This window comes from Lissotriton helveticus, chromosome 2_1, assembly GCF_964261635.1.
Source record: "Lissotriton helveticus chromosome 2_1, aLisHel1.1, whole genome shotgun sequence".
NCBI classification, from domain to species: domain Eukaryota; kingdom Metazoa; phylum Chordata; class Amphibia; order Caudata; family Salamandridae; genus Lissotriton; species Lissotriton helveticus.
The window spans coordinates 200,270,203-200,342,291 of NC_136059.1; positions in this window are offsets into that span (position 1 = coordinate 200,270,203).

Below are 72,089 nucleotides of genomic sequence, written 5' to 3' on the forward strand. Positions count from 1 at the left end.
AATTCACATGTCCACCCCGTAAATAAAATACCTGACACTCCAGATTTTGTGTATTGAATTCTTTAGTGCAGTATTTACATTGATGATAATGTCCATGATGTGTAAACATGATGTACAGCATGCAGGGCAGGAACACTCTTGAGCACCTAGGGAGACACAACAGAACTACAGTCACTGGTCTCATCGTGCCAACACACACAGATCACTGCTCCACAAATATCCAAATTATCACAGGTACACTACACATTGTCTAGCTGATATGCACAAATACGGTCCAGAATACATCTCCGTACGTAACATCCATTCCAACAATACCATACATAGGTGACAGAACATGTGGCTATTGGGAACATCTGCGCATATCCATTCACAACAAAAGCTACCACACTAGACTATGTAGACGTTGTAACTCGTCACTCACCTTCAAGTGAAGTAGCGTTGGATTAGCTGCTGGCGTTGGTCAACTCCTTCCTCCTCTCCACTGTCCTCATCACTGGATTCAGGTCCCTGAGCAGGTTGTGGCCTTGGTTCCTCACCATCGTCCAGGAGCAGGGGGACCCCCTTGTGGATGGCCAGGTTGTGTAGCATACAGCATGCCACAACGATCTTGCACACCTTCCCAGGCGAGTATGCGAGTGCGCCTCCAGTCCTGTCAAGGCACCGGAACCTTGACTTCAGCAGGCCAAAAGTCCGTTCAATTACCCGTCGTGTCCTGCCATGGGCCTCATTGTAGCGGATGTCTGCTGGTGTCTGGGGATTCCGGAGTGGGCTCAACAGCCATGGCCTACTGGGATATGCAGAGTCCCCTGTGAATGAAAAACACCCATAGCAATGTTGTACGGCCACAGAAAAGCCAGTGACACATAGCACGTGATAGCAGTAGTGTAACTCACCCACAATCCAGGCACGTTTGGGATGCAGATTCTCCATCATCCGTGGCACCATGCTGTTCCTCATAATGAAAGAGTCATGGGCCGAACCGGGATACTTTGCACACACATGTGATATTGTCATGTCCGCAAGGCACACCACCTGCACATTCATGGAGTGGTAGTGTTTGCGGTTCCGATAAATGTGCTCCGTCGCCTGCGGTGCCACCAGAGCCACATGGGTGCAATCTATGGCACCGACTACATGTGGGATGCGCCCAAGTGGATAGAAGTCCCCCTTAACGGCAGCCAATTCACGTCCCCTGGGGAAATGTATGTAGAGATTGCGATATATCATCATGGCCTCAAGTACATCCCTCAGCACCATGCTGAACATGGGCTGCGACATCCCCCCAGCGTTAGCCACGGTCTCTTGGAAGGAACCAGTCGCAAAGAAGTGTAGTGCTGCCATTAACTTGTAGGTGGGTGTGAATGCCGTAGGATAGTGACGGCGAGGCTGCAGGTGGGGCTCCAATAGATCACACAGGATCTTCAATGTCGGTCTGTCCAGCCTGAATTTCCTGATGATTGCCTCATTCTCCATGTCCTCAAGCACAATCAACTGACGTAGGAGATATGGCCTCCTCCTACTTTAGGATTAAAAAGAATAGGTCAATGACAAGCATCATGAGATGGCCATAGCACAAAGCATCAATGATGTAATGGGAAAACAACAAGGGCCAGAGAGATGCATGGCACATCTGGTTACATGGCTGGCCAATAGCTACACACAGAGGGCAGGCCTCTCCAGTGACAATACCCAAGTGACAGTAACACATCGGGGAATGTGAATGTGGATATAATGATTGAACTTTTGACATGCGCAGACATGAAGCTACTAGAGCCACAAATGTAATGTGACTTAACATGTCTGTCATACCCATCTGCCGTACCTGCCACACCTCAATGCATCATGTACATTCTGCAACCATTCATTAACACAATGATCACAGTAGCAGGGACACTTCTGGTTGTGTGCATGATCAGTTGTGAATGCACAAGTCAGGTACGATACAATGCAGTGCCACCAGCCCGGTCAAGGTCTGCACTGACCAACAACACATTAAACCTCACGACATCTATGTAGAGCACCTGACGTCTGTCAATCATCATCACCCATCAAAACCCTTACTAAAATGGCACAAACACATGCTAAAGTGGCTCACACTGAACGTGCGTCCTCCTGTGGATGCAATGGCTGTGTGGCATCGTGTGTACAATGATGTGCCCTACACCATGTAGCTGCAGGGTACTTATACATTGTCCAGGATTGACATACACAGCAATGTGTACGAAAATGCCAAAACCTACCGCCGGTCCCCGGCGTTGTGACCCCAGCACCACCATCTACCTAGCCAAGGTAGCCATTGGCACATGGACTTGTGTACATGCCGGTGGCTATGCTCCGCCGCATGAGTCGCGGTACCTACCGCTGGTACCCAGCGTTGTGACCTCAGCACCACCATCTACCCAGCCAAGGTAGCCATTGGCACATGGACTTGTGGTCCCCGGCGGTGCATCACCGCCATGGCGCATTGCATACAGCCAATGGCATGGGTTGTCCGCGGTGGCATGATCCATATTTAAAAATTGCGGCAGCTGTGCTCCGCCGTCGCGGAGGCGGTCATTGGATGCTTTTGAATGATGCACCATCGCGGTAGCGCACCCCGGGCACCCGCGGTGCGTCACCGCCGTGGAGCATTGCATACAGCCAATGGCATGGGTTGTCCGCGGTGGCATGATGCATATTTGAAAATTGCGGAAGCTGTGTTCCGCCGCCGCGGAGGCGGTCATTGGATGCTTTTGAATAAGGCAGACCCAGACAACCAATTGTAGCAGCTTATTAGCTTCCTAACGACCCCAGGGGGCTATAAATCTGTGGGAGTGAGCCACACATTCCCACTGCTCGCAGAGCCTGCTGCCTGGGACCCTCTCCTGCTGCTCACAGAGCCTGCTGCCTGGGACACCTCACAACTCACTTCCGCCACAGGTCTGGCATATCCACAGGGATGTCAAGAACAGATAAGATCCGTGCCAGTCCATTCACGAGTGAGGAGCTGGATGTCCTTGTGAACGAGGTGCTGGCACAGTACCCACGCCTGTTTGGTGGCCCCAATGTTGTGGTAAGTCAACATGAAGGGAGCAGTAGGGCAGGGTGGTGTCAGACGTGTATTCATGATGCTGCAGTATGTGCTTTTGGATGTGGGGTGCAGACAAACACTGACAGACAAGATGTTTCCAGGTGGTGGGAGTGTGTGTTTTGCATTGTGACTCTGTCCCAGGCCTATACTTGTATGTGTGAGTAGGATTTGCTACTTTTTCGGGCAGACATAACCAACGGTTGTTTGCCTTGTAGATGCCTGGACAGTGTCCGCTTGTGATGTAATTTCAGGGTGCCCCTGTAGTCATAGTCAGTGTGCCCCACAGAGTAGGTTCAGTGGCTGCACAGCCAAACGTTGTCCATCAGCCAACTTACATGCTACAGTTGCTTCACACTGATTAGTGGATATGCCCCATCAATGCCCTGTACAATTTCTGAATTACACAGTGCTGTCGATGCATTTGTGTTGAAGCATCATTCTTTAGTGTGATTATCATGGAGACTACGAACCTCAATGTGTGTATGCATTCACTAATGTTTATGCCATGCAGAGTGGCCTTGTGAGGGTACCCCCAGTTCTGGAGGGAGGGAGGTCACTGTGAGTCCCGAATCAGTGTCTGGCTGCTGTACTGATAGATGCTGACATATGACATTGTGTAAATGTTCATTTGGCCTTCTTTACTCTCATACCTGCAGCTCAAAGTACACCAACGTAAGGCTGTCTGGAGGGCCATAGCAGCAAAGGTGCGAGCCCTGGGGGTATCAAACAGACGACCCACACACTGTCACAAGAGGTGGGACGACATCAGCCGGCTGGCTAAGCAAGTGGCAGAGATGACCTTAGGGATGGTACCACGCACAGGGCGTGTGGCACGGTGCACCATGACTCCGCTGATGGGACGCATACTGGCAGTGACCTATCCAGACCTGGATGCACGTCTGAAGGGGCTTCAGCAGCAAGACAGAGATGGTGAGTATCCGGGGAGGGAGAGTTTGTCTGGGAGTGGATGCATGTGTAGAGTGCCAGTGGCAGCGGTGACACATGTGATGTGCGTGTGCTGCCATGCTGTGATATGTGATGTGAGTGGCAACTGTGATGTGTGTCTGTATGAGGCATTGGCCCACCATGGCCTTACTGTGCAGCTCCTGCCTGCAGGTTTCAGTCCTTGACAGATATTTTGTTGTCCACATGGTCACTCTTCTTTGTGATGGTGGGTGGAGTCCCTATTATGCCGTACAGCTGTGTCCACTTAATGAGTGTGACAAGATGTCTGTCTACTTTGCATGCACCTTCATGGTAGTGGCCCACACATCTGACAACAATGTGAACCCAGATTGGCACATGGTGATTGTAATGGCCTATTTGACAATGTGGCATGTGTAGACAATACAGGTGTGTGTATTCCCCTCTGGATCCCTTTTGGTCTGTAAGTGGTGATGTTTGTTGTGGCTATATCATGTCCATGGGGCAGGTCAATGTGGGCTGGGGGGACACCATCCATGGGCAGGGTGTAGTGCTGTGTGTCATCGACATTGGTCCACTCCTGCCTGTTTGTCCGCATGACAGGCACTGTTGTGGTCTATATGGTGTGTAGCTGCACAGTGATTGGAGGGTGTGGTGGTTACCATGTAGCTCTAGGCCTCTCATGTGCTGCATTGATCTGATATGATTGATCTGATATCGTGTGACCAGACAATGACACTTATACAACCATGTTTCTGTCACTAATGCAGATTTGCAAGACACCACGGCGGAACATGATCCTGAAAGTGGTGGCGAGACCAGCACGACAGCGGCAGCAGAGCAAAGTGAGACGGAGCCAAGTGACACTGACCACACCAGCGCTACTGAGGGTGACAGGAGTATGCATGAGGAATCTGTGGCTGAGACACAGAGTACCACTTCATCTGAGGGCAGGGGGGATGCGTCCCTGTTAGCAGCCACAGGAGATGGGGAGTCTGCTGCTGCATCTGACTACCAGCGGCCACTGCCCACCCTCCCATCCACTTCCTCTGGGGCTGCCCGTATCCGTGTCACTAAGAGGGGACGTGTGACATTCACACATGGCACCGCTGCACCTGCACCTGTTCCCCCTGCTGCCCTCAGTGCAGAGTGCGTAGAGCTCCTGCGGCAACTTTGCGTGGGCTAGACCGCCCTGCTCAATGCCTTCAGTGCACACGATAACAAATTAGGCCAGGTTCTGGCATTCATGGAGGGCATACACTCTGACGTGGGTGGCCTACATCGTACACTCCTGTCATTGTCAGGTACAGTGACGTCAGCCCTCCAACAAGCACATGCCCCCTTTGCAGCTCAGGTGCCTGTGACGTCCACCCAGTCAGTGGCCACATCAGATGACAGTGAGCACTTGGGACATACATCAACTAAACGATACAACACTAGGAGCACAGGTCAGACCCAAAGCAAACAATCCCGTCCACAGACTCCATCCCCAAAGAAGAGCAGGCCCCCCCCCCCCCCCCCCAATATGCACAGACAAGGTGAAGTCACAGAAGAGCAAGGCCAGAAGAGCATTGTGTCAGACACCAGGCTCACATGCTGCAGAGGCATCACCAGAAATTGACTCAGCTATGCCCACAGAGGATGTGTGGGATGTCATGGCTACACCTGGGGAGAGCACAGGGACACAACCACCTACCACATCAACCCCAGAACAAAGTACATCGAGGCAGGTGGAGGGAAGCCCTGTTGTGACCAGCCCAGTCATTGTGGCAGAGGAGACCCCTGTTGTGACCAGCCCAGTCATTGTGGGAAAGGAGGGCAGTGTTGTGTCCAGGCCAGTGACTCAGGTAGAGGAGGGCAGTGTTGTGGCCATCCCTGGCAAGAAGGGACAGGAGGGCACTGTAGACACCACCCCTGGGGTAAGTGGGAAGGTGGTCACTGTGGGGGGTACACCTTCCAGAGAGGGTAAGGTGGTCCGGAGGCGTAGCCAGCCCAAGCGTACTGCAGGATCAAGCACTTCTCCAGAGGGAGTGCCAGTGTCTGCCCCTGATGTGGGACAGTTGGGGGGTGTGCCGGTGGTGTCAAAGCCACTTCCCATCAACCCCATGACAGGGAAGCAAATTCATATTCCAAAGAAGTGGAAGGGCACCCCTCCAACCTCTCCCACCCACACTGTGTCAAGGGCGTGCATGACTCCACCTCCACGTGCCACGGTGCCACCTGGTCCGCACAGCCCTCCACCTTGCAGGCCCTCTGTTATAGCCACATCACATGTCCCTCTGTCACACCAGTCAAGTGGACCTGCAGTCCCTGACACACAGCCAGGTCCCACTCCACATGACAGCCAGGAGTGAGTTGTCAACACCCTCAGACGCCTGTGCCACACAGAGGTGTGCTACTCTAGACCATTGTTAGCGATCTGGGTGTGTTCCTGGGCCCGTTGTTCTGATGTATTCTCCCCTGCTCTGCCAAGGACTCTGGGCCTGTTGCTCTGATGTGCTGTACCCTGCCCTGCCAAGGACTCTGGGCCTGTTGCTCTGATGTACTCTCCCCTGCCCTGCCAAGGACTCTGGGCCTGTTGCTCTGATGTGCTCTCCCCTGCCCTGCCAAGGACTCTGGGCCTGTTGCTCTGATGTGCTGTACCCTGCCCTGCCAAGGACTCTGGGCCTGTTGCTCTGATGTACTCTCCCCTGCTCTGCCAAGGACTCTGGGCCTGTTGCTCTGATGTGCTGTACCCTGCCCTGCCAAGGACTCTGGGCCTGTTGCTCTGATGTACTCTCCCCTGCCCTGCCAAGGACTCTAAGCCTGTTGCTCTGATGTGCTCTCCCCTGCCCTGCCAAGGACTCTGGGCCTGTTGCTCTGATGTGCTGTACCCTGCCCTGCCAAGGACTATGGGCCTGTTGCTCTGATGTGCTGTACCCTGCCCTGCCAAGGACTCTGGGCCTGTTGCTCTGATGTACTCTCCCCTGCCCTGCCAAGGACTCTGGGCCTGTTGCTCTGATGTACTCTCCCCTGCCCTGCCAAGGACTCTGGGCCTGTTGCTCTGATGTACTCTCCCCTGCTCTGCCAAGGACTCTGGGCCTGTTGCTCTGATGTGCTCTCCCCTGCCCTGCCAAGGACTCGGGGCCTGTTGCTCTGATGTGCTGTACCCTGCCCTGCCAAGGACTCTGGGCCTGTTGCTCTGATGTGCTGTACCCTGCTCTGCCAAGGACTCTTGGCCTGTTGCTCTGATGTGCTGTACCCTGCCCTGCCAAGGACTCTGGGCCTGTTGCTTTGATGTGCTGTACCCTGCCCTGCCAAGGACTCTGGGCCTGTTGCTCTGATATACTCTCCCCTGCTCTGCCAAGGACACTGGGCCTGTTGCTCTGATGTGCTGTACCCTGCCCTGCCAAGGACTCTGGGCCTGTTGCTCTGATGTACTCTCCCCTGCCCTGCCAAGGACTCTGGGCCTGTTGCTCTGATGTGCTCTCCCCTGCCCTGCCAAGGACTCTGGGCCTGTTGCTCTGATGTGCTGTACCCTGCCCTGCCAAGGACTCTGGGCCTGTTGCTCTGATGTGCTGTACCCTGCCCTGCCAAGGACTCTGGGCCTGTTGCTCTGATGTACTCTCCCCTGCCCTGCCAAGGACTCTGGGCTTGTTGCTCTGATGTGCTGTACCCTGCCCTGCCAAGGACTCTGGGCCTGTTGCTCTGATGTGCTGTACCCTGCCCTGCCAAGGACTCTGCACTTCCCGATTGTGTTTGACCAGTGCATAGTCTGTGCCATTTGTACATGATTTTGTGACTTGCTGGTGTCTACTAATGTTGTGTAGCTACATCTGTGCAATATGTGAATAAATACAGTTACTTATGGTGTGTTTTCTCAGTCTCCTTACTGATTAAAGTCCTTTTCTTGTTTGCATATGCTTGACTGAGTACCATGCTCTATTTTGTAAATCACCATTGCAAGGCTCTATGTGGCCATATGATTTTTAGACAGGGGGGACAGGGTCTTCAGTCCATTCTGGCCCTGCTGATGTTGTACTCTGTGATGGCTATTTTACAGGCCATGCAGTTTTCGTGTTGGTGAATTGCTATTGCTGCATACACTGTTCACAGGTCACCTTGGGGGACACTGGCAGCACAGGGTGTGCAGCTGTGCTGTGGTTTAGTCGATGTCTATGATGTGATGAGGTGTGTGTGTTTTCCTTTCTGTGTGCCCAGGCGTGTATGTGTATGGTCGTCTTGTGTTGGCCCTTAGTCCTGGTGGCATGGCTTACATGGCATGTGTGGTGTTGGGTGTGGCGGAGGTGTGCAGTGTGAAGGGCGTTAGTTTGTAGTGTATGTATGTGTGCCCTGTATAATGTGAGACAAACATGTGTCAGCCAGGAGTTGTATGCCTGTTGTTTGTTTTGTCTTGCCCTGTGTGGATGATTGTATGCAATTGTGTGGGCTGTGGGGAGTGCACTGGTGTTGTGTGTTCGTTGTCAGCCAATCCTGCAGTGCCTGTGTCCCTGGTTGTGTGTCGCAGTGTGTGTGTATTGTGCTTGTTGTTACAGTGCTTGTTGGTGTGCATGGGGGTGCACGGGATAGGCACCTGGCCTGTGACTAGCTCGGGTGGGGTGCAGTGTTGGTCGGGGTGGTGTGTCACTGTGATGTTTGGGACCTGGCCATGCCTTGGTGTTGCCCTGCCTTCTGCATAGTGCGCATGTGTTGACCGCGGCGGTGACATGTCCGTGACCGTGACGTTGCTGCAGGTTGGCGGACGTTGTGTTTTCCGGATGCCGTGGGGTGCCTGGTTGTGAGGTGGGTGATGTGTGGGTGCCCATGTGGATGTGTTGTGCCCCCCAGCAGGATGCCAGTGTTGTGTTTGGGCCCTGTGTCGGCATGTGAGATGTGTGGTGCATATGTGTAGTGGCGTACCTGCGACGGAGTCCGCGGCGGCCCATCTGGTGATAGTGTTGCAGCAGGTACATGACCGGATGCATGTGGAGGGCTGGGTACATGGGTTCATGTCGGGTCTCGGCGTTCGTGCTCCGCTGTCGACTTTCCGCCTGCTTCAGCTGTGCGGTGTCTCCGCTGCTGTGCGTCTGCTTGTTTGGGCCATCCTAATTTGTCGAGCGGGGCGGACGTCATCGGCCGCGGCGGAGGGTCTCGATTGGCTCCAGCCGCCGCGGTGGCGGGCGCACCTTGATGGCGGAGCGCGGCGCTCCGCGGCGGACAGGAAATGACCTGTGTTTACCTATCCTAATGTGGCGGACGTGAGTTCCGCTGCTCGCAGGCGGAAAAAGCTGTTTTTCCGCCCCGCCATCGCCGCGGTGGTGCCACCGCCCGACATCCTAATGGACCCCTTAGTGTTTTGTTGTGTAAAGTTTAGTAAGGTGAAATTTAATGTTAGTATTAGTGTTAGTTTGTGGATATTTGCTTGTTTATGTGGGTGGGAATGTATGTTTTCAGTGTTTTTATTTTAGGATTTCGTCATCTCGGAAGAAATCGTTTTTTTTTTTAAAGAAGTGTTTGTTAGTTTTATTAACTAATATATTTTGAACACTTCTTTAAGTTTTTCGGTTTTCCTGGAGCGGTTTTTCATTATTTTATCTTGTTTTGGGTTTTTTATGGTTTTTCGAAGGACTTTCGTTCGATGGATTATTCTGTTTTTGGACAGTTGTATTTTTTCATTTTCTTTTGGGCTTCATTTTATTATACATGGATTGTTTTGGTGGAAAAGGAGTTTACAGCCTTTGGGACAACATTGGTAAGTATTATTTATTTATTTATTGTGGGTGGGTAGTATTTTTATTATTATTGATGGATCATATTTTATTTCAAATATTATTATTGTGTGTATATATATTTTACAACATAATATATATATTGCACACATTAATTATTTTTGAGATAAAAAAACGTATTGTTATTTTCATGTAGTTGCTATTTTTTTTTACTGCTTTGTTGGTGATAGTAATTTAAAGTAGTGTTTTGGCTATTATGTTGAGGTATTCAATTCCTTTAGTGCTAGGATACAATTTTACAGTTATTCTAGGTATTTATGCATTTGTTTGGTTTGCTTAGATGTTTTGGGAGTTAGTTCTGTAATGGATTGTTCCATTCGGAACTCTTGATAGCTTTGTTCCTTTTGTAGGCATTTAATAAAGTTTTATAAACTAGGTTTAGTTCTGCCTGTGGATTGAAGGAAGGCATTGTGCCAGCCTTCGACAGCGTTATTTGTTTTTGATTCTCCATTTAGTGTGCTTTTGTAAACGTTCCACCAGGGTATTAAGAATTTAGGATTTCTTCTGTGGCCAGATCTATGGAGTCTACCCACCCATGTGTCCTCGAAATAGTTTAATAGAGGACTTAGTTTAGCTTCATTTTGTTTGTAAAAGTTGCTGTCAATTAAAAGGTTGTAGTGTTCTGCCACATCTGTTTCTGGGACGTAAGCTAGTGCAGTTAGTTTTTTTATTTGATATGCAAATGATGAATTTGTTGCATATTCTATGCTTAGTGTTGTCTTTTGTAAATGTCTCCATAGACATTGGTTAAAATAATAATAAAATCCTTGGATACAGGTGTGGGGATGTATTTTTAAGATAGTTGAAAGCATTGCTTGTTCAAAATCTAGTATTATTTTTTTCTGCGGAATAGTCATTAGTTTTTTGTTTAATTGTTTGTAATAATTCCATATATGTGGAATTATTTTTGTTTGGTAGTAGTGCATACAGAAGAGGAATATTACAGTTTTGATAAAGACCATGTACTGTGTTTAATTGGTAGAAAGGTTTGGGACAGATGTTAAAAGTCCCATCCATCATCCAATATTGGCTTTGTTGAAGTTTTATGAGGTTTATAGATGTGCCAAAAATTATTAGTCTTTTGTCATTGTTTTCATTATCATAAATGACAAATGGTCTTTTGTTTAAAGTTATAATTTAGTCAGGATTTAAAATGATTTCGCTCTATGTTCTAGGAGGTGGAGTAGTAGTGGTAGTTGTTCTTTTGGTACATGATATTGTTCTTTTTAGGGAGACTATATTTGGCATTTGTGTGGTGGCTGTTTTAGGTATTTGGGCTATTTGTTCTTTTAGAATGACGCTAGTTGGTTTTTGGGAACCTGTACTAGCTTCTTTTATATTTTCTAATGCTGTTCTAACTTCAATTTCAGTTACGTTTGGTGGGTGGTTGTGTTCCCTGGTATAAAGTACTGTTGCTTCTCTAGTTTTTGCCCTCTCGTAACATTTGTTTGAATAATATTTACAACATTTCCAATTTACTTTCCTCCCAAATTTTTTCTCTTGGGTATAAGTGTAACCCATATAGCACAGTAATAGTTTTCCTTTCTGGCTCGTTACAAATTCTGCTCCTTTTGTCATTTTGCTGTTTCTTAATCTATAAGAAATGTATTGTATACTTTTAATCAATGTTGCACAAAATATATTCAGTTAATTAAAAAAACATGTTTACAGTATATACTTACATTGTTGATTAATCTGTATTTGATTGTGATGTATTTTTCTGTTCACTTGTGTTCTTGGTTTTCTGTATTTTTTGATCTGGGGGGGAAACTATATTTATTAGTTTCACTTGTTCTGATATATATTTAAGGTGGTAGTTCAAGTTTTTGCTATAAGTTTGAGCTAACAGTTATTACAGGTGTTTTTAACATTGTTTGCAGATACTTACTTTGTTATTTGTATATTTGTTTGGTGAGTTCTGTTCTTTGTAATTTGTTTGTAGACTATTCTGTAGAGGGAATAGAAAATAAAAAGTAGATATGCATTAGTACTTAGATAATTAAAAAATTTTTAAAGGTTCTAGCTGTTACTTTTATTTAGTTTAATTTAGTTACTTACTTTCAATTCACTGAATTGTAGGTAGAATGTAGAATTTCTTGTAGGTGTAGTTGAAGGTATCCACAGTGTTTTCTTCTGTCGTTTTCAAAAATTGTGGTTCTTTGTGTTTAGTGTTTAATTGTTTATATAGTATTTTAGAGTTAGTAAATAGGTTGTTATTGGTTCATTTTTTATTGCAGTGTTTTTATTGGTTAGTTTGTATTTTTGAAAATATGTTGGGGTGGTTAATTTCCATATAAGGTAAACGCTAATTAAGAATGTTGTTATTTCATTTGATAGTATTTATTTAAATAGTTTAAGTTAAAAAGTAATTCTTTTTAATGTTATTTAATTGTGAAATCTATTTTTATTTATAGTTAGTAATGAGGGATGTTTATTTTAGTGTTTATTTAATTTATAAATATTTAAGAGTTATGTTATAAATGTATAATATTTTTCGATATTATTAATTTAACGATTTTATTGCTGTCGATATTTTAGCAGCCGATATTTGTTACTTAGTGTGTTTATTTTAGAATAGCCGATATAAAAAATTCCGATATTTATTTTGTCAATTTTAGTGAGATCGATGTTTATGTAGGTCGATATTTTGTATCCGATATTTTTGTATGTTTCTAGATAAGTATAGGTAGTCGATATTATTGTTATCGATATTTTTGTATCGATATTTTTGTAGGTCGATATAGTGTCTATCGATATTATGTCAGTGATTCGGCACACACATATGCCCTAGGGGCATGTGTGCGCGCCACATGGCACTTAAAATGCACTTTTGTGCATTTTTCAAAGGAATCACAAATTACCATCAACTTGAAGTTGATGGTAATTTGCGATTCCTAAATGCAAATTCGCATTTAGCAATTGCTTCATGCATTGCATTTAGGGGATCGCAAATTGCAATTCCCTAACTGCATTTGCTATTTAGGTAATCGCAAAAAATTACGATTCCCATATTGCGAATGCCAAAAGTTTCACTGCAACAGGCATTTTTGCGTTCGCGAGTGCAAAAAGCCTTGATACATCTGGCCCTTAGTCTATTATACACTGAAACTGTGAAAAAGTGAAAGGTCTTTATTTCCAACTTAATTAAAATCAATACAATGTGAAAACCAATCAATAAAACCGGATGAACTCATACAAACAAGCAAACACCCTCTATGATTGGGTGTTCCCAAAGATGGTCCTTTCGAGTCAAGTGGTGGGCGATGGACAGTCCAGACCGCAACATAAAGTGCTAGTGCATATAAAGTAAATTGCATTGCGGATCTTAAACGTCCTTTTTTTAGGTTTACCATTGAAGTAAAGTGCATGTATTTGGACCAACTTGCTATAACATGTGCAAAAATAACAGTACAAGTGGACGGAGCAGATTCTTTAACTAAATGTCCCTTAAATGGTGTGGTTATGAGGGTGCTCCTGTTTGGGCTGAGACATAAAGTGAGGATAAGACTACAAAAAGCAGTTCATTATGGCTTGTTAAAGTGCGAGTGCCTAGATGGAGGATTTGTGGCCCAGTAAGTCCTCTACAGGGGAGGAGACCAAGCCTTCAAGCTTTGCATCCTTGCTGATGGAGATCCATGTTGCATTGAGCTTCATGGTGTTCAGGTCGGTAGACAGTCTTGGGAAATATTAGGGTCTGGGAAGTTTTTACTGTGCCGGCTGCTTGGCTGCAGGGATCAGTAACCTGGTTGCCTTACAAGACAATTGAATTGAATTCCCATTTAAGAGTTAAATCATTGCAGGGTGACAGGTCCTGATTTGGAGGGCCCTTAGTGCCAGCCATAACAATTTTTGCCTAAAAGATAGATGGCCCGGACACACTTAAATTAGACAGAGCATGCTTTCTTGGGTGTATCCACATAGGCGGCAATGGTGCTGGACCAAGACTGCTTCCAAGAGGGGACCAAGTCCTTTGATGGAAACAAGCCACCTCGAAAGAGCAGCTGAGTGTGTTCAAGGGCCGCTGCACTGAAATACAGCGATTACATAGGAGGTGGAAGGACACCAAATCAGCCAATAGAATGAGGTGAAAGGACAACCTACCTGCAAGCTGATTTAAGCTGTGATTGACAATGTCTCAATCCAATGACTGCAAGAGGAAGAACACAAAATTCACTGGCTTGAAGTGGGCTGACTGAAGACCAGTATTAAATACGTCTGGTAACGACAGCTAAGCTATCTCTAGGCGTGATTCAAAAACATGCACAGAAATAAATAAAATACAAATATAATCTGATTAATTTTAAATGATGCCTTGCAACACTGCTTATGTCAACTGATTGAGATAAACTGTACATGAAGTCAATATCGTTGTGTGACTTATTCAAGAATGTGATGTGGTGAAAAAAAGTGTACTGCACTGGACTGGACATATGTTCTTGCCTTGTTTTATTTGGCTGGTTTTTCACATTCTTGCATGTATACAGGGTCATAGGCCCTTTCACATGAAAACCGGCATCAAAAGCAAACACTTCAAGCTTGATTGACTGATAAGCACATGCAAGAGGCATTGGGCAACCAGTAGATAAAAGACACCACTTGAGCCCCAGTATATCTCAGTATTGAGAGCAGGTAAATACTGGGGTTATCATAATCTGAAAAAGTGCTGACTCTGGCAGCAGCCCTCGGTGTCAATACACAAAGGTGCTTGTTACGAGCCCTGGGTTTCAGTACTATGGATTAATGCATACCTGAAAAGTGTGCCCTGCTTAAATGCACCTCTTTGCCTCTGCTAGGGACTGCAAAAGTGCTGACCTGTGTCACTCTGGCAATGCCTTGGTCATGAGTGAAGATATTTCAGGAACGAGAACGAAGGACAAAGTAATTAATGGAGTTTTTATGTATAAGCATTCCCAGTGTGAAACTAAAACAATTTTAGTGTTCATCAGGGCAGTAGATGTAACAGCATACCCATAAAATATTTATCTTCGAGGAAAACAAAAGACCAATATTCCCTTTTTAACTATGAGAAAGAAATATATATATATCAGTTGGTGCTGTTAATTTGTAAAACCTGATTAATTTGATCTGGTTTTGAATGTCATTCACCTAATCCGAGGTCTTTGACATTGTAGCAATTCTGATTGGGGTATTTGCTCCATTGGAGTGCCAGAATTCCCTCACTTCACTCAATCCTTTAATCACCCTCTATTTTCAACTCACACAAATGTGCACAAGTCAGTCGGCCATGGAGTTCGAAAGCAGTAATGGAGGCCGAATACAGATTACGAGTGACCAACAAACTACTACTCTGCTGACTAATAGGATAATGAGAATGTAATGCTGTTACATGTGGCTTTAAAACTTGAATCAATGAATATAGCACCATCACATGCATAACTGATGTATGTGGACAACGTATATGTCTTACCCTGATAGAGACTATCATGTTTAAGCCATGAGGAAGCTCTTGTGAATATCATTATGAACGAAACATATGTCGGCTGAGCATTTCATAATTGAACATAGCACCCAAGACGATAATACAAGGATTAAATATTGTTCAAAATGACTGAATATTCAATGGAATTAATAAACATTGAACACTATAACTATACATCTCATAGGATGGTTAATCTATCAGTGAACCAAAAGAATCAATAAGATTTGCACAAGAAGCTAATAATGTAATCAATCTTCTGTATTTTGGTACATCAGTGGTGTGGAGTGCTGACCTTTTGCAGGGATTTTGCTAAGGAACAGAACTATGCTTGGGATCATAGACCATCGGCATGTAGGGACTGAGACATCATACCACCTCAGTATCCATTAGCCCGAGTCCAACTAGCTATAGTGCCTCACGTGCCCTCCTAACCTTACCAGAGAAACAAGTGAATTGGCACCCCAGAACACAACACTCTCGACCCTCTCAGTGATCGTGGTAACAGGACCCACCCTTTCGCTCTCTCACTTGTACTTGTCCACAAGAAGAAAAACAAGAGACATGAAGGAAGTTTAGAATATTTATTTAAACTATTGTGCTCTAAAATGCAGGATTTGTGCCACAATTGGAAAACAAATCCTTACCAAAAATACTGTTAGCATGGTCAATAAACCATATACCCTAAAAAGCCCTGTCATGTTATAAGACAGAATATCCTAAACCCCCTCTGTTTCTACTGAAGCCGAATGATTATATATCAAAGATCTGTGGGATTAACGGCAGACCCTGTACCGTAGCATTCATAGATGGAGGTTCTACATCTCAGCTGGCGTAGCAGTCTTACTCCAGAACCTTTGCTGAGTGAGTATGTTTAAACTCTTGTGCTCAGTTTCATGATAAGACATGTGGAATCACAAAAGGCAGCTGCATTCTCTTGTTGTGTCTTGGTACTTATGCCTGACCAGAGAGAATAACAAATGGCATTGTTGTTTGACCTAGTCTGTGGTGTTCAGGTACCAGGAAAGGAACAGAACACCAAAATATGTGCAGGTTCTGTGTAAAAATACAGTGTGGCACAAAAGCACGTGGGTCTAAATAGTCACGTGTGCAAAAGAAAATACGGCCCACAAGGTGCACAATAAGGCTAGCATAGGGAAAACTACAATGTGCCATGTAAGAAACACAAGACAAATCAAATAAAATACACTACTTTCTTCTCTCTAGCCGCAGGCTCAAACCCAAAAGAAATAGCACTCGATCATTTTAACACTAGACTTATGCTCAAAACGTTTTTATGTTCTCATTTTTGGTGTTCCCAACTCAAAGCACTGCACCCTGCTGTAAGTCAAGCATATTTTCACAAGTCTAACAGTGTAGAATAGGTTTAGAATCTAATATTTCTAGGCTTAAACCACAAAGGTGACACTAGGAATTCAGGTCCAAGTGCCCATGAATTCTAGAATTGAAATATATAGCAGACGAAAACTGAGGAAGTCATGCACCACCGGAGATTCAAGGGAAGATGTTAAGTATGGTAAATGTTCAATGTGTTTGTTGGAATGAAGTATTTTGATGCCTGATTCAGTGTAGCGTTTTGAAGATCTCAAGACTCACACGATCTTTGCGTAGTAGCTTATTTCAGCTCTTGTTGCTAGTCAGTGCTGGTCACGCTTGACAGTGATCCCAATGTACCCAAGTTATATTTCTGGAGCATTAGCACAACCTAGTCTTTATGGAGGCCAAAAGAAGGATTGGTTCTATGCTGTTCTCACCATTTGACTAGGTGCGTCTTAAGAGTGTCTGGTGCAGATCTAGCACATGATCTGAAACAGGTACACGTGTGAGTTTTAATTCTAAATGTACCCTTTAGTGTGTAGTCAGCCACGGCCGGTGGTAGGTGTAACTGCAGGGCGGTGACGTAGGGAGGGGGAGGGGCAGGGTGGGGTTTGTAATGTATGGATTACGGACTTTAACAGGTAAGTAAACATATAAATAAATAAAAACAAATTCCGTTGTGTGCACTGCATCACCAAATGCGATGCAGCGCGCGCAACAATTTTTTTAAAATGTATTTATATGTTTACTTACCTGTTAATGTCCGTAATCCATACATTACACCCCCCACCCTGCCCCTCCTCCTCCCTACGTCACCGCCCTGCAGTTACACCTACCACCGGCCGTGGCTGTGTGTAGTGGATTGCTGAAAGCTTAGCGGTGGTTGTGCTGAGTTCATACGAAGCATGTCTGAGCTAGGGCTTAGACGTCCACTAATTACTGCCATTCACTTTGCCACTGTTGAGTCTTGTTAGACCTGGCACCTTGGCATGGGTCTCCCTTCGATTTTTTGCTATTGCCTTGTGTGTTTTTTCTGGTGTTAGATGCTTTGGGCACCGTGCCACTGCTGTCCAGTGCCACAGTGCAAGTGCTCCCTATTGTAAATTGATGTATGGATTAGTGATTCCATGATTGGCTGGTTTGGTTTACCTGTCAGACCCTAGTACAGTGCACCAGGAGTGCCCAGGGCTTGTAAACCAAATGCTGCTGGTGGGCCTGCAGCACTGGTTGTGCCACCCACAGAAGAAGCCTGTAAAAGTGTGCCTAAGGCTTGCCATTGCAGAGCCTTTATGCAGTCTGATGCTGCCATGTTGACTGAGCACATGCACCCACTTGCCAGTCCCTAAACCTTCCCTTTCCTTCATATCAGACACTCCTATGGTAGGCTCAAGGACAGGGTGCATTATAAGTATAAGGTAGGACAGGCCCTGATGTGTGTGGCAAGTCCTAATGGTGAATTACAGCCATTTTGTTTTTCACTAGTGCAAGGCTACCTATTACTCATAGGCCAGAATGGGCAGTTAGGTTATTACATTTTATAATCCTAACTGACTTAGGGAACATGGAAAAAATTCGAATTTAGTATGCCTGAACTCAGAATGATAAAATACATCTTTTAGTGAAGTAGGTTTTAACATTCTGGGCCCCATTAGGATAGCGGGCGGAAAACCACCCCGCCCGCCATGGAGGCAGAAAACAACCGCCCGCCATGGAGGCGGTGCAACCGGCAGACAAATTAGGATCGACCGCCACTAGAGACCGACCGCGGCGGTAGCGGTGATAATGAAACCGCCCGATGTGTGCGGTGATGACAAAACTCCGACCGCGGCGGTCGGAAAAGCAGCGGAAAATACAAAACCGCCCACATGGAAAGCGGAGACACCGCACAGGAAATTAGGATATCCCCGAGGGTGGCGCAGGCGGAACCGCAGGCACCGACCGCCGCGGTCGAAGGCAGGATTGCATGGGATAAATGGCGGACAAGCACCAGCAAAGTCACCGCAGCGGACGAACATGAAATACATGGCGGTCGATGTCAAAGCACCGCAGTGATGCCAAATACTGCATAAACAAAGTAGCCCTGCCTCCAATAGATACAACACACACACACAGACACAGAAATGGCAAAAAAAATATACAATACTACACAACCACACCCACAACACACCTGACAACCACAATCCAATTGGACACACCCACACAGCTGAGTACAAAGCCACCCCCTCCACTCACCACAATCCTTTGCATCTTTCCAGAACAGAAGGCCACACACCACATCTGAGAGGAGAGGCAAAATCGCACACCACACCCACCCACCCACCACCACCATCAACACCACCATCACACCATCACAATCACACCATCACAATCAAACCCCCAGCACATAACATACCCCATCACCACACCCCTGCACCCACAAACACCTCAACCCCCCCACACCATGACATCACAAAAAATGCCAAAATTCACAGAGAGTGAGTTGACAGTCATGGTCAACGAGATTGTGAGAGTAGAACCACAACTATTTGGGAACCTAGTCCAACAGACACCATTAGCCACCAGGACCCAAATGTGGGAAAGGATTGTCCAAAGGGTGAATGCAGTTGGGGCCACCCCAAGGTCCAAGAAGGAGATCATGAAGCGGTGGCATGATCTCAAGGGGGTTGTCAAGGAGAAGAGGAGCAAGAACTGGACGCTGGCTGAGAAGACTGGCAGTGGCCCTCCCATCCCACTGAAGACATTCACACCATGGGAGGAGAAGGTGCTTGCTATCCTGCTACCTGAGAGTTTCACAGGAGTAGCCGGGGGAGCGGAGGCTGGTAAGTACAGACAACCACATTGACTTTTACCTCCTTGCAATACCCAACCACCAATACACTGTCCATCCCTAACCAACATGTAGCCAGCCATTCTGCTGAGGAGGCCTGTATGGGGCCGGAATGTCAGTACAACAACTCCCACCATAGCCCCTGTCCCACAGCCCAGCAGCATGGAGGCCTGCCCCACCCAGGAGCAAGTGTCAGCCATTGCACTGTTTAACAAACAAACTTACAGGTTGCTAGCCATCTTCACTTGGAGGGAGTGTGATGGGAGGCCTGTCTCACTACTCCCAGCATGCCCCCCTGTCCCACAGCCCAGCAGCATGGAGGCCTGCCCCACCCAGGAGCAAGTGTCAGCCATTGCACTGTTTAACAAACAAACTTACAGGTTGGTAGCCATCTCCACTTGGAGGGAGTGTGATGGGAGGCCTGTCTCACTACTCCCAGCATGCCCCCCTGTCCCACAGCCCAGCAGCATGGAGGCCTGCCCCACCCAGGAGAAAGTGTCAGCCATTGCACTGTTTAACAAACAAACTTACAGGTTGGTAGCCATCTTCACTTGGAGGGAGTGTGATGGGAGGCCTGTCTCACTACTCCCAGCATGCCCCCCTGTCCCACAGCCCAGCAGCATGGAGGCCTGCCCCACCCAGGAGAAAGTGTCAGTCATTGCACTGTTTAACAAACAAACTTACAGGTTGGTAGCCATCTTCACTTGGAGGGAGTGTGATGGGAGGCCTGTCTCACTACTCCCAGCATGCCCCCTGTCCCACAGCCCAGCAGCATGGAGGCCTGCCCCACCCAGGAGCAAGTGTCAGCCATTGCACTGTTTAACAAACAAACTTACAGGTTGCTAGCCATCTTCACTTGGAGGGAGTGTGATGGGAGGCCTGTCTCACTACTCCCAGCATGCCCCCCTGTCCCACAGCCCAGCAGCATGGAGGTCTGCCCCACCCAGGAGCAAGTGTCAGCCATTGCACTGTTTAACAAACAAACTTACAGGTTGGTAGCCATCTCCACTTGGAGGGAGTGTGATGGGAGGCCTGTCTCACTACTCCCAGCATGCCCCCCTGTCCCACAGCCCAGCAGCATGGAGGCCTGCCCCACCCAGGAGAAAGTGTCAGCCATTGCACTGTTTAACAAACAAACTTACAGGTTGGTAGCCATCTTCACTTGGAGGGAGTGTGATGGGAGGCCTGTCTCACTACTCCCAGCATGCCCCCCTGCCCCACAGCCCAGCAGCATGGAGGCCTGCCCCACCCAGGAGCAAGTGTCAGCCATTGCACTGTTTAACAAACAAACTTACAGGTTGCTAGCCATCTTCACTTGGAGGGAGTGTGATGGGAGGCCTGTCTCACTACTCCCAGCATGCCCCCCTGTCCCACAGCTCAGCAGCATGGAGGACTGCCCCACCCAGGAGAAAGTGTCAGCCATTGTACCCTGCACACTCACCTTACAGGTATGTAACTACCATATATCTTCATGAAGTGTGTGTGTGTATTAATCAAATTACTATTGTACAAAATGCATAGACAATCAACCTTTAGGACTCCATGATGTAACTCTCCACTATGTAATGTAACACGGTGTTGCCATGATTTGTACAACTGATGACAGCAAAATGCACTAGTGTACAGACAGATGATGATATGCAGATGACACAAACACTGACCACTCCCCATCTACTCCACAGGTGATGAAGAACTCACTGCTGGGGACAACACCAACGACCAGCAGAGCCAGTCTCCACCTCCGGCACATGGACTCACAGATGCAGACTCCCAGGACAGTTTGGATGATGAGCTCCAGCCCGGCCCATCCGGTGTTCCACAGACCCAGAGGTCCCAGGCACCCATCCTCCCCACCACCACCTCTGCTGCAACGACAACGCAGCAGACCCCTGCTGTCACGGCCTCTGCCTCCACCGCAACCACAACCGCAGCCACTGCCACCAACACCACCAGTACCACCTGCAGCACCCTCCCTGTCCCTAGGGATGACCAGCCCACACCAACAACTGTGGAGGGCAGGGAGCCAGTGCGTGGCGCACCAGTGGTGAGGGAAGAGGTCCGTGGCAGCAGAGCAGGTGGGAGGGCCAGGGTCAACACCAGACCTTGGGAGGAGTGGACACCATCCCTGGACCACTTCACCAGAGTTCTGGAGGCCTACCAAGAGGTCCAGGGACAAAGTGGCCGGTCGGATGAACTATTAAGGGAGCTCATCCTGCTGATGAGGTCCATCGATAACCGGCTGGGACAGATGGTGGACCTCATGGGCCAGCAAGTGGCGTTGCAGAGGGACAGGCCTGTGTCCCAACCACCACCTCCGTCCCCTCCTGTTGTGCCGCAGGATGACAGTGCTCCATCCTCCCCTGCGCCAACAGAGAGGGGCGAGTCCTCTGACGCCGCTGGCCATTCAGCAGGCCCCCCACCACAAAAAAGATCTAGGGGGCGTCCGAAGAAGAGCCTGGGAGTCTCTGGAAGCCAAGCACCTGCCACACGCCAGTCACGGAGCCAGCCATGAAGACAACCCTCTCCCCAACTGCATTGACTTTTTGGACTGTCTTTCCCCACATTGCCTTGGCAATGGCACCTGTCTGTTGGACTGGGTCACCACATCCATGTGGTGTCTACTCTTGCATCTCTGCGACCATGACTGTCAACTCACTGCTCATTCCCCACCTTCCTGTAAATATTCCCGTACAATTCACATGTCCACCCCATAAATAAAATACCTTACAATCCAGATTTTGTATATTGAGTTCTTTAGTGCAGTATTTACAATGATGATAATGTCCATGATATGTAAACATGATGTACAGTATGCAGGGCAGGAACACTCTGGAGCACCTTGGGAGACACAACAGAAGTACAGTCACTGGTCTCATCGTGGCAACACATACAGATCACTGCTCCACAAATATCCAAATTATCACAGGTACAATACACATTGTCTAGCTAATATGCACAAATACCGTCCAGAATACATCTCCGTACGTAACGTCCATTCCAACAATACCATACATAGGTGACAGAACAAGTGGCTATTGGGAACATCTGCGCATATCCATTCACAACGTAAGCTACCACACTAGACTATGTAGACGTTGTAACTCGTCACACACCTTCAAGTGAAGTAGCGTTGGATTAGCTGCTGCCGTTGGTCAACTCCTTCCTCCTCTCTACTGTCCTCATCACTGGATTCAGGTCCCTGAGCAGGTTGTGCCCTTGGTTCCTCACCGTCGTCCAGGAGCAGGGGGACCCCCTTGTGGATGGCCAGGTTGTGTAGCATACAGCATGCCACAACGATCTTGCACACCTTCCCAGGCGAGTATGCGAGTGCGCCTCCAGTCCTGTCAAGGCACCGGAACCTTGACTTCAGCAGTCCAAAAGTCCGTTCAATTACCCGTCGTGTCCTGCCATGGGCCTCATTGTAGCGGATGTCTGCTGGTGTCTGGGGATTCCGGAGTGGGCTCAACAGCCATGGCCTACTGGGATATGCAGAGTCCCCTGTGAATACAAAACACCCATAGTAATGTTGTACGGCCACAGTAAAGCCAGTGACACATAGCACGTGATAGCAGTAGTGTAACTCACCCACAATCCAGGCACGTTCGGGATGCAGATTCTCCATCATCCGTGGCACCATGCTGTTCCTCATGATGAAAGAGTCATGTGCCGAACCGGGATACTTAGCACACACATGTGAAATTGTCATGTCTGCAAGGCACACCACCTGCACATTCATGGAGTGGTAGTGTTTGCGGTTCCGATAGATGTGCTCCGTCGCCTGCGGTGCCACCAGAGCCACATGGGTGCAATCTATCGCACCGACTACATGTGGGATGTGCCCAAGTGGATAGAAGTCCCCCTTAACGGCAGCCAATTCACGTCCCCGGGGGAAATGGATGTAGCGATTCCGATATATCATCATGGCCTCAAGTACATCCGTCAGCACCATGCTGAACATGGGCTGCGACATTCCCCCAGCGTTAGCCACGGTCTCCTGGAAGGAACCAGTCGCAAAGAAGTGTAGTGCTGCCATTACCTTGTAGGTGGGTGTGAATGCCGTAGGATAGTGACGGCGAGGCTGCAGGTGGGGCTCCAATAGATCAAACACGATCTTCAATGTCGGTCTGTCCAGCCTGAATTTCCTGATGATTGCCTCATTCTCCATGTCCTCAAGCACAATCAACTGACGTAGGAGATTTGGCCTCCTCCTAGTTTAGGATTAAAAAAAATAGGTCAATGACAAGCATCATGAGATGGCCATAGCACAAAGCATCAATGATGTAATGGGAAAACAACAAGGGCCAGAGAGATGCATGGCACATCTGGTTACATGGCTGGCCAATAGCTACAGACAGAGGGCAGGCCTCTCCAGTGACAATACCCAAGTTACAGCAACACATCGGGTAATGTGAAAGTGGATATAATGATTGAACTTGTGACATGCGCAGACATGGAGCTACTAGAGCCACAAAGCTAATGTGACTTGACATGTCTGTCATACCCATCTGCCGTACCTGCCACACCTCAATGCATCATGTACATTCTGCAACCATTCATTAACACAATGATCACAATAGCAGGGACACTTCTGGTTGTGTGCATGATCAGTTGTGAATGCACATGTCATGTATGATACAATGCAGTGCCACCACCCCGGTCAAGGTCTGCACTGACCAACAACACATTAAACCTCATGACATCTATGTAGAGCACCTGACGTCTGTCAATCATCATCACCCATCAAAACCCTTACTAAAATGGCACAAACACATGCTAAAGTGGCTCACACTGAACGTGCGTCCTCCTGTGGATGCAATGGCTCTGTGGCATTGTGTGTACAATGATGTGCCCTACACCATGTAGCTGCATGGTACTTATACATTGTCCAGGATTGACATGCACAGCAATGTGTACGAAAATGCCATAACCTACCGCCGGACCCCGGCGGTGTGACCCCAGCACCACCATCTACCCAGCCAAGGTAGCCATTGGCACATGGACTTGTGTACATGCCGCTGGCTATGCTCCGCCGCATGAGTCGCGGTAACTACCTCCGGACCCCGGCGGTGTGACCCCAGCACCACCATCTACCCAGCCAAGGTAGCCATTGTCACATGGACTTGTGTACATGCCGCTGGCTATGCTCCGCCGCATGAGTCGCGGTAACTACCGCCGGACCCCGGCGGTGTGACCCCAGCACCACCATCTACCCAGCCAAGGTAGCCATTGGCACATGGACTTGTGTACATGCCGCTGGCTATGCTCCGCCGCATGAGTCGCGGTAACTACCGCCGGACCCCGGCGGTGTGACCCCAGCACCACCATCTACCCAGCCAAGGTAGCCATTGGCACATGGACTTGTGTACATGCCGCTGGCTATGCTCCGCCGCATGAGTCGCGGTAACTACCGCCGGACCCCGGCGGTGTGACCCCAGCAGCACCATCTACCCAGCCAAGGTAGCCATTGGCACATGGACTTGTGTACATGCCGCTGGCTATGCTCCGCCGCATGAGTCGCGGTAACTACCGCCGGACCCCGGCGGTGTGACCCCAGCACCACCATCTACCCAGCCAAGGTAGCCATTGGCACATGGACTTGTGTACATGCCGCTGGCTATGCTCCGCCGCATGAGTCGCGGTAACTACCGCCGGACCCCGGCGGTGTGACCCCAGCCCCACCATCTACCCAGCCAAGGTAGCCATTGGCACATGGACTTGTGTACATGCTGCTGGCTATGCTCCGCCGCATGAGTCGCGGTAACTACCGCCGGACCCCGGCGGTGTGACCCCAGCACCACCATCTACCCAGCCAAGGTAGCCATTGGCACATGGACTTGTGTACATGCCGCGGGCTATGCTCCGCCGCATGAGTCGCGGTAACTACCGCCGGACCCCGGCGGTGTGACCCCAGCACCACCATCTACCCAGCCACGGTAGCCATTGGCACATGGACTTGTGTACATGCCGCTGGCTATGCTCCGCCGCATGAGTCGCGGTAACTACCGCCGGACCCCGGCGGTGCGTCACCGCCGTGGAGCATTGCATACAGCCAATGGCATGGGTGTTCTCTGTGGCATGATGCAGATTTCAAAAATGCGGAAGCGGTGCTCCGCCGCCGCGGACGCGGTCATTGGATGCTTTTGAATAAGGCAGACCCAGACAACCAATTGTAGCACCTTATTAGCTTCCTTACGACCCCAGGGGCCTATAAATCTGTGGGAGTGAGCCACACATTCCCACTGCTCACAGAGCCTGCTGCCTGGGACCCTCTCCTGCTGCTGCCTGGGACCCTCTCCTGCTGCTGCCTGGGACCCTCTCCTGCTGCTCACAGAGCCTGCTGCCTGGGACCCTCTCCTGCTGCTCACAGAGCCTGCTGCCTGGGACACCTCAGAACTCACTTCCGCCACAGGTCTGCCATATCCACAGGGATGTCAAGAACAGATAGGATCCGTGCCCGTCCATTCACTAGTGAGGAGCTGGATGTCCTTGTGAACGAGGTGCTGGCACAGTACCCACGCCTGTTTGGTGGCCCCAATGTCGTGGTAAGTCACCATGTAGGGAGCAGTAGGGCAGGGTGGTGTCAGACGTGTATTCATGATGCTGCACTATGTTTTTTTGGATGTGGGGTGCAGACAAACACTGACAGACAAGATGTTTCCAGGTGGTGGGAGTGTGTGTTTTGCATTGTGACTCTGTCCTAGGCCTATACTTGTATGTGTGAGTGGGATTTTCTACTTTTTGGGGCAGACATGACCAACGGTTGTTTGCCTTGTTGCTGGTTGGACAGTGTCCGCTTGTGATGTAATTTCAGGGTGCCCCTGTGGTCATAGTCAGTGTGCCACACAGAGTAGGTTCAGTGGCTGCACAGCCAAAGTTTGTCCATCAGCCAACTTACATGCTACAGTTGCTGCACACTGATTAGTGGATATGCCCCATCAATGCCCTGTACAATTTCAGATTTACACAGTGCTGTCGATGCATTTCTGTTGAAGCATCATTATTTAGTGTGATTATCATGGAGACTACGAAGCTCAATGTGTGCATGCATGCACTAATGTTTAGGCCATGCAGAGTGGCCTTGTGAGGGTACCCCCAGTTCTGGAGGGAGGTCGGTCACAGTGAGTCCCGATTCAGTGTATGGCTGCTGTACTGATAGATGCTGACATATGACAATGTGTAAATGTTAATTTGGCATTCTTTACTCTCATACCTGCAGCTCAAAGTACACCAACGTAAGGCTGTCTGGAGGGCCATAGCAGCAAAGGTGCGAGCCCTGGGGGTATCAAACAGACGACACACACACTGTCACAAGAGGTGGGACGACATCAGCCGGCTGGCTAAGCAAGTGGCAGAGATGACCTTGGGGATGGTACCACGCACAGGGCGTGTGGCACGGCGCACCATGACTCCGCTGATGGGACGCATACTGGCAGTGACCAATCCAGACCTGGATGCACGTCTGAAGGGCCTTCAGCAGCAAGACAGAGATGGTGAGTATCCGGGGAGGGAGAGTTTGTCTGGGAGTGGATGCATGTGTACAGTGCCTGTGCCTGCGGTGACACATGTGATGTGCGTGTGCTGCCAGGCTGTGATATGTGATGTGAGTGGCGACTGTGATGTGTGGCTGTATGAGGCATTGGGCCACCATGGCCTTACTCTGCAGCTCCTGCCTCCAGTTTTCACTCCTTGACAGATATTTTGTTGTCCACATGGTCACTCTTCTTTGTGATGGTGGGTGGAGTCCCTATTATGCCGTACAGCTGTGTCCACTTAATGAGTGTGACACGATGTCTGTCTACTTTGCATGCACCTTCATGGTAGTGGCCCACACATCTGACAACAATGTGAACCCAGATTGGCGCATGGTGATTGTAATGGCCTATTTGACAATGTGGCATGTGTAGACAATACAGGTGTGTGTATTCCCCTCTGGATCCATTTTGGGTCTGTAAGTGGTGATGTTAGTTGTGGCTACATCATGTCCATGGGGCAGGTCCATGTGGGCTGGGGGAACAACATCCATGGGCAGGGTGTAGTGCTGTGTGTCATCGACATTGGTCCACTCCTGCCTGTTTGTCCGCATGACAGGCACAGTTGTGGTCTATATGGTGTGTAGCTGCACATTGATTTGAGGGTGTGGTGGTTACCATGTAGCTCTAGGCCTCTCATGTGCTGCATTGCTCTGATATCGTGTGACCAGACAATGACACTTATACAACCATGTTTTTGTCACTAATGCAGATTCGCAAGACACCACGGCGGAACATGATCCTGAAAGTGGTGGCGAGACCAGCACGACAGCGGCAGCAGAGCAGAGTGAGCCGGAGCAAAGTGACACTGACCACACCAGCGCTGATGAGGGTGACAGGAGTATGCATGAGGAATCTGTGGCTGAGACACAGAGTACCACTTCATCTGAGGGCATGGGGGAGGCTTCCCTGTTAGCAGCCACAGGAGATGGGGAGTCTGCTGCTGCATCTGACTACCAACGGCCACTGCCCACCCTCCCATCCACTTCCTCTGGGGCTGGCCGTATCCGTGTCACAAAGAGGGGACGTGTGACATTCACACATGGCACCGCTGCACCTGCACCTGTCCCCCCTGCTGCCCTCAGTGCAGAGTGCGTATAGCTCCTGCGGCAACTTTGCGTGGGCCAGACCGCCCTGCTCAATGCCTTCAGTGCACACGATAACAAATTAGGCCAGGTTCTGGCATTCATGGAGGGCATACACTCTGACGTGGGTGGCCTACATCGTACACTCCTGTCATTGTCAGGTACAGTGACGTCAGCCCTCCAACAAGCACATGCCCCCTTTGCAGCTCAGGTGCCTGTGACGTCCACCCAGTCAGTGGCCACATCAGATGACAGTGAGCACTTGGGACATACATTGGGTAAACGTTACAACACTAGGAGCACAGGTCAGACCCAAAGCAAACAATCCCGTCCACAGACTCCATCCCCAAAGAAGAGCAGGGACCCCCCAATATGCACAGACAAGGTGAAGTCACAGAAGAGCAAGGCCAGAAGAGCATTGTGTCAGACACCAGGCTCACATGCTGCAAAGCCATCACCAGAAATTGACTCTGCTATGCCCACAGAGGATGTGTGGGATGTCATGGCTACACCTGGGGAGAACACAGGGACACAACCACCTACCACATCAACCCCAGAACAAAATACATCGAGGCAGGTGGAGGGAAGCCCTGTTGTGACCAGCCCAGTCATTGTGGCAGAGGAGACCCCTGTCGTGACCAGCCCAGTCATTGTGGCAAAGGAGGGCAGTGTAGTGGCCATCCCTGGCAAGAAGGGACAGGAGGGCACTGTAGACACCACCCCTGGGGTAAGTGGGAAGGTGGTCACTGTGGGGGGTACAACTTCCAGAGAGGGTAAGGTGGTCCGGAGGCGTAGCCAGCCCAAGCGTACTGCAGGATCATGCACTTCTCCAGAGGGAATGGCAGTGTCTGCCCCTGATGTGGGACAGTTGGGGGGTGTGCCGGTGGTGTCAAAGCCACTTCCCATCAACCCCATGACAGGGAAGCCAATTCATATTCCAAAGAAGTGGAAGGGCACCCCTCCAACCTCTCCCACCCACACTGTGTCAAGGGCGTGCATGACTCCACCTCCACGTGCCACGGTGCCACCTGGTCCGCACAGCCCTCCACCTTGCAGGACCTCTGTAATAGCCACATCACATGTCCCTCTGTCACACCAGTCAAGTGGCCCTGCAGTCCCTGACACACAGCCAGGTCCCACTCCACATGACAGCCAGGAGTGAGTTGTCAACACCCTCAGACGCCTGTGCCACACATAGGTGTGCTACACTAGACCATTGTTAGCGATGTGGGTGTGTTCCTGGGCCTGTTGCTCTGATGTGCTCTCCCCTGCCCTGCCAAAGACTCTGGGCCTGTTGCTCTGATGTGCTGTACCCTGCCCTGCCAAAGACTCTGGGCCTGTTGCTCTGATGTGCTGTACCCTGCCAAAGACTCTGGGCCTGTTGCTCTGATGTGCTCTCCCCTGCCAAAGACTCTGGGCCTGTTGCTCTGATGTGCTGTACCCTGCCCTGCCAAGGACTTTGCACTTCCCAATTGTGTTTGACCAGTGCATAGTCTATGCCATTTGTACATGATTTTGACACTTGCTGGTGTCTACTAATGTTGTGTAGCTACATCTGTGCAATATGTGAATAAATACAGTAAATTATGGTGTGTTTTCTCTGTCTCCTTACTGATTAAAGTCATTTTCTTGTTTGCATATGCTTGACTGAGTACCATGGTCTATTTTGTACATCACCATTGCAAGGCTCTATGTGGCCATATGATTTTTAGACAGGGGGACAGGGTCTTCAGTCCATTGTGGCCCTGCTGATGTTGTACTCTGTGATGGTTATTTTGCAGGCCATGCAGTTTTCGTGTTGGTGAATTGCTATTGCTTCATACACTGTTCACAGGTCACCTTGGGGGACACTGACAGCACAGGGTGTGCAGCTGTGCTGTGGTGTAGATGTCTATGATGTGATGAGGTGTGTGTTTTCCTTTCTGTGTGCCCAGGCGGGTATGTGTATGGTTGTCTTGTGTTGGCCCTTAGTCCTGGTGGCATGGCTTACATGGCATGTGTGGTGTTGGGTGTGGCAGAGGTGTGCAGTGTGAAGGGCGTTAGTTTGTAGTGTATGTATGTGTGCCCCTGTATGGTGTGAGACACACATGTGTCAGCCAGGAGTTGTATGCCTGTTGTTTGTTTTGTCTTGCCCTGTGTGGATGATTGTATGCAATTGTGTGGGCTGTGGGGAGTGCACTGGTGTTTTGTGTTCGTTGTCAGCCAATCCTGCAGTGCCTGTGTCCCTGGTTGTGTGTCGCAGTGTGTGTGTATTGTGCTTGTTGTTACAGTGCTTGTTGGTGTGCATGGGGGTGCACGGGATATGCACCTGGCCGGTGACTAGTTCGGGTGGTGTGCAGTGTTGGTCGGGGTGGTGTGTCGCTGGGATGTTTGGGACCTGCCCATGCCTTGGTGTTGCCCTGCCTTCTGCATAGTGCGCATGTGTTGACCGCGGCGGTGACGTGACCGTGACGTTGCTGCAGGTTGGCTGACGTTGTGTGTTCCGGATGCCGTGGGGTGCCTTGTTGTGAGGTGGGTGATGTGTGGGTGCCCATGTGGATGTAGTGTGCCCCCCAGCAGCATGCCAGTAACTCTGTATAAAAGAGGGGTCCCAAACCCCAGAGAATTAGATCACTTTTGGGACAACAAGAAGAAACCTTTGCTGAGGAGTGGAACCAGAGAGACTGAGGAGCTGAAGTGCTGCTTGGGGGATTGGCCTGCAATGGTTACCTGACTGCCAAAGAAAGGAGAGAGGAACTTTGTGTGTGCTTTCATCAACTTGTGTAAGGATCTCCAAGGGCTTGAGAACAGAGCTTGCCTCCTGCTGAAGTCTCAGGGACAACAGACTTCGCCCACCAGCTACCCAAACGTTCTTTTGAAGTGCCTGCAGTTGTGCTGGACTTTTTAAGGACTTGCGTGTCGCAAGGACCTGGAAGCGCGACTCAAGAAGAAGAAGGAGCGTGTCACTGAATTGCCGCTGCCCCTTCACAACACAAAGTGCCTCGCCGGAGAATAGGATCGATGTCGCAGCAGATGCTGCCGCATCTCCGGGAAGCGTGTTGCAGAAGAATCATTGAGTCATCGCAGGTCCACCGAAGCGCCTCGCATCGCCAGAAGAGAGGATCGACGTCGCAGCAGACGCCGCCGCATCACTGGGAAGCGTGTCGCAGTGCCTGTCGCAGCTCATCGCCGGAGAAGAGGATCAACGTTGCATCAGATTCCGCCGCAACTCCGGGAAGCGCGTCGCAGGCCCTGTCGCAGCTCATCGCCAAAGAAGACGATCAACGTCGCAGCAGGCGCTGCCGCATCACCAGAAAAGGGTCGTAGAGCCTGTCGCGGCTCGCATCATTGTGGAAGCAACTCGCATCGCCAGGGGAGAGGATCGACGTCACAGCAGACACCCCCGCATCACTAGAAAGCACGTCGCAGGGCCTGTCGCGGCTCGCATCTTGTGTAAAGCATCTCGCATCGCCGGAGAAAAGGATCAATGTCGCCGCAGACGCCACCACATCCCCGGGAAGTGTGTTGCATCAAGAAGAAAAGCGCCATTTTTGTTTCTTTGCACCAGATTTCCAGTGCATCACCGTCCTCGCGTGTAAGGGACTACCGCATCACCTTTCCTGCAACACTTTCGTTGCCCTGCGTGTCGCATCTTAAGGTACATTGACTCAAAGTGTCGCATTTTAAGATCTAAAGAGAACTAAGCCAATTCTACCATTTTATGTACAGTATTGTGGGTTTTTGTTGTTTTTTGTCTTGTGTTAAATCTGTATAAAGAATCATTAATTTTAATATACAACTGTGTGGTGTCCATCTGTGTTGTTGTCACTGGGTTACTGTATGTGTTCACAAATGCTTCACACACTGCCTCTGAGATAAACCTGTCTGCTCGTGCCAAGCTACCAAGGGGGTGAGCAGGGGTTATTTTAGGAGTGTACCCCCTTACCCTGACTAGAGGCAAGGGTCCCTCTTTGTCACAAGTACCTACCTGTGCCAACTAGAGACACCCAAATCTAACAAGTCTGTTTTGGTTGCCACGACTGTCAGTGTCTCAGAGATAGGAAGACCACCATGTATTGAAGAAAAACGTTTCAATGCTGTGGTCGAGTTCTGGCACCAAGTTGACAGTGTTTTAATACAAGCCACTCCTTTTATCCTATGATCTATCACCAGGTCTAGGTACAAACATTGCTTTACTCGCTCAGCTTTGGTGTTGTTCCATGTGCAAGTGACCTTGGAATTCAAGAAGCCCATAATTTTAGTTTTTGAGAGATTTATCTGCAGGTGATTCTGTGCGTTGTAGTTTTCTCAGCAGGATCATAAACATCATTTAAGGAGTACGCCAGGCCATCTGCATAAGTCAGACGTGGCATGGGTTGTGAGCCTGAGTTTTGAGGGAAAGTAGTACTTTTTACACAAAAGCGTTGGTAGGCCAGACATGTTTGAACATTACATCCCTGCTTTATTCGGTTAGACATTCAGAGCCTCTTAGATAATTCCACCCAAACCTATGTTTCAGTGTGCATTTGTATTATTAACTTCAATAGTGCACTGTCTCCGCCCGAATTCCCTAATTTATTCCACAGTCGTACTCGCTTAACCCAGGCAAATACTGCTCTTAGGTCCCCCAGCATACCAAAACGGTGTATATTGTTTGACAAGCCTTTGCTAGCGAATGAGGATAAGGTAATAAGTTATCAAGTGCAACCAGATTGAAATCTTGTTTGCATGAAATCCCATGTTTTATTTTATTTACACCATTCTGCTAGCTTGACTAAGAGAAGATGGGCAAAAACATTGTCTTCTGAGTTCAGCAATTCGACTACCCTGTAGTTGCCTGGGGCCTATTTATTTTCTTTTTTATAGGTTCGCTGTATACTTGAACACATCCAAGAAGGAGGTAGGCACCATGGAGTGAAATGGTTCCTGTACAACAGTAGGCGCAAGGTTGCCCATTCTATTGAGCTTCTCTATTGGATATCTATTGTTATTCCATGTGGGCCAGGGGGAATTGAGGTTTTGCTGCAGGCTAATGCGGTTGAGATGCCTTTGATTGATGGAGTGTCCTCCTTGGGTTCCCAAAGCAGGCTGCTGAATTTGTTGTCATCATGTGTCTTATAAGCAGAAGTAATATGCACTTCCCATTGCTCTCCTGATAGATGGTAGTTCTGATGCTTTCAGCCTGATTCATCAAGCTAAATTGCACTTGCAAAGGGCAAGATTCTGAGAATCTGGCCCTTTGCGAGTGCAATTTTTGCATTTGGGATTCATCATCCCAAATGCAAATTTCGCTATTAAAGAATTCGCACATTTGCGAAGAATTGCATTTAAGGAATCTCTATTTGAGATTCCTTAAATGCAATTCATGAATCATTTTAAAATTGCGAAATTGCAATTTTGGGCAGCTATTTACCGAGAGGTCAGACCTCTCGGTAAATAGCAAAAACTTAGAAAAATGCATTTAAATGCATTTTTCTAAGTTGCATGTTACACACACACATGTCCTTTGGACATGTGTGTGCGCAACACCAATGTAGATTACATTTCAGGGGTGCTACAGGGTGTCCTTTGGACACCCCTGCACCCTTGAATTCGCATCCTTATTTGCGATTAGCTAATTGCTAATCGCAAATAAGGAATAACTCCCCATTCATTTCTATGGGCCTGTAGGCCCATAGGAATGCATGGGGAGTTATTCCTTATTTGCGATTAGCAATTTGCTAATCGCAAATAAGGAACATGTAGGAATCGCAATATTTTTTGCAATTCCTACATGAATCCCGTTTTGCAAGTCCTTAATAGCGATTCCTTATGATTCGCTATTAGGGGCTCGCAAAACGGGAGAATGATGAATCAGGCTGGTGATTCCTTTCTCCACATCCCCACTTGCTAAAAACAGCATTTCCTGTTGCCCTGTATTTTTAAGTATGAAATGCAGCTGCAACCATATTTGGGCATGTTTTTTTCAGTTTATCTGTGCTTGTTCAGATTTGTACTTTTGTTTTATTAATCGAATTTTCTGATCTCTGGAGTCTCTGCGCGGGTATTTAAGTGTGTCACTTAATTTCCTCCTGTAAATTCTTTTGATGCTCCTAACTTTTAATTCAATTTTCCCTTAACTTTGTGTCCTCCCCCTGCTTCAGAGGTAACTCAAAGCGAGGGCCCCTTGTAAGTCACTTACTGTGCATCAAGAGTGGTTCCCAGTAGATTCTATGAAAGTTGTTATAATCCACATCATGTTTTCAAATGTATCCTATAAATTCCTATTTAGAATTTTGTGCACATTGATCACACAGACATCATTCTAGATTCGACCATTTGTGCCTGGGATGATCTTCTTCAGACAGAATGTGATTCTATACATCATGTTGTTGTTCAACATAGGCTGTCTTTGGTCACCGCTGTGGGACAACCTAATCCAACATGTTCTTAGTAACTAACCGTGAGTCATATAATCCCTTGGTTTCTTGTTTTTGAATGGTGAATGATGGGTGACTGGTGTGTGCCCATTTACCATTTTAGAGACAGTACTTTTGTGTGACAGAGAGGAACGTTCATTTCCTTGTTGATTTACTTCAAACTGAAGTAACTACATAATTAATACCTGGAACCCTTCCTCCATGGGGACATCCCAGAACAGAGAAAAATAAGTCAACATTTTTCTGAAAATAGAACTTTTTCTGCACCAGGCTGGCAAAAGTCACTCCACACTTACACCTCCACTATCACTGAAATGGCTTGGTTGTCCACAACTTGGGCATTATCCACGCTCATCGCTGAGGAGCAGGAATGAGCTAACTAAAAAAGGTTATTCGTGGATGCTCCCTGGATGACCGCGGTTTGTCCATTGTAGCGACAGAGCTATGACTAAGGGGGAAAGCTTGTTCCTTGGATTCCACCCAGCAGCAGGAAGTACATTAGCCATTCTTGGCAAGCTTCCTGGAAAGGAACACCTGGAACACAGCAGCACTGGTCAACATAGCGCTAAAAATAGAAACTCTTTCAAAACCAGGTGCGCAGGATTCACAAATGTTTATCTTGCCACGTAAGTATACATTTTAGTGCGCATTACACTTGAAAATGTACAGTTTTCATGGAGACTCATTGGGTGGGGAGGAAGAAAATGCGAACCCTATTTCATGCTCCGAAGAAACCAAGGTTAGTAGTGTTTTTATGTGCCCAAGAGGGTCGCTCCTCGGCTCACTAGTTTCCACCCACCTGCAGGAAGTACAGTGGTAATGCTTGGAAAGCTTCCCAGAGGGGAACACCTATTACACCACAGCAGGACCTTCCAACATGGCGCTGAAAATAGACGCTCTTTCTGCACAGGCCGGCGGGATCCGCCATTACAAACAGGAGCCGTTTCAGCATGGTCTTGGACTGCCGGCCACCTCCCCCCTTGAACACCGACTGAATTACCCAATTCAACCAGTCAACACATGGGGGTCTCTGGAAGTCAAGGGGGGGTACGGGGCCCCCCCCCTGGCCGTATTTATTAAAATATAAAAACAAATCAAAAATTTTAATCAAATAAACATTTCTGACAATTATTAAAATGCACACTTTTCAGAATATTAGATTGACATCCGTTTCGACATGGTATGATGGGCTAACCTTAACAAATAGCTAATACAGCGTGTCTCCTAACGTAATCTAATCATCCTGAAAATTAAACTACATTCTAATATTTCCAATACTTTTTTAATAACTTTTTAATAACTTTAATAAAGGCCTACGGCAAGGTCGCCAACCGGTGTCAGATCCTTTTACAGCTGCGCTCTCACGTTGAAGATGCGCATGCGCAACCCAGGGCACGTTACACCCACGTGCGCTCCCCGAACTCCATTTAACCATAACAGGAGGGCCCAGACACTCGCGCACCTTAGTGACGTCATAGTGTTGTGAGGGGTGGCTACCAGCCTGAGGAAAGCGTAGACTCCCTTCCCCGCACCCTTTAAATTAATGGAGATCATCTCCTGCCCCTGAAGTTCTGAGAGAGACCAAATGGCCCCTCCCGCGGGCGGCCCCTTTCGTGAATGGGTCCGCCCCCCCCGTAAGGACCTTAAAATGCTGCTCACCGATTAATGACCTTACCGCCAGACACACATAATAAATACGACAATGCTATTCTAAAAGGAAAAAAGGCCTAAGGATAAAATTGTTAACACACAGCAAAGCATAAACATCTACATATATAATTACTCCTGTAAGCGGGAAAAAGGGGCCTAAGAAAAGAATTGGTTAAAATCACGGCACTGCACCAACGTTTAAATTCTGTACTTCCTTCCAGTAAACAGGAAATTCAAGGCCTACTGGATCAAGTCCCCCTTACATCTATGTTCCGGCACATTGACAAAACCTGATACTCACCATTTGCCAAGCCCCAAGGTCTGCTAATAAGGGATGGAGGGTGGGGAAAATTAAACGGCCCCACGGTGGGGCGAGGAGCGAGCCTGGGGAGCGCGGGCACAAAGAGGCCGCTTCCCGCGCTCCCCAGGCTCTTAACCCCTTCGCCGCCGCGACCCCGCCCCCTCGCCCCGGAAGCACACCAGTACCTCCGGGGCGAGGGGGCGGGGAACGCGGCCCCGAAGGGGACGGGTTGTGGGAGGGACCGGGCCCCGCCATGCTTGCGTGGGGGCCTATTGGCCCCCCCTTGTATCATGGTCTTGGACTGCCGGCCACCTCCCCCCTTGAACACCGACTGAATTACCCAATTCAACCAGTCAACACATGGGGGTCTTTGGAAGTCAAGGGGGGGTACGGGCCCCCCCCCCTGGCCGTATTTATTAAAATATAAAAACAAATCAAAAATTTTAATCAAATAAACATTTCTGACAATTATTAAAATGCACACTTTTCAGAATATTAGATTGACATCCGTTTCGACATGGTATGATGGGCTAACCTTAACAAATAGCTAATACAGCGTGTCTCCTAACGTAATCTAATCATCCTGAAAATTAAACTGCATTCTAATATTTCCAATACTTTTTTAATAACTTTTTAATAACTTTAATAAAGGCCTACGGCAAGGTCGCCAACCGGTGTCAGATCCTTTTACAGCTGCGCTCTCACGTTGAAGATGCGCATGCGCAACCCAGGGCACGTTACACCCACGTGCGCTCCCCGAACTCCATTTAACCATAACAGGAGGGCCCAGACACTCGCGCACCTTAGTGACGTCATAGTGTTGTGAGGGGTGGCTACCAGCCTGAGGAAAGCGTAGACTCCCTCCCCCGCACCCTTTAAATTAATGGAGATCATCTCCTGCCCCTGAAGTTCTGAGAGAGACCAAATGGCCCCTCCCGCGGGCGGCCCCTTTCGTGAATGGGTCCGCCCCCCCCGTAAGGACCTTAAAATGCTGCTCACCGATTAATGACCTTACCGCCACAGGCCAGGTAGTTAACCGACTATCTGGCCCCCCCCCAGAACTCCCCCCTTCTAGAAAGGTCATACTCTTCCTGCAAAAACTTCCACCCATGCCAGGATGTTTCTTATAAAAAGGGCATTCCCTTCCTCTGTTAAGTGCACCCCATCCCGCAGGTAGAAGTGTTCCCCCCAAATGCAACCGTGAGGGATGGTCTGTAAGACCGGAGTCCTAAATAACCTGTCCAGCTTGTTGTTGACCCTCTTTAACGAGCTGTTCAACGCGCTGACTGAGTTTCCCCCCCTCCATTGCATCCTTGGTATCAGTTGTGACCATACTACAACACTACCTGGTAACCGCTTTGCTAGCCAACCCGCTGCAGATATAATTTCTTCCAGGAGGACCCTTCTGCCCAGACCTGCCAGATCATTCCCCCCTAAGTGAAGTATTACCGCCGAGGGTGGTGTAGTATGTCGCGCTAGTAAGTCCGACATATAGTCCCTGAACTGATTGAGGCGGAGCCCCCCTCTGCCATGGAAGGAGACCCTGCACCCCCTACTTTCCACCCTTTGTTTGCCTGAACCTGCAAGAAAAATTTTGTTAGCACGTTTGACATATGAATGCCCCACTACCCAAATGACTACGGTCTTCTGTCTGTCCTCCTGGTCCCTCCATGCTGTAGTAAAGTTGCCTTGATGCTCCATGGGTAGTTTCCGTCCTGCGTCACAGGCCCGTGAAACTGTAAATAACCAGAAAAACAGCAGGTATTAGCAATACTCCACATGGCGGCAGCTCTCACAACATGTGCAACCGCACGTAGCGTTTATAAGCGCTTGAGGACCATCTCCCAATTCTTTGCACACTCTTTGTGGTCAAACCCCTAGCTGTTGCTTCTGTGGCTGCCCCTATCCGGAAGGAGTGTGTCCCAAACTCTTTGTGATTATAACCTGCTTTTGCCATGCTCAAGGCTAGTACCCTCTGGAACTGAAACCTGGTAAGAGGAGTCCCATCCCCATGCATTAGCAGTGACCCCACACACTCCTGTGCCCGCTGTCTTATTAGTTCCTCCACATGTGTCACCGGGCAGCAGGGATTGTTCCTTGCCGATGTAACGCCAAACTTTGGCCCCTAGCGTCCTGATCAGTTTTAGATTTCCTGATGCTGATCCACATAGTGTCGCCCCTTATGCTGATATCCTGCAGCTGAAGGCCGCCTATCTTATCACCTTTGTTGGCCGCCACGAGTTCACCTACCCTGAATGCCCCATAGAAGGCTAAAGAGAAAGCAGCTTTAAATAGGCCCACCTCAGACGTAGAGCTACATGTGTCCGGCAGCGCGAGGAGAACAGCTGACAGACGTTCAAAACCTATGGGTTTCCTGGAATCTATGGAGGGGGGCTGCATGCGCCGCCATCCTTTTAATGCCCTGTGGGCCTGGAAGCTGTGTGTAGGGTCCCTGCCCCCCCGTGCCCGTGCGAAAAAGGAGATAGCGGCCTTGTGCCTGTTGGCTGTTGCCACCGTGCGCCCTTCCTTGTGTAGGCTGCCTAAATACTCATTGAAGCTAGCCTCCATAGTCCAACTACTCTCCCAGCCCTGTCCCAGAAAGTGACAGTAAGACCTGAACGCCCCTTCGTATGCCGTCCTGGTCTTGGGTGCTAGGCTGGCTGCCACGAGGTCATGTAGTTGGGGGCACCAATTTGCCAAAGAATCGCCGGGAATTGGGCTGGCGCTGTCTCTGCCTCCGGCAAGTGATCCCTGAACACCTGCATCTTAAAGCGAGAAAGGGCATCAGCTGCATTGTTTAACACCCCTGGGACATGTTTTGCTCTGAAAAGTACATTCCTTGTCATGCAACACAGTACAATCTCTTTTATCAAGCGTAAAATGAGTGGACACCTTGCAGCTTGTTGGTTGATGCATTCAACCACCGACATATTGTCTGACCAGAATATTACCGATCTGTTGGCCAGTTCCTCGGGCCAGACTTTCAGTGCCACCCAGATTGGGAAGAGCTCGAGGAAACCAATGTTCACCGTCAGCCCGCTCTCCTCCCACCAGGCGGGCCACTTCTGCGCCACCCATTTCTTGCCAAGGATGGCACCAAACCCAACACTGCCCGCCGCATCGGTCCATAAACCAATGTCCTCCGAAGACACCGTGGGTGCACCCCACAGCACTCTTCCATTGAAATCCGCCAGGAATGCCATCCATATCCGCATGTCCTGGCGCACCTCAGCAGACAGCCGTGTCCGGTGATGTTTTTCACGAAGACCCCTCATGGCCTGTGCAATTGAGCGTGAAAATGGGCGAGCCATAGGAATTACTCTCAACGCAAAATTCAACTGTCCCACTGTCTGCTGCAACAGCCCTAAATTCACCTTCTTCGCTTGTAAGCACAGTCCTAGAGTCTGTTTGAATTTTTGGATCTTTTCTGCTGGTAATCTAAAACACCCCTCAACAGAATCCAGTTCGATGCCTAAAAATTCCAGGCATGTCACTGGTCCAACTGTCTTCCCCTGTGCCAACGGGACCCCGAAAGAGCGCATGAGCACGCAAAATTCCTGCAATGCCGACGCACACTCCCGTGAACCCGCCGGGCCCAGAAAAAGAAAGTCATCCAGGTAGTGCATCACCCACTGGTGACCCGTATGTTGTCTTAATGCCCATTCCAAAAAGGAGCTAAACTGTTCAAAATAAGCACATGAAATTGAGCAACCCATGGGCATACACTTATCCATGTAGTACTTTCCCTTAAAGGAGAAACCCAGCAGGTGCTGGTCCTCTGGGTGAACCGGGAGTAGTCTAAAGGCTGACTCAATGTCTGACTTAGCCATCAGTGTACCTGCGCCCAAACTCCTCAGCATGCCCGCTGCCTGATCGAAGGACGCATACTTCACAGAGCAAATTGTATCATCAATAGCATCATTCAATGATGCCCCCCTTGGTGCGGATAAGTTGTGGATGAGCCTAAATTCCCCTAGTTCTTTCTTAGGCACCACCCCCAGAGGAGAGCACACAAAATTCTGCGTGGGAATGACGTGAAATGGTCCTGCTACCCTCCCCAAACGCACTTCTTTAGCTATTTTTGTTGACACCACTGTTGGATTGGCAAGGACTGATAGCTGATTCCTACACTGTGGTCTCCCGACATACCCCCCAGCAGGAATTCGAAAACCATGTGTGAAACCCTCTTGTAATAATCTAGCAGACGTGTGATTCGGGTACCTGTTCAACCAGGGGATCAATGCTGACAGCTGGATGGGTGAATGTGCTATTAGCGGGTGGATCTTACTATTCAGGTTTCCTCCTACCCCTGCTTCCTGCACCACTATTTTTATTTCGGCATGTTGTTTCGGGGTGGGACGTGTGGCCACATACGCTACATGCGTGCCTGAACTTACAGGTACCTGGTGCCCTGTTGCATGTCCGCCTATTGAAGTCCCAACATACCCCCTTTGCCCCTCCATTTGCTCTCTGCTTTTGGGCCGTCTCCCCTCCCGGTGCTGATCGAAAGGGCTGTTGAAACGCCTGCTGCGGCCTGGGGAAATAACCTCTACCCGCATTTGTGCTTGTGCTTGCCCCCTGACCCTTCTCGAATTGATTGTGCCATGAGATAGAGTCTACCTTGTCCCATGATAAAGTTTTATCAAATTCTTTGGACTTTCTGAAAGCGACATCATATTCCTTCCATACATCCCCTGCATGATTCTCATGGAACATTGTTATCCTACTTTGGTAGCAGTTCATGGCTGGTTGCATCCCCTTAAAACGTTCGCCCATTACTGCGCCGAACACTGCAAAAGCCCTCAGCCAGTTGATGAGGTTTTCTTCCACCCTAAACTTGTACAACTTCGCTCTCCATTCACTGGGCAACAACATTTCCTTCTGTGATTTTGCATATTCCCATTCCCTGTTATCTATCAGCAATGAAAACATGTTCACATACTTGTCGGCCCATATCAATTCCTTTACACTCTGTGACACATGCTGTGCTAAGCACTCACCCCTAGAGGGCAATGTTCCTTCGCCCAGCAAAGGCAGGGCAATCTCCTTACCATTCCCATTGTCGTTGGGTAACATTGCTTCCGCGGTCTTGGCACTGCCTCCATCATTCGCTGGACCTGTTTGGGGAGAAACCGGTGCAGGCGGCGTTGCGCCCCTACCACTAGCCAACAATATCTGAGTCACCAATGTTTGTTGCTCCGTTGTCAGAGCAGTATTGACCGGCAACGCACCCCCCCCTAACCAAGGGAGAATAGCCGCCACCTGAGCTGCCAGGTCTATTGGCACGGGCCCTGGCGCGGGAGTGGGAGTAGGGCCCGCACCTAGGGGCACCGGAGCCTGTGGTGGCGCGACGGGTGGCACTGGTGCCGCCGCCGGTATTACTGGCACATTTGGTACTGGCAACTGGGGCACCGGGGCTGGAACGGGCACCGGGACCTGAAGTGGCGGGAGTGGGGCAGCAGGGGGTACCTGTGGTGGCAGAATTGGTGCAGCAGGAGGTAGGATGGGAGTAATATTCTGTGGCTGCCCCCCCACCCTCTTATTTCTTGCTCGCCTGGGTGGTGTCACAAAGACGCCCCTTGGCTTGGGCGGTACTATCGTCCGCTTGGGTCTACCAGATGGACCGGCCTGGGCATCTACTTTGGCCCCCAGAACCGCTAAAGCCTTATCCATTTTATCAACCTTCCCCAGTCTCTTATCCATTGCAGACATTCTGCGCATCATTTTTTGTAACATTACACCCACATTTGGATTGACACGCCCCCTTCTTTGAGACATATTTATGAGCACACCGTGCTCCGTACCTGACCCAGCTGGTGGTGCACGACCTGTAATACCTGACCCGATCACAAGCGCCTGTGCTGATGTATGGCGACCACAACCTAGTCTCGCAGTCCTGCAAAACAAAGAGCGTTACCTTTCCCACTAGTGACCATGAACTAGAGAAACACCCTATCCTTGATATTATCACATAAAACCCAACATTAACTGGCCGGGCACCTTTAGCGTTTTAAATCGTTAAAGTGTAAAACAAAACAACTCTTGCACCGTATTAGCAATACTTACAACATACACTTCAGATAAAATTATACCAGCCGTGATATGCGGCAATAGATTCCACGATACGCCCTTAGCGCGCTATTCCAGTTAAACTATCCCCACTAGTTAACTCTAGCACTGTGTTGCAATTGATTTTTTATAAAACATGGATTTCAGTCAATAAATCACAACATAGACAGTCCTGGCTCCTTTTAGCGTGCAACTTCAGGTAAATTATCAAACCACGTGATATGAGGCAGTAAATCCCAACAGCAACCAGCAGGGCACCTTATCGTGCTAATACAATTAAAATATAAAAACTAAACAATTCTAGCACTTTGCTGCCCTTGGTTGCACTAATACAGGGATCTCTGGTCTCCCATCCGGCTTCTGCCCTAGCTGCCCCAGCTTCGCTTTGTTTCAAAGCTTGCGCGTCTAATCCACAACTGCCTGCAACCATAAATTAATTAACAGTTCGCTGGGGCACTCGCGTGTCAACTTTACAACTTGTCAATTTCACAAATTCATTCCGCTGTGCTGGCTCGTTTAAAAAACGGCTTTTCCCCGAGTGCACTAAGCCTTCCTGCCGCTGCCCCCGCCCCGCAAAATACCTCGTGTTCCGCCTCTCCCTGAACGGTCTCCACCGCACGGCTGTGTGGCGCCTCTCACTCTTTGTCCCGGCCGCGTCCTCCCGCCTTCCAGCAGCAACCGCTCCCGCTCTGATTCACAAGGCGCCGGTCTGTGCTCCCCGACACCGTGTCCTCCGCTGCGACCCGTTCGCCACGCTCCGATCCAAGGCGGTCTGCTGGGCTCCTGGGAAGATACCGAGTCCTCAGACGACACAGGAACCTGCAAAAACCTGTAACAAAGAAAGAGAAAATTAAACGGCCCCACGGTGGGGCGAGGAGCGAGCCTGGGGAGCGCGGGCACAAAGAGGCCGCTTCCCGCGCTCCCCAGGCTCTTAACCCCTTCGCTGCCGCGACCCCGCCCCCTCGCCCCGGAAGCACACCAGTACCTCCGGGGCGAGGGGGCGGGGAACGCGGCCCCGAAGGGGACGGGTTGTGGGAGGGACCGGGCCCCGCCATGCTTGCGTGGGGGCCTATTGGCCCCCCCTTGTATTGTGCCTTACACGAACATTCCGGTTAAACTACACAGTATTTACGGAATATCTCTCAGGGCGGGTCACCCTCGTGACGACAGTTACAGTAGAGTGCATGTAGGAAATGAAAACGTGCATTTAAAGCAGAAAGGGAAATATACGTGAAAAGAGTACTTTGGCAAGGCGTTTACTGTCAGGCAGGTCGGTATGGAGTCACATTTTATTAATAGCATTTTCCCAATGATTTTTGTATAGTGTTATATTTTAGCATAAGTTCCAAATACAACATGGAAATTCGTACACATGCCCTCATTTGAAAATCAATTAAATTAATAATCAACTCTGTATAACTGTATGATAATATGCAAGCCTTGCTGACATAACAGGGTGGTTGGAAAAGATTCTCACCCAAAGGAAATTTAGAAAAAAGGACAAATAATTCATTTTAAAGCTAATTTTGCTAAAGAATTTTGTAAAAAAAGCAATAAGGTTTATAAATCACTAATATGGGCTCAATCATACATGCCAATAGACCCGATTCAGGCATGTATGACTCAATGTGCAATAGCTTGTGATGCTCCTTAAGGGACCACACTACTTAAGTAGTGTAGTGTGTTGTGAGTTAGAAATGACGGAACGCTTTTGGCTCCTGATGGACTCCATAGAGCTAGGTTAGAGTGGATTGCACTTAAGGCTGGTTTAGAATGTTGAGTTCGCAGTTAATCGCAGAAGAATAAAGACGTGTAATACTAAGCTTTGTGTGTGGCGTAGTCATTTGCGGTTACCCAGGCCGGGGACAATACTACAGTTATCAGCAGGGATCCGGAACAAATGAAGTCACATATGTGTTTAGCTACCACCATTATATCATTAAACTGGGTACCAATTCCCCCAAAAAGTAAAAGTGTGCTCCTAGTGACAAATACTGATACATTCTGGCCCAACCTCTTATGTGCCATCAACTGTCCTCACGTAGGAAATTTAACAGCACTGCATTTGTAATGCCCTCCATGGGGCAATAAAATGGGTATAAGTGCATGCAAGCAACTTTGACATGTGCCATTCATGCATATAATTAAATATTAAGCATGCACACTTTAATTATAAATATATATTTCTGCACAGATCAATGAAAGATAACAGTGCAAAGATGTGCAGTGCAGGTTTGGATTAGCGTCAATAGAAACCCGAGCTCTCCATGCATCCCAAATGTAACTAATTTAGAAGAAGAAGCTTAGCTTTTAAATGTTAGTGCCATTCACAGCCACCTTGGAAATCGGCTGCATGCCAGCATTCTTAGAACAACAATACGTGGAGCACAAGCAGTCCCAGCCAGCACATAACCCAAGCTCCCATGATGTGAAGCAGGCCTGTTTCTCCCACCCTGGGGCATGTGTGAGGTCCACAACAAAAAAGTGAAGCTAGCTATGCTTGCTCACACAGTGCAGCCAGTCCTGTATGACACCTGGTGATGGGGATCAGGGCCGGACTCGGAACCAAAGGCAGCTCTGGCACATGTTGCTGTACACCCCCATACTGCAAGGAATGAGTGAGTGAGTGCAGCGATCAAGCACCAAGCACGACAACTTTAAGGTGAGTTTGGAAGAGTTCTAAATGAATAATAAATGATTTTTTTTTAACCTTGATGCTTTTTTCCATCGTCCCCATCTTCTTTCCCTCTCTCATCTGCTTTTTACTCTCTAATCCTTTGTTTGGCTCCCATTCCTCTTTTCCTAACCATAGCCGTTCCAATTTCTTCTTCATCCCTCCGTTATATTGCTCCCCCATTCTTCCACCCTCTGTTTTACTGTTTCTTCCGCCTTCCCCCCTTTTCTCTACCCATCTTGTTGTCCTTGCTCCTCTCAATTTCTTCTCATTTCCTTCTTTATTGTCTACTCCCAAGCTCATCTTTTCCTACTTAAATAAATTAAGTGCTAGGACACACTGTAAATAATACTTTACCACTAGCTCTGCTCACTGCCCGTGTGACAACCAAATCACTGTCATCTTCTCCATCGTGTCATCGTGGAGTGGTGTGGCTCACTGGTTAGAGGCGGCAGACCCGGAAGCAGAGGACGGCCCGGGACCAGGGTTCAATTCCCGACGCGGCAGGGTCGTGGACCAGGGTCAGCGGACTCGATAATTCTCGTTTCGGTGCCTACTCTAACCAGGGATCACACTCGGCAACTCTGGGCATTAGCTTGCCTCATCTCCACAACGGCCCCCCACATACACCGGGGATGCCTGGTTTCACCTTGGAGATACCCAGCAGGGATCATCTCACAGGGAAAGCCAGGACGGGTTCCCCAGTGGTCTACAGCGCTGGGACGCCCCATTGCTGGGGTAGCCATGCGCTTTACAAGAAAACATAACATACCCACACTCACAAGCAATTCTGACTATACGAGTTAAAGCCCATTCATGCACATGTTCATCCTGTGTGTCACTTTTGTGGCTTTGCCCCTCCCACTCCATTTTCCCCATCTTCACACACAAAAGGATGCACTGTTTTGAAATATGACATTGTAAGGCTAGCCATAAATGAAAGAGTGCATATCGCAGTGTGTATAATGCCTGTGCCATAGCTACTGCCAGCACCTACGATGGTTACTGTGGGGCATATGTACAAGCTCCTAGTGCCACCGGAGCGTCACTTTTTTTAAGCTCCGGGGGTTGTATGTCCTGCACCATATTTACAAAGCTGTGTTATGCCACTTTTTGTGGCTGAACGCCTCATTGTAAATATGGTACCCTTTCACGCAGGTATCAGCGGGACAGAAGCGTGCAATGGTGGTGCTGTGGACGTTCCACCGCAACATCCATTGCTTTTTGATGCTGCCCCAGTTTTACCAGGAGTTGTAAATCTGTGTCAGCACCATTCAAAAGAAGGCTTTAGAATGGGGCATGAGGAGAAACGAGGAATGCTTTTAATTCTCCCCGTTTTTGCATTTTCTATGTGTGCTGCATTCTGCAGCACTCATCTGCAGCACTCATAGAAAGAGCATGAAGCCATTAATCGATTGTGTATGTGCAGGAAAGCGTCTTCCCTGCCTGCACATAAACAATAATTAAATAATGACGATTTTCTACTTCTATGTGTGCTGCTGAATGCAACACACATAGAAGTAGCAAGTCGCCATTATGGATTGTTTATGTGTAGCATGGCCCACCTTCCTGCACATAAACAATCATTCCCTGCAACGCAGGCACCCTTAAACTATGGTGCAAGGGTGCCCGTGTTGGCACTAGGCTGCCAATTTTAGAGCCAGCATTAGGGAAACCGCAGGGGTGTGTTGTATTATAGTAACATGGCGCATCCTATCGTTTTGAAAATGTCAGAGTGCCGTGATGCCAAATTTGGCACAGCTCAGCGCTTTTAAATTTTCTAGTAAATATGCCCCTTTGTTTTTGGGGATCCAAGAGTTTTCAGTACATCAAAAAGACACTGCAAGGAGGAAGAGAACTGATATTTTTGTATCATCGATACATAATCGGAATCCCGACCAGCAGATCAGGTACAATGGCACCATTTAGACAGCTCAGTGGTTAATGCACCAGCTGTAGATGTGTGCAACCCGCAGACCACAGAACCAAATATCCAGCATTTTTAATTTCAGGGGTTAAAGAGCAGTGCTATATAATTATAACATGTTATTTAGAGTGCTCACAAACCACTATCCCGAAGCAAGTGCTGTATAAAAAACAAAGCAGCTGCAACACAATATGGGTCTGCGGATGTAACTATGCTGGGGAGAGGAACAGACTGTTAAGCAGGCAGGTAGACTAGAGCTAGAGTATAAATTGTAGTACTGCATTTTATCATTGGATTACGTAAGACGTTGTTCCAGGGCCCGTTGTATAGTCAGTATGGGGAAGCAAATCAAACACAAAAAGTATCGCAACTGCAAATTGCGGCACACATATTCTTATCTGAATTGAACTTGAAGTTGGAAAAACCAATATCATGTCCATAAAGTGTACCCTATCAGGTCCGCTAAAGCAATGAAAGACAGTCCGATTGAATGTATTTTTTTGCCAGACTGAGGTACCGAGTTAATCTCTGCGTCTGCTCTGAGAGGAGAACATGCCTGGACTGGCTCTCAATCAGGATTAGCGAACACTTGTTCTGGGCTGGGAGTACGAGATGACAAATCCATCCTTCTCTTTTCCCCTCGTGCGCAATGCCATTATGCACTGGTGCTGTGAGCAACTGAGCATTGTGCCACGCACAAGGGACAGACACGTGACCAAACACTTTATTCCGAATCCACAGAGTCATCGGCCACGCTCTGTAACCCCCTGTGCTGCTTTGTGAGAGTGACCCGCGGGGCAGGCCAACCTAACATGAGCAGTTCCAATCCTTGTAGTCAGGGTTGGATTGGGATTAAAAATCGCATTTTACTGCCTGTTTTGTAATTCTCTGCTGAGGAGCGCTCGCTTGACGTAACAACAGCACAGAAGATATTCCTGTCCTATGCATACAGGCGAGGATCCTAAGTACGATGATAGAGAATGTTTTCCTTGTAGAATAGATTGACACATGGTACAGGTGTGTGAAAATCTCAAGTGAATAAAAAAATGTTAAACTTCCCCAGCTTTGTGAATTGCAAATCTTGCAAAAGTTCCCACTACAGCTCAGGGCCTCTAGCTCACACTGCTGCCTATGCCACTGCCCGAATGCCATTCACTGTAAGGAAATGTACTTTTATGAGTGGTCTGCCATATGTTTTCCTTGTATGGGACTTCGTTTACTAGCATATTTGGACTATAGGTGGCTGCTTAACACCTCAGAGCACGTTCTCTGCGTCTTAAACCTGGTTATAACAGGGTAATGCCAATGGAGTCCTCAAACTCTTAATTGAGTCCACATTCATGAGCTGCAGGTGCAGAAAGTGCCCGAGTGGCACGAAAATCAGGTGTCACCTGTGAGCTGCAGTGTGTATTTACACCACCCACATAAGTGACTCTGAAAACATGGCTTCAAGGCTTTCCCTGCAACTCTCCTGTTGCAGCAGGCACATGCCAAAGTAAACACGTTTGACATAGTTACTTTCACATTAGTTAATTCACCTCTAACGCACCTGTGTTGTGCCTTGGAGCACACATAGCTAAGGTACTAATCATGCAAATGTGAGGCATGCCAAACATGGAATTGACATGTCTCTGCAGTGACAGGACTCAAAGGTGTTATAAATTACATTAGGCTGAAAAATGTTGCATTTTGTCTAAGCTGGCTTTAGCTCAAAAATAATATTTTCTAAGTGGGCATAAATATGGTGTGCAAAAGTTATTTTTGCATCATTGTCATGTTTATAAAAATATTATTCATGGTTGGGCCTAAAGTTTTGGTACCTAGACACCAAAGACCATTTTTTATAAAGGTTATTCTTTTAAGTATAGACATTCTCCAGACTGGTGCTGCCCAATCCCCCTCTCCTGAATTGGTGTCATTAGATTTCCTTAGCTCATCAGAAAGGTGCAAATGGCTCTGTAAAGTTAATTCTCACTGGACAAGTGATTGCCCCAAAAAGGAGACAGCTCCAACCACCATTACCCCTAAAGCAACTGTTCCCCCTAGTTCATCTCCAAGTGGTGGTTCTCAACAGAAGGGTGTAGTAGGGTCAACCCTGGGAACTGAGATGGACTCTGGCCTAGTCAGAGTACCAACTCAAGCTGTTTTGATCTGTGATGGAGGCATGGATATGTCCTTCCCTGTGAGTCCCAATAACTTGGGCAAGTACAGACAAACTCCTTTAGTCAATGAGAAAGAGGCTCAGGCCTACAGTGACACAGGGGCTAGTGTCACCATGGTGATACCTGGCTTTGTGGACCCTGGACAGGTCATACTAGGTGAAACTTACCTAGTGACCAATGCTAGCAATGTCACTACCACACACAGTATGGAAGTTGTTAATTTCTCCTGGGGAGGGGAAACTGGCCTTAAGAAGGTTGTTGTTAGTTCAGACCTCCCTGTAGAATGTTTGCTTGGCAATGACCTAGAGACTTCAGCCTGGTCTGAGGTGGAGTTTAGGACACATGCAGAAATGTTAGGCATCTCAGCACATGTTCTTGCTGTGACTAGGTCACAGGTCAAAAATTGCAACACTTATCATGCACTGCATTCTGGAATAATGGACCAGTTGCCTACCAGGAAAAGGAGCAGTAGGGTTAAGGCTGTGCCTTCCCCCCTGCCTCAGAGTGAGGATCAGCCTTCTGAGGAAGCTGATTGTGAGCCTGAAGAAGGAACTGTCCTAGAAGAGCTTGAACCTGATCAGGTTGAGTTTCTTGGGACAGGGGGACCGTCCAGGGCAGATCTGAGGCAGGCACAGTTTGACTGCCCTTCTATTGAATCCCCCAGACATCAAGCTGATGCTGAGGCTGCAGGGAATGCTAGTTGAACCCATAAAGTTTACTGGGATGAAGGGCTCCTGTATTCAGAGGGTAGAGACCCCAAGCCTGGTGCTTCCAGGAGGTTGGTCATACCTTCGTCATTCAGGGGCTTCCTTTTGACACTAGCCCATGACATTCCCCTTGCAGGACATCTTGGCCAGAACAAAACTTGGGACAGGCTTGTCCCTCATTTTCACTGACCCCACATGTCAGAAGACACAAAGGAGTTTTTTCGCTCCTGTGTCACCTGCCAAGCCAGTGGTCCTGGTGTCAAAACCTCACACCCAAGATGGTAAGAGAGAGATGAGGTTTTGTGTAGACTACAGAGGTCTCAATGCTGTCACTAAGACAGATGCCCATCCAATACCCAGAGCAGATGAGCTCAAAGATAAGTTGGCCTCGGCTAAATATCTGAGCACATTTGATCCGACAGCTGGCTACTAGCAAATCAGGTTAGCTGAGGAGGCCAAGCCAAAGACAGCATTTTCAACCCCTAGTGGGCATTATCAATTTGTGGTGATGCCCTTTGGTCAGAAAAATGCACCTGCCACATTTCAAAGGTTGATGAACAAAGTCCTCTCAGGCCTGGTTGACTACTGTGCAGCTTATCTTGATTATATTGCTGTCTTTAGTTTCACCTTGGAAGATCACATGATCCACCTGAAAAATGTTTTGGAGGCCCTGCAAAAGGCAGGCCTAACTATCAAGGCTATCAAGTGCCAGATAGGGCAGAGTCAGGTTGTGTACCTGGGCCACCTTGTAGGTGGAGGCCAGGTTCAACCATTGCAGAGCAAAATACAGACCATAATGGAATGGGTTGCTCCAACCACCAACCCTCAGGTCAGAGCTTTCTTGGGCCTGATTGGGTACTATAGGAGATTTGTCAAGGGGTATGGTTCCATTGTGACACCCCCGAATTACTTAACTTCTAAAAGAATGCCTAAGAAAGTTCAGTGGACAGTCAGCTGTCAAAAGGCATTTGATGACCTGAAGCAGGTCATGTGCACTGCACCCATTCTGCAAAGTCCTAACTACTCCAAAGTATTTATTGGTCATACATATGCTTCTGAGTTGGGGGTAGGGGCTGTGCTATCACGATTGAATGAAGAAAGTCAGGACCAGCCAGTAGCTTTATTAGCAGAAGGCTGGCCCCTTTGCTGTGGTTTGGGCCCTGAAGAAGCTGCGCCCATACTTGTTTGGTACTCACTTCACAGTTCAGACAGACCATAAGCCCCTCTTGTGGCTAAAACAGATGAAGGGTGAAAATCCCAAACTGCTCAGGTGGTCAATTTCTCTACAGGGGATGGACTATACAGTGGAACACAGACCTGGGAGTAACCATGCCAATGCAGATGGACTCTCCAAATATTTCCACTTAGAACATGAAGACTCAATTGGTCAAGGTTAGTTTAATGTCCCTGCGTTTGGGGGGGGGGGGGGGGGTTGTAGGAGAGTAGGGTCTGCTTCCTATGGTTACCCCCACTTTTTGCTGTGATTCTCTGGTTTTTGGACTTTAGTGTGGCTGTGGTCCTGCTAATCAGGCCCACAGCCCAGCTGTTCTCTCTCTAAATTCATACCATGTACTTTAGGTCCATACCAGATTGGTTAGTGGGTCACCCTTGTGAGCCCCTGTATAGTGTACCATAGGTACCCCGGGCATAGGTGCACCCTAGGCCTACCAGGGGCTGCAGCATGTATTGTGCCACCCCTGGTTTGCCTTCCAAACTGACACCACAGGTCTGTTCTTACAGCCTGGGTAAGGTGGTGTAATCACCCCTTACTTAGATATAGTATACCTATATCTATATACACATATACACCTATAAGCCACTCCTAAGGCAGACCTGGACAATCCTAGAGGTAGAGTGCTTGGTTTTATGTGAGAGGGTGCCCTAGCATGAGCTGAGCCCCTCTGCAGCTTTCGGAACCATCTCCTTATAGCTGTTCTATGATATAGCCATACCATATACTCTTAAGTGCATTATAATCCTCGCAGTTAATGCTAACTTTGGTTTGGCTTTATCAAAACATGTCGTATAAGGTGTCAAACACTTTGGAATACTACCACCCCGCCAGTCCTGGCGGTGGGGGTAGCATTCCACCCTTCTAGAGGTAGAGACATGTATTTACTGGTTTACCCGGTTAAAGTTAAACAGAGACACAGCATCACAAAATGGATGCTGCTGCCACAGACACGAGTCTGCCCTCGTGCTGCTGGACGAAACTCCAGCAGGGGAGGCTTGGACAATAGGTTTCCTGTACAGGGAGGTGCTGGCACCTCCCCAGACAGGCTGTAGTGTATTGGGGCAGGGAGGGCTGCATTCAGTGAATGCTTTTCAGACACTGCCTGGGGCACACAAGGTGCTCCATGCATTTCCAGTTCAAACCGGTTGCTGGGGCGCTCAGCCCCAGCTCTGGAGCGAAACTGGACAAAGGGGAAGGGGTGTAACCACCCCCTCCCCAGGTCCAACCATAGGAGGGACCTTAGAGTTAGTCCAACTCCTAAACTTACTATAAGTATAGAACCGCAGTCCCTAGGACTTTAGATTACCCTGGACGAAACTCTGCAATATATATCCTGGACCTTCGACATTCCATTTCGACTGCAAGATGGAAGAAATCTCCCTTACGGTCAAGGAGTGACCACCCTGTTCTAACAGGAACCAACAGCATCTTTGCCGGTCTGCATTTTCAAGGCTCCCGCCGGACTCTGAAAAATCTGCGACACAGGACACGGACTTCCAGACATCTCTGACCCCAACCTTCGCTCCCAGCAAAGCTGAGACCCGTGGCAGACCTATATATCCTGCATTTTGCTACCTGCATCCACTTCCCGAGGTATCTTGAAGTTGTGCATTGGGGTGCTTGAAGCCCCTGCCCGAGCACCTTTTGCACCGAAGCTCAGAGGCCCACACTCCACGAGTGTCCCGTGGGCCCGCTTGGCGCATTTCAGCTTGACATGTCTTTGGGGTTCCTAGTCTGTTGACTAGTGAGCCCCCAAGAAGACCAACCTTTGATTTAACTTGCTTTCCTGGTTGCTCCAGGCTTGCTCCAACTTCCCTGCAAAGGAGAAGTTCCACAAACCTTGCTGGTGTACACCGAAGCCAATCTTGACATCCTGCTTGGGTTGCATTTACCATGGCTTGTTGGGTCCAATCCAGATACTGACACCGCAGTTAACTAAATCCTTTGTGGGACAGCTCGAATCCAGCTCCTGGTTGTCGTCGACACCTCCTGGACCTCGTGGCTGAAGAGACAAACTTCACCTTTTTACCTGAAATCACCCGATATCTCGTGGCATCTTTCTATCGCCGCCCTGGTCACTGGCTAGTGGCCCAGACTCTGTCTCCTCTGCTTTCAGGTTCTTCACACCTCTGATCCACCCTTGGATCCACCCGGACACTTTTCCTCTGGTCGGCTGCAGCATTTCTTCGCAGCTCTCCATTGGAATCGACGACAAAACCCGACACAAAAAGACACCTATGTACCCAGCTTCCCTGGGTGAGGTAACACGAGTACTCCAGTGCTCCCGTGGGTATTGACTGTCCAAGTGTCCTAGTCTAAAAGGGTTCCATCGCAGTACACATCCTTGTACCCTTAATCTTTAAAATTGTAATTTGTTCATTTCCCCTAGACAGTCAATGGTAACCCGTGGCTGTGTTTAGACACTGCATGCGTCTCCCGTGGGAATCCTATGATGTACCGAAAAAATAATCACAACCCAAAAGAGCTATACTTACAAATAGCCCTAATACCAATTACCAATAATCAGTCAGTTGGCAGTGTAGAAGGTCCAATCGTTTATTAAACAAACAAACTCTGCCAGAGGAGCCTCTCGCGACCTAACCCTTCGAGGTCCGCCGAGAAGACTGCTGGCACATTATCAACAGATCACATATATACTGTTACATTTCGAAACCGTTACCTAAGAAGGAAAAATACAAGTTGGTACAGGTTGGTGCAAGGGAAAGACCATATATGGAACACAAAGCGCCCTTAGTTTAGTTCAGCTCGTTATAGCAAGGTCGAGGAGGGTGACTCCCTTCTGCCAGCGCTAGGAGAGTCCGTACAGCACCTCCTGGAATGTGCTTATCCATTCTACCCCCACCTATAACCTTGACAGGCCTAACGGGCAGAAGCAGCAGTTGACTACATTTGTCAGCCTACTTCTCGAGAGAACGACTCTTACTAAATGCAATGGTAGGTTTCCACTACTGACGCAAGCAGACTAGGCCACAAAATGGCGCTGGTCGAGTTAATCTGTATTGCTCGTAATAAGGCAAATGACTAAAATAAGGCATATATTGATCCCTTGACTATTACATGTGTGGGGTTACTAACACGCGAAAACCTTCACTAGACTAATAGATGCATCACACTAACTTCTAACTGATTCAAAACGTTTTACTAAGCCTAATTCAGATTTCAGTTCCTCAAACCCTCCTTTTAGCGTGATGTAGCTAACTAAGAGATGTACTAATCCTGAAAGACGTCATCATCGATGGCCATCAATTCACGAATCTCCTGCTGGAGCAACTGAGATTTAGAAGGGCTGGGAGAAGGGACGATCATGGCTGTCAATTTGGTAGCACAATAAGAGCAACAGGCCGGCCTGCATTGCATGCAAAGGCAGCAAGTAAAGAGGATACCGGCAGCTCCAGCAACTATCATCAATAACTTCCAACCCCAGGTAGACAGAAGCCCCCAAAACCAGCTAGACAGTGACCAGGACCCATTTTCAGTGTGCATTTCGGTGGCGATGCAGTGCAACTTCTGGATAGCTAAATGGACCGTGGGGGCGGAGTCTGGCATGTAAACACAACAGGATCACCCGGCATGCTCCTCCTCGATCGGCCAAGATGACGTCAAGAACCATCCGGTTCTGAAGAGAAACGAGCCTCGTCGCCTGAAGCTCTTCAGTAATATTGGTCATAATCTCAGTAGTGATATTTATGACATTCTCCACTATTCTATACAATCGCCTTATCTCCCTACTATTGAATATCGGTCCCCAGAATGAGACCAATCCCTTCGTAAAATCTGTAAATTGTTGCAAGGAAGTGTCAGTCTGGTCAATCTCAGTCATCCCGAGCTGTCTTCGCTGCCTATTGGAAATCACCTTCGTGTTATGGAGTTGATGGGTTTTATGATAGTCTGACGGTGCTATATATACGGAGGGTATAGAAAGGACAGATAACATTGGCCTGCCCACCCTCGCGGCAACCAGGTATAGGCATTTTCCCCACATACAAAATACACATTCGGAGGCGTTAATAACGGAGGGCTACTAAAAATCTTCATTCTATATGTATAATTGCAGATGCTATTCCCAACCTGTACATGCCCAATCCCCTGCACACAAAAGAGTGAGGAAGTATTCAAGATAGGGATGGGCAAGACACGTTCACTAGTGACCAATCTGGTAATGAACTGCTGGAAATACTGAGAATGGTTAAAATTAGAGAAATCATAAAGTTCACCCTTCAACCAAGTACTGTTTTCACTCTCCGTATATAAGTTCATACAAGCCTCTGGGTCCAATGATCCCTCCCCCCATTTCTGCCGGATCAAACCCCTGGTGCGTTTCAGTATAAGCTAAGATCATATTGCAATCTTTTTCTGAGTATTGTTTGGGGTTTTCCACATAATGGTTATACATGGCTGAGAATAGTTGGAACAATGCCTCACAACTACCTAAATATGATAATGACAGAGAGAGAAACAAATCATGTTTATGCATAACTGATGGCAGAAGTCCACAAACCAAACAATCGGTCATATTGGTGGTGCTATGGGTTTGGTGGAGCATTTCTACAAATACATTTTAGCGTATATCTGACGATGTCTTTCCTTATATGGGGCTAAGGTAAACATCAAATGCTCAGGTGGGGCAACGGTAGTGGGCATCATCGCCTGCATCGGGTGCTTGTACTCCAAAAATACGAATATACTCATAAAAATGGCTAATATAATGGCTATTACTAACACAAATGCTATTTTCACACGCATGGTCCAAGTAGAAAACATTGGCTCATAAAATGGCAAATATCGTGGTGCAAAAGGGCGTTCTTCTTCAGGTACAACACGACTTAAAGGGTACATTCCTAACTAAAAGTCCAAAGCTAAACTCGGGTAAAGCAGTCCGTCCTGCCAGAGGGTTCTTCTCCCTGTGTCCGTCTAGAGTCTCACGGGCAGACTCCTATCGTTCATCTCAAGAAAACAAAACGCCGTTGTCGTAGAAATCCGATGTACAACCTGGCCTTTTACATGTGACAGTCTTTCTTTCTGAACAGAGCACAATACCAAAGTTCCCGCTCTCAACGAGTTCAGTCCAATGTCTCGTTCAGTACCTCAGGCACAAGTCTAACAAACCCTATTTACTCAAGTCTTTCCTTATCTCCTAGCCGTGGTGTCTGAGGTACCGTGATGTTTTCTTGGCCATAGAATATATCGCACATGACCCGGAGCTTCCTGATCAGAAAATAGCACAGAGGAAGGTACGTTTCCTTCATCAGAGCCCCTGCTTATTGGAGTATCAGTGACAGGGTTAGGGGAAATTGTGGATTCAACTGGGGCAGTTTCGCCCGATTCCGTCACTCCTTCTTCTTGCCTTGGCTCTATTTCACAGGCGTCAGAAAAAGGAACAAATGCAGCGGCTCTTTTACTTTCCTGGGTCAAAATTCTATCCGGGTGCTGCTGATCATAAGGAAGCGGCAGCGGCAACCGTTTAAGGTGAGAGACGTGGATCCAGTGCTTTTTCCCATCCACCTTTACAGCTGTCCACGTGGCGAGGAGGATTTGATATGGCTTAGACCACCTCGGAGCCAAACTGGTGTCTCGTTCGTACTTCCTGACCAGCACCCACTGGCTGGGTTCCAATCGATGTCCGGGACCCTCTGGCAGGGGCTGCAGTACAGATGCTACCTGCTGATGAATAGAACGGAGGTCTTTAGTCAAGGTATACAAGTAATCAATCAACATAGGATATTCAACATCTGTAAAGGACCGTGATCTGGGCACTCCCCATACATTAGCAGGCCGTCCAAAGATCCCCCCATACGGAGAGAGACCAGAACGTGAGTGAGGGGTAACTCGTAATGACATGAGGGCCAGGGGTAAGGTGTCAGACCATTTTAAACCAGTACTCTCTTGAATCTTAGCCATTTTCAGCTTCAGTATCCCATTATACTTTTCCACTAATCCTGCTGACTGAGGGTGTCGAGCTGCGTGAAATTTCTGTCATATCTGCAGCCCGTCACAAATATGTTTGACAAGGGCCCAATGGAAGTGCCCCCCGTTGTCAGACCAAATCAAACGGGGCACTCCATATCTTGGGATAAACTCCTCGATAAGAGCTTTTGCTGTAGCCAAAGCAGTGTTATCTTTAGTTGGATAAGCCTCTACCCGTTTACTAAAAGCACAAACCACCACCAAAACATATTTTAAGCTGTTGACGCGCTCCAGGCCCTCGGACGCCTCTCCCTCCCCCTTGTCCTCGAATGACTTGCTGTAGCAACACCCGAGTTTTAAGATCCTTAGCCTTTTTCTCTACTTTATCCTTACTCTCATTTTCCCTGTGCTCATAATATTGGGCCATGCTTAGTATTACGGAGGGGGTAGAGGTCGTCCAGGTACTCTCTGCGGCTTGTAGCCGAGCAGAGACTTCAGGTATCAGGTTGGTCACAAAGCGATTTACAAACAACCGGACCCCGCCTTCCGTGGCAAGGTCCTGTCCACTAAAATCAATAAAAGTACCTCCAAATCGAGTGAAGAAATCAGAAACACTTTCATCTTTCTTTTGTTTACAAGCAGTCAATTTATCCCAGTCGACTTTGCGTGGGGGAATTAACGTGTGCATATAGGCAATTATTTTCGTGGGGAGAGTAGTAATTTCATTTCTGGACTTGTCTCCAGGCTTGCGGTCCCGATCCCAGTCTTTCAACTGATTCCAGGTTCCTCCTAATTCTGCTCCATGATCGGTGTCATGAACCTGTCGCCATTTATCTACAGGGACCAACAGCCTGAAAAACAATTCGACATCAGCTAAAGTCATTACAGCTGATGCGGCGGCTTCAGTTAACTCTTTATAGTAAGCGGTGGGATTTTTACGAGGATCAGGCAGCTGTGATATTAAAGCAAGGACTTCACTTCGATTCCATGGTGTATATACCCACTGTTCCTGAAACCGCGCATCCTCTCGGGCTCTCGTAACTTGGTTAGCATTATCACGTATTTCCGGTATCTCAGGATGGAAAATAGGATGCACTTCTCTCATGGGATGTTGAAAATTCCAGTTGGGACTTTTTACAAACATTCTACCTCGGTATTTCACCAGCGTCTCTACATTTTTAAACACTTCTACCCTTCTACCAGACTTAGATCGAACTTATGAGCTCGGTCCAAGATGTCATACAATATTTGAGGGGCTAATCCGTCTTGGAAACATTGTTCCCATGCATCAATAAGATATCGAGGCATTTGATGCAAACTATGTTGATGCATGACCGGCTCGAGATCCCTTATGGTACTTCACAAATCGGCCACTGTGTATACATCCTTCCGCATCCACTTCACTGCCTGTTCTGCTTCAGCCTCTTTTTCACTATAGCCCAGTGAAGCACTCGTAAATAATCGCCTAGCTTTCATCCCACCTGGATCCCCCAATGGAGTACGATCCCTATCCTCAGGGGTCGCACCAGCTGATTGAGATGTCCATATAGGACTCGGTGCTGCTCAAACAACACAGGAAGTACCCGGGGGCTGCTGTGTGTCGGGGATGAGGGTAGCCGTGTCTCTCAATGAGGTAGTCATGGCACGAGTAGCACCCAAAGGAGTGAGAGACACGTCCGCCTCCAGAGCGGAGGCTGAGGGCGCCGTAGCAGCGTGTTGAGGTACAGCGGGATATATGCATTGTGGCGCATATGGTGGGGGAGGTCGAACATCCAGTAAATCCTCTATTTTATCTTCTGCTTCATTTCGGGTCACATAACTTTGTCCACTTGTAATCTAAACTGTCTATCCAAACATTCAATATTTTGTTCAGTCTGATTCTTAAGGGAAGTAGTGTGGCTCACTGGTTAGAGGCGGCAGACCCGAGAGCAGAGGACGGCCCGGGACCAGGGTTCGATTCCCGGCGCGGCAGGTTTCTGGACCAGGGTCAGCAGACTCGATAATTCTCTCGCCTCGGTGCCCACTCTGATCAGCGATCACGCTCGGCAACTCTGGGCATTAGCTTGCCTCATCTTCACTAACGGCCCCACCAGACCGCCGGGGATGCCTGGTCTCACCCTGGAGATACCCATTAAGGGACCATCTCTCAGGGAAGCCAGGAAGGGTTTCGCAGCGGTCGAAGCACCTTGGGACCCTACGGGTAAGTAGTGCGCTATATAAAAAAATGCCTATACATTATCATGAGCAATGGCTTTCTGAGTTATGGTCTGTCCTTGTTTTATCTTCACTAATTTCTCTGCCCTGATACGTCTCCTTTTTGCTTCTTTCTGCCACTTATTGAGGGTGTCAAACATGGCCTGTCTGCTGCGTTTAGCAAACAGACGATCTTGCAAATACTGGATCTTTTTCTCATCGAAGGAGCCTGTCAACGGCCATTGTAATTCTACATTATCTTTGGTGTACTTATGCCATAGGGTATTGAGTAAGAGTGGGCCAATCCCATGCTTACAATACATATCACGGCTGGGGCTTCCCTCTGGAGGGGCCGGCTGGCTTTCGTCCAGTCTCGTACCCCCCCGGCACATACCGCCAAAGCATAACTTACTAAAACACGGCATTGCCCCTTCCTATATATTCTAGATACTGCTAGCTGAAAGGGAAAAGGTTATTTACAACACTCTCATACACATGGCCATGTCTTACAATCAGGTTCGGTCATACACAAATAATAAACCAACAACACTTCTTACATCAACATAAATGACAAAACGTATTCCAAACAGAAGGTGGAGCCCGTCAACTCCCACCAATGGAGAACTCACGTATTTTCCAAATTCCAGAAAAAGACCCAAAATCAAACATCAAAATCAAACAGTCTTGTCCTTAGACTGCCTAGACATAGCCACACAGGTTTTAAACCACAGATCGACCTATGGACCATCTGGCAGCCTTCATGGTTCACCTCCCGGACTATTCTGGCTGAGCCCGCTTTTTCAAGCACCGCTCCAGATCTGTCCGAGGGCTACCCAATCTCAGCTATCAGCGTTTCCGAGAGCAATCCGGACGGGTGTATACTTCTTTCCATAAGTTACACCAAGGCGTCTGGTCACAGTCGCTATTGTTCTCCAAAATTCAAAACGGGAGCGTCTGCCCGTGCAGTCTCAATACTGCCCCGTCAGACCCCCTTCTCCGTGGCATGAAACCACCAAATACCAAATTCAAATTCAAAGGATATCCAACATGGAACAAAACAAATCACTCACCTGGTGCACTCAGGTTTGATTGCAAGCTTCTCCACTGCCAACTCCTGCAGACTCAACGTGGTCTGTTCCCGGGTTACACCCGTAGGACTCCGGCGTGGGGTCACTAGCAGCTTAGGCTCTCTCGACCGGGAGAGTGGAGCAACCCTCGAACTCTCGGTCGGTCCTCCCCCCGTTCAAGATTACCCGTCCCAATGTCCCGTTTCGTTCTGATTACAGAGGGACGACCCCAACGCGGAGTCCCGGCGGAGTCGCCAACTGATGTACTGAAAAAATATTCACAACCCAAAAGAGCTATACTTACAAATAGCCCTAATACCAATTACCAATAATCAGTCAGTTGGCAGTGTAGAAGGTCCGATCGTTTATTAAACAAACAAACTCTGCCAGAGGAGCCTCTCGCGACCTAACCCTTCGAGGTCCGCCGAGAAGGCTGCTGGCACATTATCAACAGATCACATATATACTGTTACATTTCAAAACCGTTACCTAAGAGGGAAAAATACAAGTTGGTACAGGTTGGTGCAAGGGAAAGACCATATATGAAACTCAAAGCGCCCTTAGTTTAGTTCAGCTCGTTATAGCAAGGTCGAGGAGGGTGACTCCCTTCTGCCAGCGCTAGGAGAGTCCGTACAGCACCTCCTGGAATGTGCTTATCCATTCTACCCCCACCTATAACCTTGACAGGCCTAACGGGCAGAAGCAGCAGTTGGCTACATTTGTCAGCCAAACAAGGTTGGTGGAGGGTCTAAGGGGAAAATTATTTAAAGACCAAAGGACAGATAAACCCCTTATTCACAGTATAACAATACAAAAGGGCTGTCAATGGTCTGTACAACTAATACGGGCAAAGAAAAATGTGACGGACTGTGTGTCTACCTGTAAAGTGTGTACAACAAAAAGGAAATGAATCCCATCAGCCCACCCATATGGCAGAGCTTCATCATGATATAAGGAAAACTTTATTAGGGAAAAACCATCCTTAATAGACAGTTATTGTGTCAAACTGTCTCACACTCATTTTAATTTTGACACCATGATTTTCCCTAATAAAGTTTTCCTTAAATCGCGGTAGCCAATTTTACATCTCACTTTTTGATTCTTTTTGCACACATTTTTTCTCACTGCAATTTAACATCCCACACCATTCCAAACTGATTTGACTTTTGGTATGATCCATCACTGGTGGTTCCTTGGGTTTGGAGAAGCACATAATTCCAACAGGTGTGTGGCTCCCTAACCGGACCATCTTTGGTTCTATCCCAGATGATGAAGTTCTGCCATATGGGTGGGCTGATGGGATTCATTTCCTTTTTGTTGTACACACTTTACAGGTAGACACAGAGTCCGTCACATTTTTCTTTGCCCGTATTAGTTGTACAGACCATTGACAGTCCTTTTGTATTGTTACATTTGTCAGCCTACTTCTCGAGAGAACGACTCTTACTAAATGCAATGGTAGGTTTCTACTACTGACGCAAGCAGACTAGGCCACAAAATGGCGCTGGTCAAGTTAATCTGTATTGCTCGTAATAAGGCAAATGACTAAAATAAGGCATATATTGATCCCTTGACTATTACATGTGTGGGGTTACTAACACTCGAAAACCTTCACTAGGCTAATAGATGCATCACGCTAACTTCTAACTGATTCAATACGTTTTACTAAGCCTAAATCAGATTTCAGTTCCTCACCTACATCCTAACCCTTGGTTGTCCAGAGTAGCCCCAGTGATTCCACAGGCCCTAGGCCTGCGTTCTATTCCTCATGTGGTTCTTATACCAGTATTTTAGTATATGGTTTGTGAGGCCCCAAGGGCAAAACGTATACTGTGCAACTTATCGTATGCTAATTAAGTTGCTTGTATGTTACTTTTACCTCTGACCTCATAAAAAGTGCAGAGGAGTTGTGTTTAGAATAAATACATATATATATTTCATATATACCTTGTGTGGTGTGCTTTCATTTGGTACTCAATAGATTATAAATGGTAAAACAAGTTGCTTAACTCGTCTCCAAGTCTTAGCCTGAAGGCTGCTCTCCACAGCTACCCCTAGGATAGCTTTCTATAAGGTTGACTTTATAACCTACCATCAATAAGGGGTCGATTGGAGGAGGAGCTTCGCGCGTATCCAAGATGGACGCGTGAGCAGAGGGCTCCCGAGACCCTTTCCGCCTCCCGCATCTATCCTGTAAATAATCCTGATTCGGACGACGGGTACTTATCACTGATGCCCTGCTGATGCACACACTTTTTCCGAAAATCGAATTGGCCGCCGGGAACCGGACCTACTGCACTTTGAACTTTGCGGCCTATATCGAGGGCCATCCGGGGGCTTGAGTCCCCGAGGTACCCAGGTGGCAATTGAACAACAACGGCCGGTGCGACACGTCCGCTGCCCCTGTGGTACTTTCGGTTTCGCTTTTGGTCATTGTAGACGGCGACTTGCTGCCGATCGGCGCGTCTGCCCTGATTCTGCTGCCAACCCTCAGCCGGCGTTGAATCATTCTCCTCTCGCCTCTACAGGCTTGCCACGACGGTAATCATTCTGACCAGATCCCAAAGGTTCCTTCAGAGCTCGTCGCCCATCATGGCGGGCAGGGCGGTTGTCGAGAAGCGTACCACCACAGGCCCATCCCGTGGTGGGGTTGCCCAATCCCAGACTATTGATCGCTTTACTCATCCTAGGGCTCCCCAAGCGGGTCGAGTGGGGTCCTCGAGGGAACTGGTGATGATGCTCCTGAAGATGAGGAGCCAACTTTGAAGGATGTTATGTGCGCCATTGCAAGTGTTCGGACTACCATGGGCCAGCAATATGAAACCTTGGCAGCTAAGATAGACACGGTGGCGATCGAGGTCAACCTCATCAGGACGGACTTGGGGAAAACCAATGAACGGGTCAAGTCCCTTGATATCAAGACTGCGAGTCTGACCACGGATGTTTTGGATCTCCAGACCGCAGTCCGCAATCTACGGACGTCCAGTGACCTGTTTGCCCGTCGGCTGGAAGATTTCGAGAGCCGGGCCAGACGCAACAACGTCCGCATCGTGGGTGTTCCGGAGAACTCCGCAGACTTATCCACAGACGTCCTGGTGGAAGACCTCGTCTTGAACCACCTGGCACCAAAGGGCCTCAGTAAACTTTTCGCGGTGGAGCGGGCTCATCGAGTCCCTGGTGGGAAGCCTAATCTGGGAGCCACTCCGAGGCCCATAATAGCCAGGATTTTTAATTTCCGGGACAGGGACGCTATCCTGCAAGCCTCACGTACCAATGGTCCCACCAAATTTGAGAATGTGTCGATCAGTTTTTACCCGGACTTTACTCAGGCGGTGCAGAAACAATGAATGGGCTTTACGGGGGTGAAAAGGCGACTCAGGGACATGGGACTGAAATACGCTATGCTTTTCCCGGCCCGCCTGAGGATTGAACATGGAGACCGTGCGCTCTTTTTCGACCGCCCTGAGGTGGCCAGTGACTGGTTAGACACTCTGTCGACACGCCGTGACAACCCGGAGAGTTCGAGGGGCGCCGAAGGCGGCTTGGAAGAACAGGAGTAGTGGATCTACGCCGGCGAGCCTGACTTCGCGACAGTGGCTCTGTGACTGTTCTGTTCTTACAGTATGGATACCCGGGGGTGGGGGGATTCGGGACTCTTCCTCCTCTGGGGACTTTTTCTCTCTTCTTGTAGGTTAGTTTAATGGGGCGACAGGCACACTGCAAGTTGGGGTGGCTTTTTGGTCTACCGCAGGGGTGCAGGGTGGGGGGTGTGTGTTTTGAGGGTTCATTGGGGGTGGTGGGGGGACTTTTCTTTCTTGTTCGTATCGAGGCTGCGCTTTGTTTTCTATTTGCTGCTATGTGCCTGTTTCGTGGCGGGGGGGGCAGAATGTTTACTTCTGGGATGGGGGGCAGGGGGTTGAGGGTATTGAGCTGGAACGTCAACGGTCTTGGTGATAGGATAAAACGGGGGATAGTACTGCAATATTTGAAGCGATGCTCCCCAGATGTAGTTCTACTCCAAGAGACACATTTAGTAGGTAATACGTGCCAAGCACTGAATAGACGGGGTTACCAGTTGGTGGCCCATTCCGGATTTACCACTGGGTCGAGGGGGGCGGGCATCCTGGTCAGGAACTCCCTCCCCCTGGAGATAGATGGCACGGTGTTGGATGACAGAGGCCGCTACGCGGCTATTACGGGCAGGTGGGAGGGGAAGTCGATCTCCATATTGTCTGTGTATGTTCCGCCTGGTCTACAGTCCACCACATTCACTGATTTGGGTGGGGTGGTTCTGGGGCTTCCTGACGGCTTGTTGGTAGTGGGTGGTGATTTTAATTCTGTTGTTAATGGGGAGAAAGATCGTAGCCCCCCCAGACTCCTTCCTGCATCGCAGTTGTGGCTGGGGAAATTTTTAGACACGTTGGGTCTGGCGGATTGTTGGAGGCAGCTGCACCCTGGACAGCTCCAGTACACCTTTTACTCGGGAGCTCATGGGAGTCTCTCGAGACTCGATTATATCCTCGTACCGGCGGTGCAGATGGTCTCTGTAAGGGAAATCAAGCATTTAGCTAGGGGGGTCTCCGACCACTCCCCACTCTGGCTCACTATTGATGTACAGCTGGGGGCCGGGGGTCGGATTGCCCCGATCAATCCGTGGCACTTTCATAACCCCAAGATTAGATCGGAGGTGGTGAAGCGTATGGACTTCTATTTTGCTGAGAATGAGGGGTCGGTGTCCTCCCCGGTCTCCTTATGGGAGGCTTATAAAACTGTGATTCGTGGTCAGACTCTGTCCTTGATTGCTAGCGAGAGGAAGCGCAAAAATGAGGAAGTGGTGGGCTTGGAAACTGAAATTACTGGGTTGGAGGAACAGATGGAGTCTGGGGCTACACCTGAGGGTCTGCACTTTTTGGCTCTTAAACAATCTGAATATAGGGCTTTGGTGACTGACGCGGCCAGGGCGATGAATCGTCAGCAACAGGGGCGTTTGTATGATGTGGGTGATAGAGCGGGAACGTTGATTGCTTGGCTGGACAAACGAGATAGATTGAATCGGGTGGTGCCTGTTGTTGAGAACGTGGACAGAACGCGAGTGGTGGACCCGGTTGAGATAGTCGAGGTTTTTGCCCAGCATTTTCGGAACGTTTACGCGCCGGTCTCGGATAGACCGGAGGAGGACTCGCACTTGTTGCTTCGGGATCTCGCATTGCCTAGCTTGTCAGAATCGGACAGGGAGCTCATGGAGGCGGACTTTTCCACCGATGAGGTTGCGCTCGCCATCCGCTCCCTTCGCTCGGGGAAGGCCTCCGGTCCGAACGGTATACCAGTCGAACTGTACAAGCTATGCCCTGACACAATGGCGCCGTATCTTTGTCGGATGTTCTCGGCATCGCGAGACCTTGGGTCCCTTCCCCGGGATCAACGACTGGCGTCCATTGTGGTCATCCATAAACAGGGCAAACCCCGCGAACGCTGTTCATCGTATCGGCCGATATCGCTTTTGAATGCGGAACCCAAGATCCTGGCGAAGCTTTTGGCTAACCGGTTGATCACGGTGATCAGTGATTTGATACACCCGGACCATTCTGGTTTTATTCCCCATCGGAATACCGCGCTCAATCTTCGCCGTCTTCATGGTGTCTTGGCGAGGGCGGGGTCTCTTAATGAGCCGGCCATCTTGGTTTCTCTTGATGCCTCGATGGCCTTTGACACGGTGGAGTGGCCATATCTGTGGGCTGCTCTTGCTAAATTTGGTTTTGGCCCTAAGTTCATTGAGTGGGTCAGGCTTCTGTATGAGCAACCGCTGGCTCAGGTGGTGGTCAACGGCAGGGCCTCGGAACCCTTTGTTCTCGGACGCGGCACGAGGCAGGGGTGCCCTTTGTCGCCGCTTCTATTTGCGCTTGCCCTTGAACCCCTTGCTGCGTGGCTCCGCTGGGAGCCCTCGCTCAAGGGCATTCGATGGTCACCTGACTTCGAAGATCGCGTATCGCTATATGCCGACGACATTTTATTGTATCTGACCTCTCCCCGTAAGTCACTGGGAGTCCTCTTCGACGTCTTGAGTTCCTTCGGGAGGAACTCCGGTTTAGTTATCAACTGGGCTAAGTCCTGTATTTACCCGCTCACTGGAGAAACACCCTCTCTGCCCCGCGCTTGCCCGATACCCGTTTCTAGAGGTGGCTTTAAATACTTGGGGATCTATATTTCGTTGGACCCCGCGGTACGCTATGAGCGGAATTTATTACCTCCGCTTGCCCGGCTTCGGTCGGACGTTGCGGCGTGGTGTGGCTTGCCTTTATCCCCCTTGGGAAGAGCGGCCCTGTTCAAGATGATGTCTCTTCCCCGCTTCCTGTACGCCGTCCAAAACACGCTTGATCTGGTGCCGGCTAGCTATTTTCGTGAAATTGAGGGCCTCCAGAGGAGACTGGTGTGGGGCGGACGACCTCGCATTGCATTGGCAAAGTTAACTTTGCCCTGGTACGACGGTGGTATAGCATTGCCTGATATTAAGAGATACTACTGGGCATCTCAGTTGGGCGCCATGAACCATGCCATGTATGGTCCAGTTCCGAATCCCGCATTCGAGATGGATAGGTGGCAACTGCCCGGGGGCGACTATAACAGAGCGCTCTATTCTAGAGCCTCCAGGAAGAACCTGACGGGTCCCACTGGAGTGGCAGTGCGAGTGTGGGGTAGTGCGACTACTGCTACGGGGTGGACGGATAGGCTGACTAGAGCGACCCCCCTATATGCCGCGAAGAGACTGGGTGGTCTGTGGACGTCGAAGGGATTCGATAGATGGGACCTTATTGGCATCAGTAAAGTGGGTGACCTCTGGACCAAAAATAGAGTTAAGACCTTTGATGAACTGAAACAGGAGTATAAATTGAGTGATAGGGAATATTTCCGATATCTCCAGGTCCGTCACGCACTTGAATCGTTATTTCCAGCCGGATCTACGATCCCGGAGTATTCTCCCCTGGAGGACAGAGTGCTGGACGGACACGTCCCTGACAGCACTATCTCTCTTATCTATAAAAAACTCATTAACAACAGTTCGGACCTTCTTATACAGCTTCGATGTGCTTGGACTGGCGATGGACTGGAATTGGACGATGAGGACTGGCAGGCTGCGACATCCTCTCCTAAAGAGGTTGCGATTCCGGCGCGTCTCCGACTGGTACAGCTGAAGATTCTGCACCGAGTCTATGTCACGGGTCCACGATTGATGCATATGGGTTATTCTGCGGATGGGCTCTGTAGGCGTGGCTGTGGTATGCTTGCTACCTTCCTCCACATCATATGGGAATGTCCGGAGGTAGTGGTTTTTTGGACTCGAGTGCATGCGGTGATGGGTGAGGTGACGGGTGTTGAGTTATTGCCTGAGGCCAGACGCTGTTTGTTGAACATCTGGGAGCCGAATGACTGCACTGTTGCTCAGACTCAATGGGTCACGCTGGGCAACATGGTTGCGAAAAGAGACATCGCTCAATTGTGGGGATCTCAGAGGGCACCGTCAGTTCTCACCTGGGAAGAAAACATGGACTGGTGCATGTTTAGAGAAAAAATTGTGTATGTTTCCCGTGGTAGGCCCAAGAAATGGGGTAGGATATGGGGTCAATGGAATTCATACTGAGGAGAGATATGCGCTCCCCCCCTTACTGAAGCTCTCGACACTCCTCGATCTCCTTGACTGTGCGTTTGTTTCCCAGTTTCCTGTTATGTACGATGTGTTGCTTCCTCTCTGTCCCCCCCCATCTCCCAGGATCTCTCCTTCTTCATAACATTGCTTATTGTTCGCCTTCTCCCCATGCCATATGAGACAGTCATTACATTGCAAGGTACCGCCTCGACTCTTCCTATGGTTCAGTTTTTGTTGTTATCTTATATAAAATGTGAAACCTTTAAATATCCTCTTTTTGCCACGAATTCTAATATCATCATGCTTTTTCGCTGCCGGGCCTTCGGTTGTCGGCTGATAAGCTGTGTCTTATTGTGCTATTGTTATTACGTATGACTGGCGGCCCTGGTGGTTGTAGGCCTGTAACTGTATTCCCTTTTTTACAAATAAAGGTTTAAAAAAATAAATAAATAAGGGGTCGATTACACTGGTGCAAGGTGCCCACTAGAATAGTGGACAGCATATACCAGGCTAACTTCTCACAGGCTCCCATCAAAAAGGTCCTTTGGGAGCAGTTGACTCACTGGCAGATATCTAGCAGGAAGGCAGAGGGGGTTGATTACAGGAACATCACCCATCGCATCTTAGAATAATACACATTTTATTGCTTTGCTTTTGGTGACTGAAACAGCAATTTGATCTCCATGTCCTTTTGCTATGTGCTCGGAGTTAGTAATTAACTAGAGCGGCAGCAATAGTTCTGTTCTAATTAATCACACATTTAAAAACATAGAACAATCTCCTGTACCGAAACCACAATTTCAGTCCCCTTTCTGTCCCCGTTTTAACCTACGAAGATCCCAAATCCTTTGCTCTCATGCCCCCCCATACAGTGTGCAGTGCAGCCTGGCTGAGCCTGGTGCCTGTACATATCCAACAGGTGAGTTTGGACTGAAAGTTTTGTGAAAACGTAAATCTTGCCTGTGTTGAGTTCATGTACTCGTATGTAATACAATGTTAGTAATCGCACACAAAACCCAGAGTGTAACAATAAATGTAGTCAAACATGGATGTTGTTTTATAGTGGTTTGAAGCGTCCTGTGGCGCTGAGCATGATTGCTAATTTTCATAGTTCTCTAGTAGGCCCAAAAACCACAGGGCTCAGGGTTGTACCTTTGCACATTTCTTAGCAGCGCAACCTTGCTTTCCAACCTGCAAAATGGAAGCAGGATTTCAAGAGAATAATGAATCTAGTGTTATGGGCTGTTTCAACACAGAGGGTGTTTCATTTTATTTGTATGTATACTATGTGTGTGTGGAATGTTATGCGTTCTCATTCTGGAGTTCTAGATTCCAAGGGAGTTATTTGGTGGAGTCTGGGACAGCCGCTAAGAGACGTTGTGTGCTGTTCATAGACATTTAGTGGAGATAAGTAAATCTTCATCATAACTATTTATCTCCAATTGCTTCACTACTGAATTACAACAAAAAAAAATCAAAAAATTATGAAAAACAAATTAATGAACTTAAAGTACAACAAAACTTGGAAGTCTGAGTTTATGAAATACAACTTAAATCTACATATATTGGGGGTGTGGCCTGGCATCTGTCAAGATGGCAGCGTAGAGCGAGAGCTCCGCCGGGGCCTCAATGAAAGCCCGAAAATATCTGCTCTAAATCCTGTCATTGCAGCACTGCACCCTAGTGTAGGTCCACGAAATATTGCGCACCGGTGTTTGGCACCCGCCAACGGAGCCCTTGCCCGAGCATCCAGAGCGTGGCGGTGACGGGCCTGTGAGGCCACCAGGAGTGAAGGCCCGAGGAGACGCTGGGCGGTGCTAGAGTAGGACGCGCTCCGGGAGAGGCCGTGCAGCCCAGCTGCGCAGCCCGGCTGCAGGAAGGAGAAGCGGCGGTGTGGCAGCAAGAGAAGCCAGGGGCCGGGATCCTGTGATCCTGTAAACCCGCTGCTGCTCCTGACCGGTGATAGCTGTGTAGCCGGGCATAGACGAGCGGCAGACGGGAGGAGCGCGGCCGGACGGAGTGTGTCCTGTGGGGGCAAGAAAGGCAGGGTGGTGGCCCATTTCCACAGACCGCGCGGGCGGGACTGAAGAAGTGCCCCCTCCCTCACAGGTGCCAACAAACTCAACAAGTGCCGGTAGCGCCACTGCGGTGCAGGCCCGGACTGACTGGGCGTCTGGGGCAACGCAGCACCCCCGTGATCCTGTGGACCCGCTGCCGCTCCTTCCTGGTACGAGCAGAGAGGCTAGGCGCCAGCGGGCTGCTGCAGAGAAGTGTGCAGCCGGAAAGAGTGAGTCCTGTGGGAGCAAGTGAGGTTGGGAGGCAACCATCTACACAGACCATGCAGGCAGGGCAGAAGAAGCTCCCCCTCCCTCACTTCCCCTCCCTCACAGGTGCCGACAATCTCGGTAGGGGCCGGGATGCCACTGCAGTGTGGAATGGGGCTGTCTGGGCGACTGGAGCAGCGCTGCACCTCCTCATTGCACAGAGACTACACTAGCCTGAGACCAGAGAACTAGGAAGCGGCCGGCCTAGAGGCCTTTCCATAACCTGGGCACGCGCAGCAGAAGGGGCCTGGGAAGTGAAATCTGGCACGTTTGTGCTGTACTTGAAGGAACACCCGGCTTGTTCTACGTGGGCAGGCAATTTGGGCACCAACACAAGCTGGCCCACGGGACCACTTCGGCGGTGCAACAGAGGGAGGGGCTCGGCTTGATAAAACACTCTGGAGCAGGGATTGAGCGCAGCAGCCGCAACACGTCGATGGAGGGGGCAGACCCGGAAGTTCCAAGAAGCTACTGAAGGCTAATTTACTGGCACCCCTCCTGCACTGTGATTGGAACAATGCTACGGAACGGACATGTGAGCTTAGGGTGCCCGCCATACATCACCCCTACTGAATTTTGGAACTTGGCACAATGAAGCCTAAGGGGCCCCGACAGGACAAATATGCGATCCCAAAGCAGCTGCAAACTGAGGGAGGAGCTAGCGGAGAACGGGATGATGCACCAGAACCGTCGCCCGGATCAATAATGGCGCCCATCCAGACACTAGGAACAACATTAGGCAAAAACTGATAAAGTTACAATAGAAATGAATTTAATGCGGGCTGATATGAACAATACCTCAGAGAGGGTTGCTGCAGCCGAGATAAGTATCACAGATCTTCAAGCTGCCACACGTAAACTTGGAGTAAAGGTCCAGCAACTTGTCCATCAACACAAACAAGTCACCCTGAAGCTGGAGGATCAAGAAGGAAGTGCCCGCCGGAACAACATAAGGGTGGGGGAGGTCCCGGAGGGGGTGGAGGGCCCTAGCGTGGACCTCTTCCTCGAAGACATAATATTGAACCATCTTAAACCTAAAAGACTGTCAACCTTTGTCACAGTGGAGAGGACTCACAGCGTACCGGTCCTCCCACCAAAACCTGGAGCTACCCCTAGAACTATCATTGCCAGGATTCTGAATTATAGGGACCAGGACGCCATCCTACAGGCGGCCAGACTACATGGTGATCTTGCCTATGAGAACACAACCGTGAGATTCTTCCCGGACTTCACTCTGAAGGTGCAGCAGGAGCGACACACCTATGACGGAGTAAAATGTGCTCTCAGAGAAAAAGGAATAAAGTACATGATGCTCTTCCCAGCAAAACGTAGAGTGATCGACAATGGTATGTCCTGGTTCTTCACTGCCCCATCGGAATTTCAGGAACGGCTGGATGAGGAGCGCTCCCAGAAGCGCGTCCAGCACCAGTGGGGCGGATGGAGAAGAAATCGGAGTCCGCAATCGGGGTCTCCAAATGGTTGAGAAGGGACGGACACTCACGAGAAGAGCCCTAGGAGTTCGAGATCACTGAGCCCTGCAGACTCAGAGAATCACCGAAAGTAATCCAGGTATTGCCGATGTATTGACAGTGGGACTTACAGTGGCTGCATACCACGCTCAGGACTGAGTTAAGCGTAAGGCTAAATGCACTCGATAAGGTGGGTAGATCTGCATGTTCTTAAGCCGCAGTGAGATACAGACTTTATAATGCAACACACACTGAAGGACTCATGCTGAGTTGGGCTCTCAGGGAATCTAAGGGAGGCGGTGCTCAGCAGCCCCTACATTATCTGTCTGTTTACTGGGCGACAGGCACTTTGCTAATTGGGGATGTGGG